This window comes from Triplophysa dalaica, chromosome 3, assembly GCF_015846415.1.
Source record: "Triplophysa dalaica isolate WHDGS20190420 chromosome 3, ASM1584641v1, whole genome shotgun sequence".
Taxonomy (NCBI): domain Eukaryota; kingdom Metazoa; phylum Chordata; class Actinopteri; order Cypriniformes; family Nemacheilidae; genus Triplophysa; species Triplophysa dalaica.
Genome location: NC_079544.1, coordinates 3,904,865 through 3,976,953, shown reverse-complemented (window position 1 = coordinate 3,976,953; position 72,089 = coordinate 3,904,865). Strand labels below are relative to the sequence as shown.

Genomic DNA, 72,089 nt, shown 5'->3' with positions numbered 1-72,089 from the left:
TTGTTTAGTAATGACTGTGCAAATGTGTCAAATAAGAACCATGCATAAAGTATTGTATTTAAAATATTTTAAACAGTGAAGTCATAATATAAAGCTCAAATTTTATTACATTACTTGTGCAATTTTTTAACATGTGGAAATTTCAGATGACAATTCCGTACTCAATCTGCAAAGACCTTCATACGAATAAACAATTGAAATATGTGTTAACTGTTTTCCATTAATTGTTTTGTCACCAGCACAATGAACAAATCGAAACAATTCATGTTAATTGTTGGTTAACATGTTAATAAAGTAAATCTAGGCAGTCATAAAGTGTACAAAAAACATTTTTAGGTGTTTACCATAATGTGCCAAATCAAACCCCATCTAAACATAAAGAATACATTTCATTCATGTCAGCTTTTAAAAACACACAGAGCTCTTCTTACATGTAGTTTATCATATGATCTATTCATAAATGTCATACATGGAGAGATCAATGCTGACCCCTTGTGGATGACAAGTGAAATCATTAAACATATAAACCCTCAATACTTCACAAGGTGCTTTCAGTATGATCTGTAAATGTTGTTTAGTAGTAATCTGAATGTTAAACAAAATTATTTAAGATCTGAAGCCACTAACAGCTCTGTCAGCACAACGCAGTGGGTTTTAGACGCATGTTTAAATCTGAAGTATTAAACAAGCCTGACAGTGAGGACACATTGAGATTTGCATTGAATCGCTCATTCAACTATTCATCTTTGCTCTCTGTTAAAAAAGAGAATTATATGGCACAAATATAAGTAAATAATGATTGACATTTATTTTTGAGAAAGCCCTTAAAATGGTATTGTATACCAAATATCACAGTGATGTGATTCCCATTTAATATTTTAGATGCAATGTATCAATACTTCAATAAAAAAATGTAATTTAAATGAAACAATACTTTTACGTTTGAACAGCTCTGTCTCACTGTATGATAATTCTTAAAGCTCACTTTTGTGACTCCGGTTTTCATTACATGTGGAAATGAGTAAAATGTACATAACAAACATTAAATTATAATAAATGAATAGTACACAAGCTTGAATAAAAGTATTGTAGCAGTAAACAGTGTATCAAAAGAAGTTATATACGTGTGATTCAGACATAATGTTGTGTGTGAGGTTTTTGTACAGTGTTGTTGTGTTTTGTGTCACTGTGGGCCTCAGGGCGCAGTAATACAGAGCAGAGTCTGATAGAGACACAGAGGAGATCTTCAGATACACATGATTTTCTTTCTCTTTGGTGATGACAGCAGTGAATCTGGCATCTATATCAGATTTCTGAGTTTTCACACTGTCTAGAATGAGCACGAGGAATTCAGGAGCTGATTTGGGATACTGACGGTACCAAAGTAAAGAATACGCAGAGGAATAACTGCAGAATAATGAAACATCTGAACCATCTTCAGCAAACTCCTCTGTTCTGTTTGCTGTTATAGTATCTCCATTAATGACTCCAGCTGTGAAAGAAAAACAATATGTCAGTATTTCAACTATTGTTTTAAAAAATGCCAACATTGTTTATTATATTTCATTTTTTAAATAATTACTGACAAAATCACTTACATAATAAGGCGACGAGCAGAATAACTGGATAGAGTTTCATTGTGCACATGTTTACAGAGATCTGAGCTTCAATCCTCTGATGTTTCTCTCAAAACAAGATCTACTTTGAGCTCCTCCTTTCTCAACCACCAGCAAATACAAATCCATCGAAATATCATTTTGTCAGTGTCACATTAATTGTAGAGTAATTTTTTTGGTAAATCTGTGATAAATGAAAGTCATCAAGCTTGTATAAAATAGTTATATTCATTTCCAAATAATTTAACTATTTAGTTCATATCACATCAAATCCAAAGTAATTGCTGGTTTATTTCAAATCATCGTTGGGGAAAAATGAAACAAACCCAAACGTTGGCTTCCATTACTCATATGTTTATATTTGATTTAACAATAAGCTTAAACAACCAAGCAGAGGTTATCCCAGTATCTTAAGTTTGCCCCTTTTTGACTGTTGTTTTGAAAATAACCCGCATGTTTTAAAGTGAAGGTTAAGTCTTACATCTAATTTTACATTTGGAGAAAAGTCAAACCTGAATTATTACTTTTAAACTGATTGTGTGGTAAGACCTCATATTTTTGTATGAATAGAAACACATATACAGCAAAACTTACTGTATGAATGGAAACAACTAATAAATAGAAACATTTAAGGTCGTTCAAGTCAGCTGGTGGTTGTTTATATTCATCAGACTCACATCTTTGCTCAAATTGTCTTGCAGTGTTGGAAACTTTTCAATAATCCTTTTTTATTGATTAATATTAAATTTAACAGTTATAAATAATAAAGATTAAAAGAATAGAGAATATAACTAAAATAAATGTATATACAGAATGGTACACTTTTAGTGTTGTGTATAAGGTTTTTGTACAATGTTGTTGTGTTTTGTGTCACTGTGGGCTCCAGGGCGCAGTAATACAGAGCAGAGTCTGATAGAGAAACAGAGGAGATCTCCAGAAACAAATGAGTTTTCTGTTCATTCAATCTTCCAGAGAATCGAGGATCTAGATTCACAATTTCTGACTTTAGTGAAACTTTCCCAGTAGCGTGTAAAATGACTAACAAATATTCAGGAGCTGATCCGGGATATTGGCGATACCACTGTAGAGTATTGGGTGAAGATGATGAATAGTTACAAGAGAGAGTTATATGTTCCCCCTCTGCTCCAGACATCTCAGGTTGAACTGGTGTGATGATGTTTCCAAAACTGTCTCCTTTGTAAAACAAAGATAAAAGTTTATGAACATGTGTTAATCTCATAAAGTAACAGGCTAGAATAAAATAAACACAAATGTTATTGTTATGTAATAGAACGGCACTTACTTGCTAAAGAACAAAGAAAAACCCAAACAAACAGCATCATTTTACAGGAGGTTTCTTTAGGTCATCAGCAGCACACACTGAAGTGAATACTAGTTTATTTATCAAGCGGGTGTTGTCTGCACTATAAACCCCTCCTCTAGCTGTGGGTGAATGTAGCAGTAGTCTGTGATATTTAGACAATCCTGAGACTCTTTATTCACACACAGTGTGTCTTTGATAAGAGCTTCAGCTCCCTCAAGATTTACTTTAACCAGCAGTGTAAACTTCACTCTCATAGTTTTTATTGAAATATCACCCTCTAGTGGCAGATGACAAACAATAAATAATAAACATTTTACAACATATTTGCATTCATAATGCCTTGGCATGTTTGAGTGCTTTTACAAAGTTGAGACAATATTTTATCTCACATCTCAGGTCAGTGAGGTTTCTGTGTGATGTTTCTGTTTTTGGCGAGATTATGGCCTCTCATTGATAAAAATTGGATTAAAGTTTTAAATATTATTACATATTAAATAAATTATACAGTATAGATGAATGTGTTGTGAAATAATGACACAATGTTTGATTTTACCTTCAGTTACAGTCAGTAATGTAAGTTTCAGTCCACATTGCAGAATTCAAAAAAACTATCAAACATTTCTCCTGCTTGTTTCAGTGATCTGTGATGACAAATCTATGCCAAACTTCACCTTCTGTATGACGGCCCTCGGACAGAAACAGTATCTGAAAAATTCTCAAGATTTCAATAATATAAAGCTCTAAACACTTGTGATTGAATCTGCAGAGGAGTTTACTACAAACACAACTAAGTAAAACATTACAGGGCTCATGAAGTGAAGGATCAAAGTACTCTTGGTGTTTTGACATTTAAGAGCTATTAGTGTCATTTATAACATTTAAGCAAGTTTCATTTCTTAAGACGCCCAGCTCCTTATTGAAAACAAACGCATTACAATTGATCTCTGGCGAAACTCGAATGACAGATGGCTGGATAAGTGATGTTACTGAGGAGATTTGTGTTCATATGTCCTGCATACATGTCATCTTTACATATTTTTTTTCACTTGTCACTTGAAGAGTGTCTGCCAAAACGTGACTATAAAAGAAAGTTCACTGGATGATTCAGATGTTTTTGATCAAAACTGAATGTCTTCTGTATGCTGAGCTTCGTGCTCGAGCACATATGACCAGTAAATCATGTTCTGTGTTAAGAAACTGTCTGTAATGCCAAACATCATTGATGACTGTTTCATTTGTGCAGCTCAGTGTCTAAGATTCTCCATTATTTCTGATTATATTAGTGTCTCCTTCTGCTCCAATTCCAAAAGCAGATGCGCCTAAAATTAAATGTTATATTTTGTTCGTATCTATGATAGGAATTGTTTCAATACACTATTGCAATTCAATCCGTTTTAAATTAATAATATCATATATCAAATGATAAGCTATCACAGTAAAATTATATTGTTGTTTGTTTAATCTGCTACTTTTGTATCATAATGTAATATTTACTTGAAACTGCAGTGTAGAGAGTCATCTGTGTCTCCATTTCCAATCCTGACAAGATAAAGTACAGAGGAGTTTATATTTCTAACACTATAAGATATTTAAATGTCCAGCATTTGCCACTGATTGTATATTGTGAATGATATGTTAAATATTTACATTACTGAGGTAAAATGTATGTTTCAAATTATTATGTAGGTGGGTGTGGTCATAGTGAAGTCTTCGCTCATTTATAAGTGCTGTTTTCTGAACTAATGTTTGTACCATGATCAACACAATTGTGAACAGAAACTGATAGAAATAGTTTTTAATGAAACAAATACAATGAACAGAACTCAATAGTATTGTTTTCGCGATTGCATAGTGGGTCTTGAGAAACCAAGAAAGTATTATCTCAGATTTAATGTATTTGTCTCAAAGACCTGCATTGGATCCGAAAATCTTTCAAATAAATAACTTAAAGACTATGGGAAGATTTTGAAGACTAGACTAAGATCATCAAAAGCTTGTGCATGAAAACAGCTGCTGAGAAATCACACATTTTGGCCACTTTATTTCATGATTATGTTTAGAGATACAATTTTCTCTACCTTGACATTATGACTGATCTTCATTTATTACAATAATTGTGTGTTTTTCTTTCACTGTGGGCTCCACAGCACAGTAATACACAGCAGAATGTGTGACTGCAGCAGATCAAATCTTCAGATCCACACTGCTCTCGTCTTCTCTGTGATGGATAGAGATTCCAGGAACTGGAGGAACAGCTGTAGTAACTGATCCATAAGAGTCCAGTATGAGGAACTGTATTGATGAATCTGTATATTGACGATAAAAATAAATATTTAAATTAAATCATTTATAGGTGATTTATAAAGAGACAGTGTTTTATTAACACAAGATGTGGAAAGATGTATTGTACTTTAAATATTATATAGCTTAAGCTTCAGTAATCATACATATCAAGGGCTGGAAGTGTGTACAAATATACTTATACATCATATAACTTAAACAAAACTTGCCTTTTTAATTAAGGATATATTACTCGCTTCTTTATTTTGTGTTTACCACTGACAAAATGTCTACAGAAATTTACTTGATTCTGAAATATTCTCACACAACAATAAGTTTTTGTAGAGTGTTGTTGTGTTTTATGTCACTGTGTGCGTCAGGGCGCAGTAATACAGATCAGAGTCTGTGACTTTAACAGAAGAGATCTTCAGAAACATCTGATCATCTTTCACATTAGCAGAGAATCGAGGATCGGAATCCACAATTTTTGACTTCTGTAAAACTGTCCCGGTCGCATGAAGAATGTTAAAAAGATATTCAGGAGCTGATCTATGAGACTGGCGATACCACTGTACAGTATTTGCTGAGGAGTAGTCACAGGACAGAGTTATATCATCTCCTTCTGCTCCAGACATCTCAGTTTCAACAGGTGTGATGATACTCGCACAGCTGTAACCTGTCAATAAGATCAAGTGTGTTAGATTAGACAACAAAACAATCAATAAAATCATACAGAAATGCAAAGAAACAAAAGTTTAATGCAGGGTGTCCAGTCCTGCTCCTGGAGGGTCAGTTTGGACACCCCTGATCTACTGGAACTGAATTGTGAATATTGAACACTTACAGACAAGAGAAGAGAGTAAAAACAAACAACAGATCATTATGTTGAATGAGTTCATCTGCAGCACAAACTGGTTCTTACATAATAAAGTTTCATTGTCAAGTAGATGATGTCTCCTCTGTTAGCTCCTCCCCTAAACACTGAACAATTCACTTCATAAATAACATTCATGAATCCTCTGAGGAAATATTAAGTTCATTTTTACATAGTCACAACATGTACAGACAAATATTCATCTCATATTCATTTCATTTTTCCAAACTAAATGAATCCTCAGTAGAATATAAAACCCAGTGTTAAAATGTATTTAGGATAGATAAGTTTACTCTACTCTTCTTAAAGCATTACAAAATCAGATGCAATGAATTTGAAAAGTGAAATTAACATAACATTAAATTATTAAATACATTTTACTCAGGTTTGTATTGTTTACAAACATAGTTATTCAGTGTTTTAAAGTCTAGGACAGTAGTTTTCAACAGGGGGGCTCATACCCACAAAGGGGCCACAGCTGACCACTAAGCCACAAAATCAGCATTGAAATCCACAAAAAAATAAAACCCAATATACTAATAATATATAATTGTTGTTTTCTAATGAATATACATTTAAAATCAAGCTGTAAATTAAAGTATTGAGTCGAAATTTTGAGATTTTACAAGTGGGACGGGAGTTTTTTAATATTGTTGACTGCAATATAGCCTTGAAGTCAAAAAGGTTGAGAAACCCCTAGTCAAGGATATACACTAGTTTGCAGTAATTCTTTGTAAAGACAACGCTTTGATGCTGTAAGAACTGATGTGACATTTATGCTAACAGGTCGCCTCCTTTTGGTAAACATTGGGAACACTGAAGTTAGTGTGGTGTGTTTAGATCCATTTAAATCATACAGAGTTTATATTCTTGTCATTTTAAGCATTATTTAGATTGATTAACACAATTTTTGCTTGTGTGCATTTGAAGGTTATACAATGACTTTCTGTATTTTTTAAGATTTAATGCATTTGAATTATGGGTTTGATAACCTTTTTGAGTTTTTATATAGGATTAATCATTACAATAAGAAACCAGTATGTTTACAATAAGAAACCAACAAGTAATTTTTAGTTCTATACACATACTGTATAAACAAGCATGAGTAAGTTTTTGTTCAAGCACTGAATATGGTGTTGTCACAGTGGGCTGCAGAGCGCAGTAATACACAGCAGAGTCACACACATGCAGATGTTGAATTATCAGTGAAGCTGATGAAGAATCAAGTTTGGAGTGAAATCTACTCTTGAATTCAGCAGCTTTATCTCCATCTATATGTTTTGATTTTAAAAGGATGTATTTTGGAGAGTCATTGTGTTGTCTGTACCACAGGAGAGTGGGGTTTGAGCTTGTAGTTTTGTATTCACATTCCAAAATAATGTTGTCATCTTCATGTGCTGATTGAAAACCTTTCGGCTGATGAACAGAATCCTGTGCTTTTGTTTCTGTGAGAAGAGATAATGGTTGTTTGTCCATCTAACAGTACTAACTAACAGTAACAGTATATAAAATGTATAAATGTATTTATAAAGCTTAAACTTAAACTTACCTGAGTATATTGACAAAAATATTAAAACAGTTCTCACAAAGTCTCTCATGGTAAAGCACATTGTTCACGGAAGAGCATTCAACATGTTCTCCTGTTCAAGTTACTGCTGCAGTTCATTTAAAGCTGTGATGTCTGTGAACATCTCGTCCTCTAGTGGTGAAAGTTATAAACACTGCTGCTCTGTGTGTGTTTACAGCATTTACAATGAATCTACAGACAAAAGTCACAACCCGAGTTGTGCAGCATTCAGAATTGAGTTGAGGATGTGTTACTGGAATTTAAATTAGGAGAACAAAATAGACATAAGGGTTAGTTCACTCACAAATGATAAATTAAAAAAATAATTTGATAAAATAATTTGGGACCCTGGGAATATGTCCCATTCTGAGTTATACTGGGAGTCAATGGGGGCAAAATCCATGATAGCAAGCAATAATTGAATCACTGTTAAAACTAGCTAATTTGTCACATTGAATAAATGTTACTTGTGCACCTGCAATTAATGTTGAATTTCTTTTGAAATTTCAACAAACCATCATTATTGAGATCAGTGTTTGTGGGACCTTGACTCTTTTACTTTAGCGTTAAGTTTTCTTTAGTAAGCCGTTTGTATTAAAATACAATTAATAGCTGCGTTTTCATCACACTTGAAATTGAGCTGATTGAAATAGCGCATGGAAGATACGACCAATGGCAACACATACATTTTGCAAAAAGTCCCGTGTATCGCCAACAAGTCACAAGTTCAAACATGCATGAGGTGTTTTTAAAGGAAATACAACAAAGGCTCAAAACTGCAATGAAACTCTTTTTGTCGTGTTTACAAATCAGGTGGTGTACAAAAAAGTCACATGACCATTCACGGTATGTTTTGGCAGAACATTTGGAAAGATAGGATGTAAGAATTCACATTACCAATATATTATATGATGGCCCAAATTCAGGAAAACATAATTTAATGGAAAAGCAGTCACTCTGTAATATTTTTTAAATTGATATTTTGAAAATATCGCTGATAGGCAGATTTTTTTTGTCAAGCTGGTTGTAAATCTCTTTACTTCCTGATAGCAATCAATTAATAAAGTGATACAATGATATTTTTACAATTATATATGCATACACCGTGGGAGAATGGCATGTAAACAGCTGAACCTAACTTTATACCCTTTGTTAAGAACATATTTTATTTTTGTAGAGTTCACACAGGGTTTTTTTGTGAGTGTTTAGTGTATTTCAGTGACTGTGGGCCTCAGAGCGCAGTAATACACAGCAGAGTCACTCACATGAACATCCTGAATTATCAGAGGAAATGATTTTGAAGATGTGCTGAGTTCTGCATTAAATCTCTCCTTGAACTGTTTGTCAAATCCGTTCAGCATGTATTTTGGGAATTCATTCACTCTTTGTTGATACCAGAAGACATTTGCTGTTAATGAAGATTCATATGTACAAGTTATTGTAACAGTTTTTCCTTCAAAAGCAGTTTGAACTGTTTCACTTTGATCAACACTGTCCTGAGAGTTACATCCTGAAATAAAACATGAAACAACATTCATAAGGATCTTTGTTCATAGAGTTAAAGCTGAAGTTTATTAACCACATGAATATTTGAGCATGTTAAATATACTTAAGATACTTAAATGAAAATGATGAATGTTCTTACCAAAGTCATGAGCAGTGAAGAAAAGAGCAATAATCATCCACTTTGTCATTGTTGATGTGAGTTAAAGAGAGAGATCATCTGATGTGATGTGTGGTTTTAATCATTTGTCTTGATATTCTCTTGTCTCAGTCTCAAAATGTGTCTCAAAATTTAAGAGATGTTTCCCTCTAGTGGTGGAGATGTGTAATGTAACCTTTAAAATCATTTGTGATATTTGGTGATTTAAAGCACAGTGGACCATTCCTTTGATAGATCATTCATTATCGAGTTACTGTACTGTATATTCATATACATCCTCAATGTACCAAACGTATTTAATTTATTTGAATATAAATGAGATGACAGATACGTTTAAATGTGATTTTTTTTTTGTCAAAACTTTAAAATGGTGGTACAGTAAAAATTAAGATTAGTAAAATGAATCTGAAAGAATTTAGGTTCTTTCTGTTTGGTATATAAGATGCTTTACATGTTTCCAGACTTGTAATATTCACACAGTGTTTTTGTATGAGTGTTGATGTGTTTCAGTGACTGTGGGCCTCAGAGCGCAGTAATACACAGCAGAGTCACTCACATCTACATCTTGAATTATCAATGGAACAGTTTTTGTTGTGGTGTTTATTGTTGCATTAAATCTCTTCTGATATTCAGGCTCAGTTGTTCCTTTACCAATTGTAAATTCACTCAGAATGAATGTTGGTGATGTGTTCGGCAGCTGTTTGTACCAGAAAAGATATGCATTTGTTGTAGAGGTAGAAAAATTGCACTGTAGAGTAACTTGATGTCCTTCATTTGCAGTCATTTCTCTTGGAGTCTGTTCAACACTGTCCTTTCCCTCACATGCTGAAAAAAACACATTTATGCATTAATCATTTAAATATATTGAAAATCTCAAACAGATATAGTGTCAATAATAAAATAATATCCTTACCAAAATAATGTGCTGTGACGATAAGAGTTATTATCACTAGTTTAACCATCATCACTTACACTGATCAACTTTAAAACTGTTTTCTTCTAGTGAGTCTCTGTGTGTTAACAAAGTTTCTCTGTTTGTGTCATCAGCTTCTCATGTCACAGAGACTTGTATTTGAGGAATGATGCCCCCACCTGGTGAAAACTTTAAATCGTTTTTGCTGAGGATGAACAATCTACATTAGTCTACATCATCAACATGCACAGTTAAGAAAATCCTGAATAAAAAATACGTAGAAATCTGTAAAAATCTGTAAACAATTTTGTATCTTAAAACTTCATGGAAAAGTGTCTTTCCACAATTCTTAGCTGTGTGTGAAATCATTTCATTCCACTATAACAAATTTTTCTAAATATACATTTTAAATATGAATTTACATGAGAAAAAAGCGTTAATTACTTATAGTTTTTAATTCATTTACAGATTACATAGTTAAACATTCCCTTGTATCAAGTGTGAGACCAACTTTACTGATTTAAACAAAGAAAAATGCAGCATAACACCAATAACTCACTGCATGACCTTGTCTTAAACACAGACTCAACTCTTCAGTTTACTGGTGACCAAAAACAGAAACAATTCTGTAGCTTTACAGAAAAACTTAAGATGACCTGTAATCTGGCAGCAGGGGTGCCAGAAAATTAAGTTAAATAAGTAAAATACTTGTAAACAACTTTCATATCAAAGTCTTGTGTTTTCTACAATGCTTGGCTGTGTGTGAACTTATTTCATTAAAAACTAATGTCTAGTCCACTAGAAAGAGTGTTTCTTAACATAAAGTAAAAATACTCACTGTGAAATGAAACAATAAAATCTGCAGAAACTAAACAAAATTTACTTCCACAATCTAGTGATTATATGCAGAACAGAACATGAACTCTCCATCTATCAGTCTGCTGTCAGTACTATTTTAAAAAAAGAAACTAAACTGTATTTATACATACAATCAACTTGATTATTAAGTTTCACTCGGAAATACATCAGAATACTGAAGGCGATCGCCATTTCTGGTTCAAGAGACTTTGAAATTAAATTGAATATTTTAGGGTATATATTTTTTGAACTATTATATTGGATTACCATCTTGAGCAGGTTACAATTCATATTGTGCAGTACATGCAATGAAGTGTTTCCTCAAAAACCCACTACAGTGACCATTTGAAGGAACATTCAGCGCAACATCAATGACTTGTTTATCATATGTGAAGTCACAATTTTTGTAATCACTGTTTGCTTTAAATGAAATAAAACTACTGTCACTAATGCTTGCCTACAGGACCATCACTGGATCTGCACCGGCTTACTTTCACACCCTCCTGCAATCCTAGACCCCATCAAGATCCCTGCGTTCAGCAAACCAGCGGCGCCTTGTATTGCCTTCTCATAAGGACAGTAAATCGCTTTACCGCTCATTCTGCTTCACAACTCCTTCCTGGTGGAACATTCTTCCTAACTCTGTCCGGTCAACCACATCTCTCACATCATTCAAAAAACTACTGAAAAACCCATCTCTTCAGTGAATACCTGACATACAAAAAAAAACTAAGCCCACTAACCCTTTCTCTCAACAGGTAGTGCTCTAGCTTTTGTTGAAACCAGTAACTTTGTATTGAGATCTAATGTATTATGGCTCCTGTATGACGTATCGCTTGTTGCTCTCTAACTCTTTGTAAGTCGCTTTGCATAAAAGCGTCTGCTAAATGACTAAATGTAAATGAAATGTTCATATTTGTCTCTCTGTGACAATGTAGAGCTGTAGGTAATGAACCGTATGAATCAGGTGATCTGTCATTACACGTCAATATCTGTTGATGTCACCTTAAAAGAGTGAATGTATTATTACTGATGTCTGCTGTACTTTACTGAGCTGAATTTTATACACAACCACACACAGGTGTTGTTTTATCATTATTATGTGTTATAGATTGTGGGTTTGATGTGGTTTGAGATGAAAGTGAAAAATAATTTCAGTTTTTATTCAGCGTCACATAGACTTTGTATCACTGGGCTCCAACTCTCAGAGCACAGTAATATAGAGCTGAATCTGACAGAGTCACAGTGTTAATAGTGAGTTCAGTAGTTGTGTATGTTGTAGTCGAACTAAACCGACGATCAGAAGGGTTTCCAACAGCACTTGCCGATCGAGCAGGTTTATATAATAAATACTGAAGTTCTGTGTTTGGATATTGTCTGTACCAGTAAAGATAAACATAATCGTTACTGGTGTCATATGAACAGCTGAAGGTCACAGTCTCCTGTTCTTTCTTTATGATTATTGATTCTTTATTTGGACCGATCTGATCTGCAGTCATCACACCTAAAACAAACAAACAAACAAGAACATTTGACTTGAACACAATTATAAAATTATAATATTTTAACATGAATTATATTATTATTATTATCCTGTATGTTTTTATAACTATTGTCATTATACATATTTTACCTGATATGATGATGAAGAAGAGAAGCAGGTGTGTGTTCATGTTTGTGATGTCAGATCAGTTGTGTGTGATGTGAGCTGTAGATTTGTGTTACTGTCAGTCTCTGCACTTCACACATAAAGTCACATGAAACTTCCTGCTGTCTGTCAGATGATGCTGTGACTCTTCTTCTATTTATATTTTTATTTAACGTGATTTCAACAGTTTTGTAGTTTACATTAAAGAGTAAGTAAGATGACATCATGAAAATGACATTTCATGCAGTATGTTATGTTGCCGTGTTTGAAAGTAAGCTGTCTGCCAAGTCCTAAGGTGAATAAATAACAAAGTTATTGGCTTGTACAAGTGGGAGTCGACTCTGAATCACGCAAACGAGACGTGAACAAGTACCGCGGCGTATCTACATCACTAGACATAGTCCCCGCCTGTGTTTTGCTGGGACTACTGAGAAAACTACTGTCTAGAAACTGTGTTCTACGTTGTGAAACTAAGTCTGTCTTATTTAGACTAGCAAAGGAAGAACTTCTGAGATCCAACCACCTGTAAACTGTAATCCTGTAATGATGGTAGGCTTTCCATTTGGGACATATGATGAACGCGTTTGACCAATCACAACAGATTATACCATCTGACCAATCACATGACAACAAGGCTATCGGATAGGAGGAGACTAGACGGATGAATCGCGGAACGAATCATTTGAGAGTCAGACAAGAAGTAAGAATAACTGACATAATAGTGTTTTTGCACCTTATATGTACATAAACTTGTTGCTGGACACTAAATAACCCAAAGAACGACCTGAAAAATCACATGTTACTTACTCTTAAAAGGTTGTGTAACAATGTTCATGACTATTCAGGAAATCACACTTATTTATATTCATACTGTATCCTTTTATGTATAGTGCAAACATGTTGAATAATAGACACAATAACATGTTTTCAAAATGACCAGGAATGCCTTGATATATATCGAGCGGGTTTGGCAATCAAAGTTCATTCATTCTTGCACGTTAAATAACGAATTCTTGCATATTCATAATATTAATGCACCAAGTGAAGAAATGTAAACAGTGTAAGATTGTTTGATTTTGGTTCATATTGTCATAAGACTGATTGTTTTTGTGTGAGTGTTGATGTGTTTCAGTGACTGTGGGCCTCAGAGCGCAGTAATACACAGCAGAGTCACTCACATGAACATCATGAATGATCAGAGGAACTGAATCTGACTTCACTTCAGACTGAAATCTCTCCTGAAACTCAGTGCCATTATCTCCTCTATATTTACTTCTTCTCAGGATGTATTTAGGAAAGTCATTTACTCTTTGAATGTACCAGAAGAGCTCTGGCTGATTTGAAGTTGTTTTGTATTTACAGTGTAAAGTTACTGATCCTCCTTCAGATTCAGAGATTTGTTTGTCTGGCTGATCAATTTTATCTTCTCCACGACACTCTGAAGAAAGACAGAAATACATTTATGACCCATAATGATGATATGAAACCTGAAGTACTTCAGAAATAATAGACTTGCTCTACTTACCATAACAAATCAAAACCAAATTCACCAAAATCATCAGGATCTTCATTCTATGTGCTGACTGAAACATGAAGAACAAATAAATCATCCAATGAGTTGAGATATGTTTAGTGTTGAGTATGTTTACAATAACAAATGAGAGAGAAAATAGAAGGAGGAGTTTGTGTCAGCAGTGTGTGTGAACTGCGCCATCTTCAGGATTTTATGTGAAGTCCTTCTGATACTCACGAATCTCTTGTATCCACTTAATCCCTTTTACCTTCATGAGCTTAGAAACCCCCCAAAAAAGCGTGTGTGACAAAGGTATATTTTGGGGTTTGTTTCCCGGCTGGGAGTCTCCCGCTTTTTACATCCATATCCCACCATCCTCCAATTTTGTAATCCTGCGAAAATATTTCATTTACTTCTCAGGTGAAACTTCAAGAATACATTTACGATAAGCCTCAGGAACCCACGGACCCCCTTTACTTGTTAGGAGGGAAGTGTGTTTAGAGGAGATGTGTAAGAGTGATTGACACAAAGTAATCTTGTATTTATTTTTTAACATGCGGAAATTCGGATGACAGTTTTGTACTCAATGTACAAAGACCTTTAGACTATTAACTGTTGAAACAATTGAAATGTTTTTTACATTTGTTCCTTTCGTTGTTTTGTCACCAGCACAATGAAAATATCAACCCAATTAATGTAATTTGTTAGTTTATCTATTAATAAAGTAAATCTAGGCAGGCATAAAGTGTACAGAAAAGTTTTTAGGTGTTTACCATAATAATGTGCCATGAAACACAGAGAAATCAAACCCAATCTGAACATAATTGATCTATGATATAAATAAATTACATATATGTCAGATTTTTAAAAGCACACAGAGCTCTTCTTGGATGTAGTTTATCTTATGATCTACTCATAAATGTCATGCATGGAGAGATCAATGCTGACCCCTTGTGGATGACCAGTGAAATCACTAAACATGTAAACCCTCAATACTTCACAGATTGCTTTCAGTATGATCTGTAAATGTGTTTTAAGAGTAATCTGAATTTTAAACAAAATGATTTAAGCTCTGAAGCCACTAAAAAATCTGTCAGCACATTAGCAGAGGGTTTTAGATGTTAAATCTGAATTATTATAGCAAAACTGACAGTGAGAAGACATTGAGATTTGCATTAAATTGCATATTCAATTCTTCATCTTTGCTCTCTGTTAAAAAAGAGAATTATATGGCACAAATGCAGGTTAATAATGAGTCATATTCATTTTTAAGTGAACCCTTTAAAATGATATTATCGAAATATCACAGTGATATGACTCCCAATTATTATTTTTAATCCAAATAACTTAAAATCCAATATATCATTACTTACATTTTTTATTTATTTAAATGAAGCAACTACACTTTTAATTTTTAACAGCTCTGTGTGATAAATGTTATATGTCATAAACACTGTATGATAATTGACTTCAGTTTTCATAACACGTAACAAATGAGAAGTACACAAGCTTGAATAAAAGTATTTTAGCATGAAAACAGTGTGTCAAAAGAAGTTATAGATGTGTGATACAGACATAATGTTGTGTGTGAGGTTTTTGTTCAGTGTTGTTGTGTTTTGTGTCACTGTGGGCGTCAGGGCGCAGTAATACAGAGCAGAGTCTGATAGAGAAACAGAGGAGATCTTCAGATACACATGATTTTCTTTCTCTTTGGTGATGACAGCAGTGAATCTGGCATCTATATCAGATTTCTGAGTTTTCACACTGTCTAGAATAAGCACGAGGAATTCAGGAGCTGATCTGGGATACTGACGGTACCAAAGTAAAGACCGAGCAGAGGAATAACTGCAGAATAATGAAACATCTGAACCATCTTCAGCAAACTCCTCTGTTCTGTTTGCTGTTATAGTATCTCCATTAATGACTCCAGCTGTAAAAGAAAAACAATATGTCAGTATTTCAAATATTGTTCTTAAAAAATGCCAACACTGTTTATTTAATTTCATTTTTTAAATAATTAGTGACAAAATAACTTACATAATAAGGCGACGAGCAGAATAACTGGATAGAGTTTCATTGTGTACATGTTTACAGAGATCTGAGCTTCAATCCTCTGATGTTACTCTTTCAGCTTCAAAACAAGATCTACTTTGAGCTCCTCCTTCCTCATCCACCAGCAAATACAAATGCATCAAACTATCACTTTGTCAATTTCACATTAATTGAACATTTTTCATAAATCTGTTATAAATGAAAGTCATCCAGTCTTGTATAAAACAGTTTTTTGTATAAATGCGAAATCATTTAACTATTTAGTCCATATCACATCAAATCCAAAGTAATTGCTGGTTTATTTTCATCCAGCGTTGGGTCAAAAATGAGACAAACACAAATGTTGGCTTATGTTTATCCATATGTTTATATTTCATTTAACAATGACTTGAAACAAACCAGTGGAGGTTAATTTACAACCCAGTGGGTTGAGTTTGTCCCTTTTTGATCCAGTGTTGGGTTGAGAATAACCCAGCATTTTTTAAAGTGTAGGTTAAGCCTTACATCTAATTTTACATTTTGAAAAAATACAAACCTGAATTTTTACTTTTAAATTGATGGTGTGGTTAGACCTCTTCTTACTGTATTAAAAGAAACAAATACATATAACACTTACTGTATGAATGAAAAACAGCTGATGAATATAAACAACTACTGTCTTTCAAGTCAGCTTGTGTTTGTTTATATTCATCAGACTCAGATCTTTCCTCAACTTGTCTTGAAGTATTGGTAACTTTTCAATAATACGTTTTTTATTGAAAAATGTAACAGTCATCAATTATAGCGATAAAAAGAATAGAGAATATAACTAAATTAAGTGTATATACAGTATGGTACACATTTAGTGTTGTGTTTGAGGTTTTGGTGCAATAATACAGATCAGAGTCTGATAGAGACACAGAGGAGATCTCCAGATACACATGATTGAGAAGTTTTACAGCATGTGAATAGAGACGAAGAGCAGGTTCAGATGTGTTTGAATATTCTGTGACTGACAGTAGAAACTCTGGTTTTGTGTTGAGATTCTGTCGATACCACTGGAGAGAGTGAACAGTGACACCACTAGTGATATTGTATTTACAAGAGAGAGTTACATTTTTACCCTCAAACTCATGTTTTTCTCTAAACAAAGGTTCTTTTTTATCAGAAAACGAAGTTCCTGTGAAAAAAAGAAAAGAGTAAGATATAAAAAGAAATTAATCAAGCTTTAAAATAATTTATGGAAGTAAAATAGTGACAAATGTGTTTGAAGCAAAGAGACGTGCTGACTAGCACTAACTGAAAAAAATGTATTGTATTAACATTTCTTGCATTTTAAGGTTCTGAAATTCAATATGGTTGTACATTTAAGCTGTGAATATTTCAAATTGAAATATTTCACACTCGGTGTCAGCGTCTAAAAATTACAAAATCAAAATTCACCTTTTAAATTTCATTAAAAAAATTCAACTTATTTTTAAATTCAACCTTTAATATTCGACAGATAATTTTCAGTCCTTATAATTGAGATTTAAAAATTTGGATAAATTAAAAAATTATCCAAATTAACTTAAAAAGAGTTCAGGGAGAAATAAAGCGATATGTCATACAGGAGCAAAACCATATTGGTTAAGATAGTGTGTGTAAATTACAACTGCGTATCACATGCACGCAAATTTCTGTAGCTTGCCACATACAAACATAAAATCGTACTATTGATGAGCACCATCTTAAATCATCAAATAATGGTTTGAGTTTCGGGGATTAGAAAAAATGGATATATAACCGTGCTTTAGAGAACCATACTGTGTATTGAATTTTTAAAATAAAATAAGTTAATTTCATGAAGCTATTTGAATGACACATGCAATGGTATTATTTTGGTATAAAACTAAATTGGAAAAAAGCAATAAATATCCATTTAAAACTGACTACAGTAGGAAATGAAAAAGTAGTGCAAACAGATACAAGAACAAGCCACAAACTATTTTATCACAACGTAAAATAATCTACAATATAAATAACCTTTTTAAATAACCAATATAAAATAAGTTTTCTTAAAAACGTAATTGTATAATATTTTGAAAATGTAGGATATAAGTGCTTAAACTTAAACAAACTAATAACCACTTAGAAGAGACATATGAACGGAAATAATTATGCCTGCTTTTCATCTGAAATCTCTGAGGTCAGAACGAAAAACATAGCCAAGTATAGTATCTTTTTAGTCTAAATGAACGAATGAATAAAAAAACAAACTGAAATACTGAAATAATAATGACGAATCTAATTCAGTCATCATAAGTTTAAAGAGGGTAAACTTGATCATTTAACTGAACTGTACACGTACATTTTAGACACTTTGCGATGAGGTGTACAGGTATGTTAGAGATTATGGGTCCCAGCGGCTTCGGGGCTAAAACGTTGACAAAAGATCGTGTCCGATATGACATTGCGTCTCTGGTAATTTAAAACGACTTTGCTTTTACCGAATCGACTTGAAAGACACAAATTAAATCAGTTGAATTGTTATGTAAACAACAAATATTTGTTACACCAAAATTTGCCATGCATAATTAGGTTGATACCGTAATTGACATTTTTGCATTTTATTAACAGACAGCAACTCAAGCAGTTTGTCGCACATTTTGGGAACACCCTCTTACAGCTGTTAGATCCATAACACCGTGAGGTATCTTCCTTGCAGGGACGTGCACAGGGGGGTTGCTCAGGTTGCCCGGGCAACTGCCCATATGCCTTTCTCGACTCACGTTGCCCTTCCGAGGTGGGAAAAAAAAAAAATAATAATCGTACGATGGATGCAGAATTTCACGTAGGCCTTGATAAAAAAACAACGCAAAGCCTCATTCACTTCCATATTCGGGCAGCGAAAGTGAAAGTCAGTAGGGGAAGTGCAAACTCTGTTTACATGGCTGCAGCGCTGCACGCGACCGGCACCTGAGCTGAGCCTGCATGAGCGGTCCTAGAAGTACATTGTCGCGGTTGTCGGGTGAGACGATTTAACGTTGCCATATAAGGTGGGTTTGTGATGTATAACAAACGAACGATCATCATCATCAAGTTTTGTGATATGAAATAAAATCTCCCTAAATCCACGCTGAGTTTGCCATGTTTAGCCTAAATATTAAGACAGATATAGGCTACTAATTTTTTTCTGATAGCTAGTTTATCACAATTAGTTTTAACAAGAAGAATGAATGATGGAAGTAATGCATCACATTAATTATTTTATCCAAAAAGGCTAAATGCCTAAATGCTATCACTATTTTGGGTATTGTTTGTTGTAGCCAAGATGCCAACTGAAAAGAGGAGGATTCAGGAGAGGGAGAGAAAATTCAGGGAGGCAGCAAAGAGCAGCACATCTATACAACGGCGTTTTAGTACCACTTAAAAAAAAAGATTTCGAGATTAAAGTCGAAATGTTACGAGCATAAAGTCGAATGTTACGAGATTAAAGTCGAAATGTTAGGAGATCTGGTTGCATCAAGTTTATAAAAAACACAATCCTTAAGGATTTATAAAAAAAATACAAATGTGAACTAAAGAGGTTTTAAAAATGACATCTGGTGTTTGCAAGGCCTTCCGAGCTAACTCACTGGTTCAGAAGACGTGCTTAAACACAACTTAAACTCGATCTAAAAATACAACATTCACGTTAACAAAAACGTTTTACGACGAGTTTATTCTACTGACATTTCGACTTTAATCTCGTAACATTTTGACTTTATTCTCGAATTTTTTAATTTATTTTTTACGTGGCACAAAAACGCCGTCGTAGCACATCACAACAGGGTTGGCTGCGAAAAAGCCAACCATCAGGTGAGACAGAGACTTTGCAGAGACCGGGAGTTTTTTTTCAAATTTTTTTGGGGGGTGCCCTTTTTTCAGGTCAGAGCAACTGCCCCTCAAAATTCCTGTGCACGTCACTGCTTCCTTGGCTGCAGGCTGCAAGACATTTCGGGTCTAGTCTGGCTCTAAAGAAAGTGCTGTCTATTTATTTCGGGTCAAGAGGTTCGCTTGGCTAAAAGATAGTTTTTTCTATTTTTTATTTACAAAATAAAAATGACGAACGTTTCCACAATTCCACAACATCCAGCATTTTCTGAGTGTTGCAAATTAAAACAAGATCATGGGAGGAAAATAAAAAGAAAGTCTGTAGAGATTGCTGCTATGTCATAAAAACAGAAACACATACTGAGAGAGTTGCCTACGTGTTAAAATCGGAGCAGTTATCAGTGGGATGCTAGTTGAGATCTCAGTATTTGACCGACAATAAATGTCATGTAAACGTTGATGATGTATAATATTTATGTGAAGATGATGGGTTGAAGTAAAACATAACCTAATTCCTTCTAGCCAGAGCAGGAGGGCATTCATAGTCTGAGCATAATAGGCCTAGAGTGTCGATATTAAAGGTTGTATTTAAAAACAAGTTACATTTTTTAATGAAATTTAAAAGGTGAATTTTTATTTTTTTATTTTTATTTTTTGAAATGTTTCAATTTGAAATATTCACAGCTTAAATGTACAACCATATTTAATTGCAGAACCTTAAAATGCAAGAACTGTTAATACAATGCATTTTTTTTCTGTTAGTGCTATTCAGCACGTCTCTTTGCTTCAAACACATTTGTCACTATTTTACTTCCATAATAATTATTTAGTACATTTTTAATGTATGTATTATTTTTTATTTTGTCTGAAATCTTGTTTTAATTAATATTTCTTACCAATGTAAAATTGTATTATTGTCCAGGTAAAGAAAAACATGATGTCTTCAGAGATTCTGTATAAACTGAAGAAGAAAACAGAATCAGATGATTCACTCTGTCAATCTCTGACACCTTCAACATCTTTGTGAATAAGCTCCGCCCACTGCTGATGCACTTTCACTTAAAGCGCCAGTCCGTAGGATTTGCCTCTTTGTCGCCATCTCAGTTTGTTATTGCTACTGCAGGTGATGTGCGGAGGTATTTCTTTACGTGAGTTGTGATTCGGCACTGCTCAGATGCGCGGATGGGTGATGCTTTGAGTCTTGGCCTGTGACAGTGCAGCGATGAGAATCTTCACTGTACATCATTAGCAAATAATAAACACAGATAACATGGCAGATAATATAACACGAAACACATGAGAAGATAAACAGATACAAATAGCGCTAACTGAGGCTGTGTTGGAGTGTTTTGAGATTATTTCGTTTGCTGGGTCATTTTATTATTTCTCATGGAAACTTCCGTAAAGTGGACAGAAGATCCCCAAACGCGGGTCTTAAATGCTGACAGGCACGTTCATAAGTCATTATATTCCATACAACTATATATACTATTTGCAAAGCCTTGTCATCATATCCTAGATATAAGTTCGTAAATTTGAGTAAAATGACAAGCTTCACTTGTCCGTGCTATTTCTCGCCACATGAATTACAGATATGGAGAGGGCACGTTAACGTAATTTCTAAATCACAGGAGAACCCCAGATAGCACTAATCCAGTTCAAATAACGTTAGTTCTTAAATAACATTTATCATAATGAACATAGGGGTCTCCGGGATAGTAGGCCCGACAGGGCAAATGCGAACCATTATTACAAGCTTTCCGTGGTGAATCCAGCAAGGGTAAAGACACAGTTTCAAACACCGTTCTTTCCTCAAATATTTTTTCACTGCTGCCTGATCCAGACGAGAGCTTTTGGAGCATCTATGTTGGGAATCCATTGGGTTTATATTGGTACCAGTAAAGAGAAAAGAACGTGTCACTGGTTTGTATATGTACAATCAAGTGTAACAGCTTCATGTTCAAAAGCAGATTGAACTCTTGTTGGTTGATTAACAGAATCTTCTGTATTGCATTCTGCAGAAATTGAATCGATCAATAAAATAGTAACAATAATAATATTAAAACAAGATCATGCATTGGCATGATTGAACAGGAAAAACTAAATTAAAAATTGAAAGTAAACATTGAAAGTAGATGCAGACAATATCAGTGATGAAAATGAGACAATTCACTGTTTAAATTTCACATATAGTTCTCTAAATTACACACAGATGTAGGAGGAGTTTATATACATCACATACATGTTCTGGCTCACGGTGGCTATGAAGTGCAGTCACATCATTTCCCTAAAAATACTCTTTTCACTTCATGTTACAAAATGCCTGAACATAGTAATACACAAAATGATCTCTAACTTAAACCTCACACAAAAGTAACCATGTTTTTATTTTATTTGGGACTGAATAGATTGTTGTTTTCTTCATGGTTTGTAGCACAGGTTCAATGTGTAAATATCTTTTAGGTTTTTGTACGACGTGTTTCATGTTTTGTATCACTGGGCTCCAACTCTCAGAGCACAGTAATATAGAGCTGAATCTGACAGAGTCACATCATTAATATTGAGTTCAGTGGATGTGTCTGATGCTGTTGCTTTAAACCGTTGATCTGAAGTATCTTAGTACTATATGATCGAGTACCTTTATACGCTAAATACAGAAGTTCACTTTGAGAAAACTTTCTGTACCAATAAAGTCGAACATCATTGCTGGTTGAACTATATGAACAGCTCAGTTTTATATTTTCTTTTTCTTTTACGATGATTGTAGTCCCTTTATCTGGCTCAATTTTGTCCCCAGTCACCAAACCTGTAAACAATAAACATAAAATAATACAATTTATTTTAGCAAATTAAAATGAAAAGAAAAATAGAAACATTGCAAGAAAAGCTATCAATGAAACATTAAGAGTTTTAAGTTTTGACGGTAGGTGATTTGTTTTAATCTTTGATTCTATATAACAGTCATTCAGATCTGTTTTTGTGTATTATACACTGCAGATCAGATACAAAGACACACATCAACTTCCTGTTCTGCTCCTATTGGTCATCATGAGTGTCAGGCTGTTCAGAATTGATTGATGTAGCTGATATTTTGAGTTTATATGGTACTTCTGTATTGTGAAATGTCTCCACCTAGTGCTAAAACTTTTGTATTGAGCATCTGAGATGTGAGACTTTTTAAATCATAAACCTGAATACTTGACAGACAAAAAAAAACTAACCCTCTCTCTTTCTCTCAACAGGTAGTGGTCTAGCTTTTGTTGAAACCAGTAACTTTGTATTGGCACCCATTGTATTATTGCTTCTGTACGACTTTTCGCTTATTGGATAAAAGCATCCGCTTAATGTAAATGTAATACTTCAACCTCTTCTGTTCTGGTGACATTTAGACTTTATTCCCATAGGTTTTTACAATGGAAAGTTTAAATTTATATTATAATTTATCATAAATTAACTATTTGTTTTACTCAATTCCCATTTATTTTAAATAAACAGATATGGATTAATCAGAAAACGAATCATCAGTGTAGAAATTGACTGCACGTTTATTCTTTTCTCAAAAAAATCATGCGATCATATGTATTTGTTTTGTTTTTGCGTCATCTCACCATCAATCATGTTTTTGTACAGTGTTGTTGTGTTTTGTGTCACTGTGGGCTTCAGGGCGCAGTAATACAGAGCAGAGTCTGTGACTTTAACAGAAGAGATCTTCAGATCAACACTCTTCTCTACTTTTCTGTGTTTGATGGAGATTCCAGAAACTGGAGGAACAGCTTCAATTATAACTCCAGTATAATCCAGTATAAGAAACTGTGGTGGTGAAGCAGCATATTGACGATACCAGTGAAGACTATCAACAGAACCAGTGTAGTTACAAGACAGTGTCACATTCTCAGATTCAGTGGCAAACATTACATCTCTGTACGGACTGATGACTTCTTTAGCTCTGTAACCTACAACAAAAGATTATATGAGTATAGTTCAAATAAGAGAATATTAATATGATGATGAATGAATATTTTACCTTCAGTTACAGTCAATAATAGAAGAACACAAGTAAACATGTCAGTATTGAAAGAGCAGGTTCAAACACACATCCTCTTCTCGTCTCAGACTAGTTCAGTGATCATCATTACAGATGTGTTAAGCTCCACCTCTTCACATAATCGAAATATAGCCACAGATGTACAACCTTTAAAATCACAAATCTAAATTAATTGAAAGCCATGTACATGTATTGACCATAAAGCATCTGACACAAAGATAACTGAGTTGAGTAAACATAAAGACATTTAAAAGGAGGTAATAATGATGGAAGGCATTTGCTTCACATGTACGGTAGACATACAGAAGTTTAGGAAGGGTAATTTAGATACATTCTGACAAAGAGAGAACATGAAAACTCCAAAAAGGCCTTACAGCTCAGCCATGGATTAAACCTATGATTTATGGGGCAAGGGGTAGCAAAATGGGATTGATTGGAAAACATGTGTTTTTATAAGGATTTGAAAAGATTGAGGAATTGAAAGACCAGCAGTAAACCCCTGATGTCTGAAAGCCAGACAAGATTAAGACAAGAAGACCAGAAGCTGACTATAACAGATTAAAGTTCACTTTGATTAAGATGATTGTGTTTTAGTCATTAGATGTTATTTACCTCTACATTTGTACATATTATAAAAAAATAATGTAATGTATTTTGACAAATGTGTTTTACAATGTAATGTATTTATTACAAAACTACCTCTAAGTTATATTTAGTGTTATAACTGAAAAAAGGAGTATTTTGACCAAATTGTAAGTATTTTAAAGTTTGTATATATATGCTAGACTAGTGAATAGTAAATAATAAAGTTAAAGATTTTAGCATAAAAGGAAACACAGCAAAAAAGTTTTGTATTGGCATTTAAACATAAACACAGCGTAACATTTTACGGCAGTCATTACAAACCTTTTTATATTTTGTTTTTATTTTATTCACCTAAGATTCAGTTTCAGCAGGTGTTACTGTATCCTGTCTTACACAAAGCTTTGTGGTTTACATACATAACAGCTGTAGTTTGATTTTACTTGATTAAAAACTGTTCAAAGCAATAACTGTGTGTGAGTTTTTGTAAAGACTTTCAGGCTTTTTGTATCACTGGGCTCCAACTCTCAGAGCACAGTAATATAGAGCTGAATCTGACAGAGACACACTGTCAATAATGAGTTCAGTGGATGATTCAGATGTCTTTGACCGAAAATGTTTGTCTGGTATATGGTCATCACCACTCCATGATCGAGCACCTTTATACAGTAAATACTGAGGTTCTCTGTTAGGATTCTGTCTGTACCAGTAAAGCCAAACATTACGGCTAGTTGTTTCATACGTGCAGCTCAGTGTGACAGAATCTTCTTCACTTCTCATTATATTGGTGTATTTTGGACCAATGCTTTCAGCAAATACACCTGCAAGGGAATAGAAAAGTAAATAAACAACATTTAGAATAATACAAACATATAAAAATAAATCCATTGTAGGTATCTAATATATTTAGATAGTAAATGCAGTAGTTCAAGATTTATGAGGCTTACAATTTTAGATGCACTTTACCTGACACTGAAACAAGAATCAGCAGGATACATCTCTTCATCTTTACTAATAAACTATAACTTTACAGTCTTCATGAATCAAGGCTGAAAATATACTTGTGAATACAGTAGAGATGACTGTAAGCTGTAAAGTGGGTTAATGTGGGTGTGATTAATGACATCAAGACCACATACACAATGAAAACTGAATTTACACCGACCTGCGAAAGCATATAAATGCTGTATTATGATTGACAGGCCAGTGGATGGCAATGTTGCTTTGTAAAGAAATGCACAGTTATTTTCTAAAAAGTGCTTTTGTATACCCTTGGTTGTCGTATACTTTATGTGTGTTTAGAGTCTGGGGAATATAAACAATGTGTCACCGGTGGTATTAGTGGTGCAGTAAATCAAATTTTTGCTTGTGAAATTTTAATTCGTATGCTGTGTATCTCAGACACACAGTACTGAATGGCCATCACACTGTTTTGGGTATACCCGCTTGACTCAACACGTAATATCCAAGTGCGAGACGTCATTGTTCTCAGAATAATCCGTCTTGCAGTTTACACAAAGATGATAACTGCCCCGTTTTCAAAAACTTGCACTTTATAACATGTTCTAAAGGTTTGCGTTTTCAGTAAAAAAAACTTTTATTAAAAAATTGTTTTTAATTCAAACGACACTGTGTAAACAGCATCCAAGATCCTCCTCGTTCCATTTCAATTAGGACATGTTATGGGGATGTTTATTATATTAAGAGTATTATAATGAAAATTTAAAGTAACACAAAAGTTTACATTTACATACTAATGAATTGCACATAATGCACTTTTAACGGACGTGCGTAGTTGTTTGACCTGGAGTAGGTGACAGAGGTTCGGCATCAACCTGGGACATTAACGGCCTCCCTTGGTCAGTCAGGATATCAGAGGGGATTCCCACCTGGCTGAAGAACACGAACAGCTCCTTGAAGATTTTCATTTACATTTATATTTAGGCAATTGACTTTTATCCAAAGCGACTTACATTGCTTTATCCTATACATTTTACACAGGTATTTGCAATCCCCTGGGATCGAACCCACAACCTTGGGTTGTTAACGCAATGCCGAGCTACAGGAAAGCTATGTTCATGTGAAATCAAATTCATTTATTTTATTAATCTTAAATTACTTGTCTGTTTGATTTATGTTCCTTACCTCTACATATTTGTCCGTAGGAACGTGCAACCCGTGTTTCCCCATTCGGTTCTTTTTGGTTCCCGTTTACCTTTCCCGGATTTGTGGATTTTGGTTTTCTCTGCCAGCAGTGTATTGAGTGTTTTGGCCAGGAGTATCCTGCCTATCTTTTGTTGTCTCGGTAAGCCTGTCTAATAAACTGTGTTGTACCTTACCTGCATCTGAGTCCCTTTGTGCACCGTGACATCCGTGCCAGTGTGCAGCTACAGGTAAGGAACCATATAAATCAGGTGATCTGTCATTACACGTCAATATATGTTGATGTCAACTGAAGAGTAAATGTATTATTACTGATGTCTACTGTAATTGACTGAATTGAATTTTATACACAACCACACACCGGTGTTGTGTTATCATTATTATGTGTTATAGATCGTGGGTGTGACGTGGTTTGAGATCAAAGTTAAAAATGTATTTGTTTTTGTACAGCGTCACATAGACTTTGTATCACTGGGCTCCAACTCTCAGAGCACAGTAATATAGAGCTGAATCTGACAGAGTCACAGTGTTAATAGTGAGTTCAGTAGTTGTGTATGTTGTAGTCGAACTAAACCGACGATCAGAAGGGTTTCCAACAGCACTTGCCGATCGAGCAGGTTTATATAATAAATACTGAAGTTCTGTGTTTGGATATTGTCTGTACCAGTAAAGATAAACATAATTGTTGCTGGTGTCATATGAACAGCTCAAGGTCACAGTCTCCTGTTCTTTCTTTATAATTATTGTTTCTTTATTTGGACCGATCTGATCTGCAGTCATCACACCTAAAACAAACAATTATATATATTTAACTCAAACACAATTATAAAATTATATTATTTACATGAATTATATTATCCTGTATGTTTTTATAACTATTGTTATTTTACAGTACATATTTTACCAGAAAATGATGATGAAGATGAGAAGCAGGTGTGTGTTCATGTTTGTGAATTCAGAACAGTTGTGTGTGATGTGAGCTGTAGATTTTGTTACTGTCAGTCTCTGCACCTCACACATAAAGTCACATGACACTTCCTGCTGTCTGTCTGATGATGCTGTGACTCTTCTTTCATATTTTTGATTTAATATGATTTTAGCAGTTCTGTAGTTTACATTAAAGGTTTTGTAAAAATGTTTATGATTATTCAGGAAATCACTTTATTATATTAATATTAGATCCTTTTATCTAAAGTACAAACATGATGGATAATAGAGATCCAACAACATTAACACATTTTCGAAATGGCCATGAATCCCTAAATGTATATATCCACTATTGTAAAGGACACATTTTTACTCTCAGATGTGTTTAAATTCAGATCGTTTTTACAACGTTGCTGTATGTGGAACTTTATTCAAATGCCATCAAAAACATTAAAATGTTCTACTTCATTGTTGTTGTGTAAGTGTACTACTATATTGTGTGTGAGAGTAAATATGTGTGTATGTAGATGGTCTGCAGTTGACTGATAAATTCTTCTGTTACTTCTCTGCAGCTTGAGATACTGGAAGAGACTTCAGTCCTCATGTGACCCTGAAGAGGACAAACAGGGTTTGGAAATTGAAGTTCATTCAATCTTGCGTGTTAAATAAAAGATTATTTAATGGATATAACATATTCAAAGGCATTAAAGGCACCAAATGATGAACTGAACATAACAGAATAAGATTGTTTTGGGTTCATATCGTCATAAGACTGATTGTTTTTGTGTTGAGTGTTGAGTGTGTTTCAGTGACTGTGGGCCTCAGAGCGCAGTAATACACAGCAGAGTCACTCACATGAACATCATGAATGATCAGAGGAACTGAATCTGACTTCACTTCAGACTGAAATCTCTCATGAAACTCAGTGCCATTATCTCCTCTATATTTACTTCTTTTCAGGATGTATTTAGGAAAGTCATTTACTCTCTGAATGTACCAGAAGAGCTCTGGCTGAAGTGAAGTTGTTTTGTATTTACAGTGTAAAGTTACTGATCCTCCTTCAGATTCAGAGATGTGTTTGTCTGGCTGATCAACTTTCTCTTCTCCACGACACTCTGAAGAAAGACATTAATACATTTATAACCCATAATGATGATATGAAACCTGAAGTACTTCAGAAATTATAGACTTGCTCTACTTACCATAACAAATCAATACCAAATTCACCAACATCATCAGGATCTTCATTCTATGTGCTGACTGAAACATGAAGAAAAAATAAATCATCCAGTGACTTGAGATATGTTTATTATTGAGTGAGTTTACAATAACAAATGAGATGGAAAAAATAAGGAGGAGTTTGTGTCAGCAGTGTATGTGAACTGAACCATCTTCAGGATTTTATGAATATTTAAAAAGATAAAATAATGATTCAAGACTGATTTCATCTTTATGCTGTATATGTAGTGTGCATGTGAACGTGTGTGTGTGCGTGTGTGCATGTGTGACAAAATTGATTTGTATGCAAGGTTCTTCCGCCCTCAACGGTGACAAAAACTTTGATAAAACCACTGAATAAAAGTCTTTGCTGTTGTCCTCAACTCACTTTGTTCTCCGTTTAAGTTCATTGTTTGATATAATTAGATTTTATCTTCACTGAACTGAACATTGATTCACATCAATGACTTAAATTTTATTAATAATAGAGATTTAGTGTTCAGATGGGTTTTCTACAGTGTTCATGAGTTTACTAGTACTACAACTTTAGGTAAAAGACGGGGTGGAAGGTCACTTGTGGTTCCGTGTGGATAAATCCAAAGCAGAAACTCTGGTTTAGATCTGAGAAACTGACGATACCAGTGGAGGTTATCTACAGCTCCACCATATTCACACGAGAGAGAGACTTTTTCTCCCTCAGAGGAAAGTGTTTAGTTTTTTAACGACTGTGCAAATGTGTCAATTAAAAATCAAGCATAAAGTATTGTATTTAAAATATTTAAACAGTGAAGTCTAACACAATATAAGCTCCAATTTTATTACATCACTTGTGCAATTTTTTAACATGTGGAAATTTCGGATGACAGTTCCGTACTCAAAGTGCAAAGACCTGATGAAAAAATCGAAACCATTCATGTTAATTGTTGGTTAAAACCCCTTAATAAATTAAATCTAGGCAGGCATTGTACAAAAATTGTATTTAGGTGTTTACCATAACAATGTGCCAAATCAAACCCCATCTAAACATAAAAAATACATTTCATTCATGTCAGCTTTTAAAAGCACACAGAGCTCTTCTTACATGTAGTTTATCATATGATCTATTCATACAGGTCATACATGGAGAGATCAATGCTGACCCCTTGTGGATGACAAGGTGCTTTCAGTATGATCTGTAAATGTTGTTTAGTAGTAATCTGAATGTTAAACAAAATTATTTTAGATCTGAAGCAACTAGCAGCTCTATCAGCACAACGCAGTGGGTTTTAGACGCATGTTTAAATCTGAACTATTAAACAAGCCTGACAGTGAGGACACATTGAGATTTGCATTGAATCGCTCAATCAATTATTCATCTTTGCTCTCTGATAAAAAAGAGAATTATATGGCACAAATACAAGTAAATAATGATTGAAATGTATTTCTAAGAGAACCCTTAAAAGTGGTATTGAATACCAAATATCACAGTGATGTGACTCCCATTTAATATTTTTAATCCAAATGACTTTAGATGCAATGTATCAATACTTCAATACAAATGTTTAATTTAAATGAAACAATACTTTTAATTTTGAACAGCTCTGTCTCACTGTATGATAATTTTTAAAGCTCACTATTGTGACTCCAGTTTCCATAACATGTGGAAATGAGTAAATTGTACTTAACAGACATTAAATAAAATGAGTAATACAGAAGCTTGAATAAAAGGATTTTAGCAGGAAAACAGTGTGTCAAAAGAAGTTATATGTGTGATTCAGACATAATGTTGTGTGTGAGGTTTTTGTTCAGTGTTGTTGTGTTTTGTGTCACTGTGGTTGTCAGGGCGCAGTAATACAGAGCAGAGTCTGATAGAGAAACAGAGGAGATCTCCAGAATCAACTGAGTTTTCTCTTCATTCAATTTTCCAGAGAATCGAGGATCTAGATTCACAATTTCTGACTTTTGTGAAACTTTCCCTGAAGAATGTAAAATGACTAACAAATATTCAGGAGCCGATCGAGGATATTGGCGATACCACTGTAAAGTATATGCTGAAGATGATGAATAGTTACAAGAGAGAGTTATATTTCCACGCTCTGCTCCAGACATCTCAGGTTGAACTGGTGTGATGATGTTTCCAAAACTGTCTCCTGTGTAAAACAAAGATAAACGTTTATGAACATGTGTTAATCTCATAAAGTAACAGGCTAGAATAAAATAAACACAAATGTTATTGTTATGTAATAGAACGGCACTTACTTGCTAAAGAACAAAGAAAAACCCAAACAAACAGCATCATTTTACAGGAGGTTTCTTTAGCTCATCAGCAGCACACACTGAAGTGAATACTAGTTTATTTATCAAGCGGGTGTTGTCTCCACTATAAACCCCTCCTCTAGCTGTGGGTGAATGTAGGAGTAGACTGTGATATTTAGACAATCCTGAGACTCTTTATTTACACATAGTGTGTCTTTGAATGTGTGTAAACTCCACTCTTATAGTTTTAATGAAATATCACACTAAAGTGGCAGATGACAAACAATAATAATAATAAACATTTAACAGCATATTTGCATTCATAATGCCTTGGTATGTTTGAAGGCTATTACAGAGTTGAGACAATATTTTATCTCATATCTCAGGTCAGTGAGGTTTCTGTATGTTTTTGGCGAGATTATGGCCTCTCATTGATAAAAGTTGGATTAATATAGATCACATTTTAAATATTATTACATATTAATGTGTTGTGAAATAATGACACAATGTTTGATTTTACCTTCAGTTACAGTCAGTAATGTAAGTTTCAGTCACATTGCAGAATTCAAAAAACTATCAAACATTTCTTCTGCTTGTTTCAGTGATCTGTGATGACAAATCTGTGTCAAACTTCGCCTTCTGTCTGACAGCCCTCTGACAGAGACATTATCTGAAAACATCACATAGTGTGAGATCATAAACACCAAGACTCACGCTTGATGTCCATTTGCAGGATTTTAACCAGCATTTTGTTCTTTTCAAAGCAGAAAAAGCACTTTCTATTCATGATCTTCATGTGAATCCATCAGATGGCTATCTAATCTCATTCCTCAGTTTCTGCAGCACAATGAACATATAAGAAATCTTTCTTTTACAGTCACATTTTAGCAGACACTCTTCAAGTGACTTGAACTGTTTTTATGTAAAAAAAAATATGTAAAGATGACATGTATGCAGGACATATGAACACCAATCTCCTCAGTAACATCACTTATCCAGCAATCTGTCAATCGTGTTTCGCCAGAGATCAATTGTAATGCGTTTGTTTTCATTAAGGAGCTGGGCGTCTTAAGATATGAAACTTGCTTAAATGTTATAAATAACACTAATACTTAAATGTCAAAACACCAAGAGTACTTTGATCCTTCACGTCATGACCCCTGTAATGTTTTACTTAGTTGTGTTTGTATTAAACTCCTCTGCAGATTTGATCACACGTGTTTAGATCTTTAATTATCATCTCCTGCAAAGTCATGTGTCAAAAATATTAATAAACAACTAAATGCCTGAATTTTTTTACAGATTGAACAACAATGTGTTTTAAGAGACTATATTTAAAACTGTGTCCGGCATCTTATGCAAAACCACAATAATATATCTGTCACTAGTTGCAGGAACACATGGGGCGCAAGACAACAGGATAAAAATCAAAAGAAACTACAAATCAACAAAAGAAAACCAGGAACCACGAGAATACACACATTGACATTAAACAACAGCAAACAAGGAATACACTTTAGGGGAGAACTTAAATACAACATATAACGATGGATCAACAGGTGCTGGGGATAAACTAATAATGAGACAAGTGAAAACAGGCAAGGGAACAATTAACTAATAACAAAACACAAGTGAAAACTAATGAATTAATAATGAGAGGAAAAAAACAAACAAAACATAAAACAACTGTGACAATATCACTCTCTTCTTTATTTTGTGTATACCACTGACAAAAGTAATGTCTGCAGAAATTTGCTTGATTCTGAAATATTCTCACACAATTATATGTTTTTGTTCAGTTTTGTGTCACTGTGGGCGTCAGGGCTCAGTAATACAGAGCAGAGTCTGTGACTTTAACAGAAGAGATCTTCAGAAACATCTGATCATCTTTCACATTAGCAGAGAATCGAGGATCTGAATTCAGAATTTTTGACTTCTGTAAAACTGTCCCAGTGGCATCAAGAATGTTAAAAAGATATTCAGAAGCTGATCTGTGAGACTGGCGATACCACTGTACAGTATCTGCTGAGGAGTAGTCACAGGACAGAGTTATATCATCTCCTTCTGCTCCAGACATCTCAGTTTCAACAGCTGTTATGATACTCGCACAGCTGTAACCTGTCAATAAGATCAAGTGTGTTAGATTAGACAACAAAACATCCAATAAAATCATACAGAAATGTAAAGAAACAAAAGTTTATTGCAGGGTGTCCAGTCCTGCTCCTGGAGGGTCAGTTTGGATACCCCTGATCTACTGGAACTGAATTGTGAATATTGAACACTTACAGACAAGAGAAGAAAGACCAAACAACAGATCATCATGTTGAATAAGTTCATCTGAGCACAAACTGGTTCTCACACAGTAAAGTTTCATTGTCAAGTAGATGATGTCTCCTCTGTTAGCTCCTCCCCTAAACACTGAACAATTCACTTCATGAATAACATTCATGAATCATCTGAGTTAAAACACAACGTGGAATGTGCAAAAATATATACAGACAAATATTAATCTCTAGAGACATCCATATTTTTCTAAACTAAATGATTCCTCAGAAGAATATAAAATCCAGTCTTGAAATATATTTGGTTTAAGCAGAGTTAGTTTTCTACACCCTTCCTAAAGCATTGCAAAATCAGATGCAATGAATTTTTAATGACATTCACAGTAACATGACATAAACTTGGTTTAATACATGTAAAACAGGTATTGTTATGATAACAAATATAGTTATTAAGTGTTTAAAAGTGTAGGACAATAGTTTGCAAAAGGGGGAGGCGTCACCCACAAGGGGGCCGCAGCTGACCTCTCAGGTGGTCTCAAGCAGACTAATATTTTAAAATGAATCAAAATCAGCATTGAAATAAATAAATAAACTAAAACCCAACATACTTATTATCTTTTCAATGAATATACGTTTAAAGTAAAGCTTTAAATATTGAATTGGGTCGGAATTTTGAGATTTTGCGACTGGGACGAGAGCTTTTTAATAATGTTGACTACAAGGGGGGCCTTGAAGGCTAAAAAGGTTAAGAATCCCCCAGTGAAGGATATACACTAGTTAGTGCAGTAATTCTTTGTAAACACAATGCTTTGATGCTGTAAGAACTGATGTGACATTTATGTTAACAGGTCGCCTCCTTTTGGTAAACATTGGGAACAATGAAGTAAGTGTGGTGTGTTTAGATCCATTTAAATCATACAGAGTTTATATTCATGTCATGTTGAGCATTATTTAGATTGATTAACACAATTTTTTGCTTGTGTGCATTTGTAGGTTATACAATGACTTTCTGAATTTCTTAAGATTTAATGCATTTGAATTATGGGTTTGGTAACCTTTAGAGTTTTTATATAGGATTAATCATTACAATAAGAAACCAGTATGTTTACAATAAGAAACCAACAAGTAATTTTTAGTTCTATACACATACTGTATAAACAAGCATGAGTAAGTTTTTGTTCAAGCACTGAATATGGTGTTGTCACAGTGGGCTGCAGAGCGCAGTAATACACAGCAGAGTCACACACATGCAGATGTTGAATTATCAGTGAAACTGATGAAGAATCAAGTTTGGAGTGAAATCTACTCTTGAATTCAGAAGCTGTATCTCCATCTCCATATTTTGATTTTAAAAGGATGTATTTTGGAGAGTCATTGTGTTGTCTGTACCACAGGAGAGTGGGGTTTGAGCTTGTAGTTTTGTATTCACATTCCAAAATAGTGTTGTTATCTTCATGTGCCGAATGAAAACCTTTCGGCTGATGAACAGAATCCTGTGCTTTTGTTTCTGTGAGAAGAGAAAATCGTTGTTTGTCCATCTAATACGATAAAACAGTCTAAAAAATTTATAAATGTATTTTAAAAGGTAAAAACGTAAACTTACCAGAGTAAATTGACCAAAATATTAAAACAGTTCTCATAATGTTTCTCATGGTAAAGCACATTGTTCACGGAAGAGCATTCAACATGTTCTCCTGTTCAAGTTACTGCTGCAGTTCATTTAAAGCTGTGATTTCTGTGAACATCTCGTCCTCTAGTGGTGAAAGTTATAAACACTGCTGCTCTGTGTGTGTTTACAGCATTTACAATGAATCTACAGACAAAAGTCACAACCCGAGTTGTGCAGCATTCAGAATTGAGTTGAGGATGTGTTACTAGAATTTAAATTGGACAAAATGGACTTTTGCAAAGAGGAATGGTCCAAAGTTTCTCCTGACCGTTGTGCAGGTGTGATCTGCAACTATAGGAAACGTTTGGTTGAGGTTATTGCTGCCAAAGGAGGGTCAACCAGTTATTAAACCCAAAGGTTCACATACTTTTTCCACCCTGCACTTTGAATGTTTACATGTTGTGTTCAATAAAATCATGAAAACGTATAATGTTTGTGCGGTATTAGTTTAAGCAGACTGTGTTTCTCTATTGTTGTGACTTAGATGAAGATCAGAAAACTTAGATGAAGATTATTAAACCTAATAATTGGTTAACTCTTTTAAATACTGCACAAAAACGATGAATTAATTTAAAATTAACAAGATATTACACATCGTATTGTGAAACAGTGTAAACTTTGTAAAATAATAATAAAATAACACATTTTAGTGGAGTGAATTGAAACAAGATCACATTAGTAGTTGTAGAAATTAAAATACTTTTCAGTCAAAAAAACAGTTAAGGTTGTTAAACATACAAATATTTTTTTTCAGGTAACCACAGCTGCCAGTCATTTAAAATACTACAGAATTTCACTGTAATTTCACGGACATTTTTACTTTACTTATTTTACATTATGCATTTGACAGACGCTTTTATCCAAAGCGACTTACATTGCAATATCCTATACATTTTACATGAGTATGTGCAATTCCCTGGGATCGAACCCACAACCTTGCGTTGTTAACGCAATGCCGAGCTACAGGAAAAGCTATTTTCATGTGAAATCAAATTCATTTATTTTATTAATCTTAAATTACTTGCCTGTTTATTTTATTTATGTTAAGAATATTTTATTATTTATTTGTTTGTCTTATATGTTCACATGTGTCTCTTTGTGTCTGTTTGCAGCTAGAGGTAAGGAACCATGTAAATCTCATAAATCAGGTGATCTGTCATTACACGTCAATATCTGTTGATGTCACCTGAAAAGAGTGAATGTATTATTACTGATGTCTAGTGTAATTGACTGAGTTGAATTTTATACACAACCACACACAGGTGTTGTGTTATCATTATTATGTGTTATAGATTGTGGGTTTGGTGTGGTTTGAGATCAAAGCGAAAAATGAATTTTAGTTTTTGTACAGCGTCACATAGACTTTGTATCACTGGGCTCCAACTCTCAGAGCACAGTAATATAGAGCTGAATCTGACAGAGTCACAGTGTTAATAGTGAGTTCAGTAGTTTTGTATGTTGTAGTTGAACTAAACCGAAGATCAGAAGGGTTCCCACCACCACCAGCCGATCGAGCAGGTTTATATAATAAATACTGAAGTTCTGTGTTTGGATATTGTCTGTACCAGTAAAGATAAACATAATTGTTGCTGGTGTCATATGAACAGCTCAAGGTCACAGTCTCCTGTTCTTTCTTTATAATTATTGATTCTTTGTTTGGACCGATCTGATCTGCAGTCATCACACCTAAAACAAACAAACAAACAATTATAAATATTTAATATTTAACTTAAACACAATTATAAAAATACATTATTTTTACATGAATTATATTATTATTATCCTGTAGGTTTATATAACTATTGTTATTTTACAGAACATATTTTACCTGAAATGATGATGAAGATGAGAAGCAGGTGTGTGTTCATGTTTGTGATGTCAGATCAGTTGTGTGTGATGTGAGCTGTAGATTTGTGTTACTGTCAGTCTCTGCACCTCACACATAAAGTCACATGACACTTCCTGCTGTCTGTCAGATGATGCTGTGACTCTTCTTCTATTCATATTTTGATTTAACATGATTTTAACAGTTCTGTAGTTTACATTAAAGGTTTTGTAACAATGTTTATGATTATTCAGGAAATCACTTTATTATATTAATATTAGTTCCTTTTATCTAAAGTACCATCTTGATGGATAATAAAGATCCAACAACATTGATACATTTTCAAAATGGCCATGAATGCCTAAATATATTTATAACACTGTCAGTTCTGGTCCCTGATTCTGATTGGTTGAGCGGAGATCTAAGCCGTTATAAAATACCCCGATATATAACGGCTGACCGCATTACCTAGAATCACTGCGCCACTCTTGATACGTACAGCAAAACATTTGTCAAAATGTCAGATTTTGTTGTGAATTTTGATTTATTTGGTGGGCTAAGCATGGATGAGTGGTGGGAAGAGATTGACATGACAGGCAAATTAGACCAACAACAAAGACGACACGCTGAAATAAATGAAAGCGAAATTGAAGACATTGAAAAGTCTAGAAATAAGGTGAATACTCATAAACAGACTATGTGGTCTGTTCGTGCTTTGCTGCGTCTGTCTTGCTTGGCAACCGCACTGTTGTAGCCACACCTGTTTCTGAGGAACTACTTTCTTGGGTGGAAGAATATATTTCTATTGAAATAATTACATAATATTTGCTTTGTTTTACTTCATGAAACCTTTCTAAGCATATGGATTAACTCCGCTTCGCGTCGTGCCTAACAACGCCCCTTAGCTGTTATAAAATGCACTGTAACCCACGGCTTCTTGGGGCTTATTGCTTTAATATCCACTATTGTAAAGGACACAATTTTACTCTCAGATGCCTTTAAATTCAGATCGTTTTTACAACGTTGCTGTATGTGGAACTTTATTCAAATGACATCAAAAGCATTAAAATGTTCTACTTCATTGTTGTCGTGTAAGTGTACTACTATATTGTGTGTGAGAGTAAATATGTGTGTATGTAGATGGTCTGCAGTTGACTGATAGATTCTTCTGTTACTTCTCTGCAGCTTGAGATACTGGAAGAGACTTCAGTCCTCATGTGACCCTGAAGAGGACAAACAGGGTTTGGATATCAAAGTTCTTTCAATCTTGCGTGTTAAATAAAAGATTATTTAATGGATATAACATATTCAAAGGCATTAAAGGCACCAATTGATGAACTGAACATAACAGAATAAGATTGTTTTGGATACACATTGTGTATACACTCTGTTTTTGTGTTGAGTGTTGAGTGTGTTTCAATTGACTGTGGGCTTCAGAGCGCAGTAATACACAGCAGAGTCACTCACATGAACATCATGAATGATCAGAGGAACTGAATCTGGCTTCACTTCACACTGAAATCTCTCCTGAAACTCAGTGCCATTATCTCCTCTATATTTACTTCTTCTCAGGATGTATTTAGGAAAGTCATTTACTCTTTGAATGTACCAGAAGAGCTCTGGCTGAAGTGAAGTTGTTTTGTATTTACATTGTAAAGTTACTGATCCTCCTTCAGATTCAGAGATTTATTTGTCTGGCTGATCAACTTTCTCTTCTCCAGGACACTCTGAAGAAAGACAGAAATATATTTATAACCCATAATGATGATATGAAACCTAAAGTACTTCAGAAATAATAGACTTGCTCTACTTACCATAACAAATCAATACCAAATTCACCAACATCATCAGGATCTTCATTCTATGTGATGACTGAAACATGAAGAAAAAATAAATCATCCAGTGACTTGAGATATGTTTATTATTGAGTGAGTTTACAATAACAAATGAGATTTAAAATAGAAGGAGGAGTTTGTGTCAGCAGTGTGTGTGAACTGCGCCCTTTATGTGAAGTCCTGATGAGGCTCATTAATCCCCTTAATTTCTAATTTATCTTAAAGTTTAAAAAGATAAAATAATGATTCAAGACTGATTTCATCTTTATGCTGTATATGCAGTGTGCATGTGAACAGGTGTGAGTGTGTGACAAAATTGATTTGTCTGCAAGGTTCTTCCGCCCTCAACGGTGACAAAAACTTTGATAAAACAACTGAATAAAAGTCTGTGCTGTTGTCCTCAACTCACTTTGTTCTCCGTTTAAGTTCATTGTTTGATATAATTAGATTGCATATTCACTGAACTGAACATTGATTCACATCAATGACTTAAATTTTATTAATAATAGAGATTTAGTGTTCAGATGGGTTTTCTACAGTGTTCATGAGTTTACTAGTACTACAACTTTAGGTAAAAGACGGGGTGGAAGGTCACTTGTGGTTCCGTGTGGATAAATCCAAAGCAGAAACTCTGTCTTAGATCTGAGAAACTGACAATACCAGTGGAGGTTATCTACAGCTCCACCATATTCACACGAGAGAGAGACTTTTTCTCCCTCAGATGCAAATGTTTGTAGTAATGACTTTGCCAATCTTTCAAATAAAAAACAAGCATAAAGTATTTTATTTAAAATATTTTAAAAAATTATATCCTAACATAATATAAAGCTCCAATTTTATTACATTACTTGTGCAATTTTTCAACATGTGGAAGTTTCGGATAACAGTTTCATACTCAAAGTGCAAAGAACTTCAGACGATTAAACAATTGAAATATGTGTTAACTGTTTTCCACTCATTGTTTTGTCACCAGCACGATGAACAAATCGAAACAATTCATGGTAATTGTTGGTTAACTTGTTAATAATGTAAATCTAAGCAGTCATACAGTGTACAAAAACATTTTGAGGTGTTTACCATAATAATGTGCCAAATCAAACCCCATCTAAACATAAAGAATACATTTCATTCATGTCAGCTTTTAAAAGCACACAGAGCTCTTCTTACATGTAGTTTATCATATGATCTATTCATACAGGTCATACATGGAGAGATCAATACTGACCCCTTGTGGATGACAAGTGAAATCACTAAACATATAAACCAGATATACTTCACAAGGTGCTTTCAGTATGATCTGTAAATGTTGTTTAGTAGTAATCTGAATGTTAAACAAAATTATTTTAGATCTGAAGCCACTAACAGCTCTGTCAGCACAACGCCGTGGGTTTTAGACGCATGTTTAAATCTGAACTATTAAACAAGCCTGACAGTGAGGACACCTTGAGATTTGCATTGAATCGCTCATTCAATTATTCATCTTTGATCTCTGCTAAAAAAGAGAATTATATGGCACAAATACAAGTAAATGATGATTGAAATGTATTTTTAAGAATGCCCTTAAAAATGGTATTGTATGCCAAATATCAATTTGATGTGACTCCCATTTAATATTTTTCATTCCAAATGACTTTAGATGCAATGTATCAATACTTCAATACAAATTTTAATTTAAATGAAACAATACTTTAATTTTGAATAGCTCTGTCTCACTGTATGATAATTCTTAAAGCTCACTTTTGTGACTCCGGTTTTCATAACATGTGGAAATGAGTAAAATGTACATAACAAACATTAAATAATGAAAAATGAATAGTACACAAGCTTGAATAAAAGTATTGTAGCATGAAAACAGTGTGTCAAAACAAGTTATATATGTGTGATTCATACAGACAGTTGTGTGTGGGGTTTTTGTACAGTGTTGTTGTGTTTTGTGTCACTGTGGGCTGCAGGGCGCAGTAATACAGAGCAGAGTCTGATAGAGAAACAGAGGAGATCTTCAGATACACATGATTTTCTTTCTCTTTGGTGATGACAGCAGTGAATCCGGCATCTATATCAGATTTTTTTTGAGTTTTCACACTGTCTGGAATAATCACGAGGAATTCAGGAGCTGATCTGGGATACTGACGGTACCAAAGTAAAGACCACGCAGAGGAATAACTGCAGGATAATGAAACATCTGAACCATCTTCAGCAAACTCCTCTGTTCTGTTTGCTGTTATAGTATCTCCATTAATGACTCCAGCTGTGAAAGAAAAACAATATGTCAGTATTTCAATTATTGTTTTAAAAAATGCCAACATTGTTTATTTAATTTCATTCTTTTAAATAATTGCTGACAGTGTAACTTACATAATAAGGCGATGAGCAGAATAACTGGAAAGAGTTTCATTGTGCACATGTTTACAGAGACCTGAGCTTCAATCCTCTGATGTTTCTCTTTCAGCTTCAAAACAAGATCTACTTTGAGCTCCTCCTTCCTCAACCAACAGCAAATACAAATGCATCAAAATATCATTTTGTCAGTGTCACATTAATTGTAGAGTAATTTTTTTGGAAAATCTGTAATAAATGAAAGTCATCAAGCTTGTATAAAATAGTTATATTCATTTCCAAATAATTTAACTATTTAGTTCATATCACATCAAATCCAAAGTAATTGCTGGTTTATTTCAAACCATCATTGGGGAAAAATGAAACAAACCCAAACGTTGGCTTCCATTACTCATATGTTTATATTTGATTTAACAAAAGTTTAAACAACCAGGCAGAGGTTATCCCAGTAGCTTAAGTTTGTCCCTTTTTGACTCAGTGTTGTTTTGAAAATAACCCGCATGTTTCAAAGTGAAGGTTAATTCTTAAATCTAATTTTACATTTGGAAAAAAGACAAACCTGAATTATTACATTTTTAACTGATTGTGTGGTAAGACCTCATATTTTTGTATGAATAGAAACAAATATACAACAACACTTACTGTATGAATAGAAACAACTGATGAATAGAAACATTTACGGTCGTTCAAATCAGCTGGTGGTTGTTTATATTCATCAGACTCAGATCTTTCCTCAAATTGTCTTGCAGTGTTGGAAACTTTTCAATAATACTTTTTTATTGATGAATATTAAATTTAACAGTTATAAATAATAAAGATTAAAAGAATAGAGAATATATCTAAAATAAATGTATATACAGAATGGTACACTTTTAGTGTTGTGTTTGAGGTTTTTGTTCAGTGTTGTTGTGTTTTGTGTTACTGTGGGCTCCAGGGCGCAGTAATACAGAGCAGAGTCTGATAGAGAAACAGAGGAGATCTCCAGAATCAAATGAGTTTTCTCTTCATTCAATTTTCCAGAGAATCGAGGATCTAGATTCACAATTTCTGACTTTTGTGAAACTTTCCCTGTAGTGTGTGAAATGACTAACAAATATTCAGGAGCTGATCCGGGATATTGGCGATACCACTGTAAACTATATGGTGAAGATAATGAATAGTTACAAGAGAGAGTTATATTTCCACGCTCTGCTCCAGACATCTCAGGTTGAACTGGTGTGATGATGTTTCCAAAACTGTCTCCTGTGTAAAACAAAGAAAAACGTTTATGAAAATGTGTTAATCTCATAAAGTAACAGGCTAGAATAAAATAAACACAAATGTTATTGTTATGTAATAGAACGGCACTTACTTGCTAAAGAACAAAGAAAAACCCAAACAAACAGCATCATTTTACAGGAGGTTTCTTTAGCTCATCAGCAGCACACACTGATGTGAATACTAGTTTATTTATCAAGCGGAGGTTGTTTCTACATAAGCTCCTCCTCTAGCTGTGGGTGAATGTAGGAGTAGACTGTGATATTTAGACTATCCTGAGACTCTTTATTCACACATAGTGTGTCTTTGAATGTGTGTAAACTCCACTCTTATAGTTTTATTGAAATATCACCCTCTAGTGGCAGATGACAAACAATAAATAATAAACATTTAACAACATATTTACATTCATAATGCCTTGGTATGTTTGAGGGCTTTTACAGGGTTGAGACAATATTTTATCTCACATCTCAGGTCAGTGAGGTTTCTGTGTGAAGTTTCTGTTTTTGGTGAGATTATGGCCTAAAAGTTGGATTAACGTTTTAAATATTATTACATATTAAATACATTATATACAGTAATGTAAGTATCAGTCCACATTGCAGAATTTAAAAAGCTATCAAACATTTCTGCTGCTTGTTTCAGTGATCTGTGATGACAAATCTGTGCCAAACTTCACCTTCTGTATGACGGCCCACGGACAGATACAGTATCTGAAAACTTCTCAGGATTTCAATTAAATAAAGCTCTAAACACGTGTGATTGAATCTGTAGAGGAGTTTAATACAAACAAAACTAAGTAAAACATTACAGGGCTCATGACATGAAGGATCAAAGTACTCTTGGTGTTTTAACATTTAAAAACTATTAGTTTCATTTAAAACATTTAAGCAAGTTTCATATCTTAAAACGCCCAGCTCCTTATTGAAAACAAACACATTAATACAATTGATCTCTGGCGAAACTCGAATGACAGATGGCTGGATAAGTGATGTTACTGAGGAGATTTGTGTTCATATGTCCTGCCTACATGTCAGCTTTGCATATTTCTTTTACATAAAAACAGTTCAAGTCACTTGAAGAGTGTCTGCCAAAACGTGATTATAAAAGAAAATTCATTGTATGATTAGATCAAAACTGAATGTCTTCTGTATGCTGAGCTTCGTGATCCAGCACCTATGAGCAGTAAATCATATTCTTTGTTAGGAAACTGTCTGTAATGCCAAACATCATTGATGACTGTTTCATATGTGCAGCTCAGTGTCTAAGATTCTCCATTATTTCTGATTATATTAGTGTCTCCTTCTGCTCCAATTCCAAAAGCAGATGCGCCTAAAATTAAATGTTATATTTTGTTGGTATCTCTAATAGGAATTGTTTCAATACACTATTGCAATTCAATCCGTTTTAAATGAATAATATCATATATCAATTGATAAGCTATCACAGTAAAATTATATATCTGCTACTTTTGTATCATAATGAAAGTATATTTACTAATTTGCAGTGAATATCATGAAGAGAGTCATCTGTGTTTCCATTTCCAGTCCTGACAAGATAAAGTACAGAGGAGTTTGTATTTCTAATGCTATAAGATATTTAAATGTTCAGCATTTGGCACTGAATGTATGTTTGTTGTACATTGTGAATGAATTATATAACTGAGTTAAAATGTATGTTTCAGATTATTATGTAGGCGTGTGTGGTCATAGTCAAGTGTTCACTCATTCATAAGTGCTGTTTTCTGAACTAATGTTTGTACCATAATTAAAACAAATGTGAACAGAAACTGATAGAAATAGTTTTAAATGAAACGAACAGAATGGACAGAACTCAATAGTAGTGTTTTCGCCATTTTCAGTGGGTCTTGGGAAACCAAGAAAGTTTTATCCCAGATGTAATGTTTTTGTGTCAAAGACTTGTATCGGATCTGAAAATCTGAAATATCTAAATAAAGGATATATCCTTCTCTTCTTTATTTTGTGATTACCACTTTCAAAAGTAATGTCTGCAGAAATTTGCTTGATTCTGAAATATTCTCACACAACAATAAGTTTTTGTACAGTGTTGTTGTGTTTTGTGTCAATGTGGGCGTCAGGGCGCAGTAATACAGAGCAGAGTCTGTGACTTTAACAGAAGAGATCTTCAGAAACATCTGATCTTCTTTCACATTAGCAGAGTATCGAGGATCTGAATTCAGAATATTTGACTTCTGTAAAACTGTCCCGGTCGCATGAAGAATGTTAAAAAGATATTCAGGAGCTGATCTGTGAGACTGGCGATACCACTGTACAGTATCTGCTGAGGAGTAGTCACAGGACAGAGTTATATCATCTCCTTCTGCTCCAGACATCTCAGTTTCAACAGGTGTGATGATAGTCGCACAACTGTAACCTGTCAATAAGATCAAGTGTGTTAGATTAGACAACAAAACAATCAATAAAATCCTACAGAAATGTAAAAAAACAAAAGTTTAATGCAGGGTGTCCAGTCCTGCTCCTGGAGGGTCAGTTTGAACACCCCTGATTTACTGGAACTGAATTGTGAATATTGAACACTTACAGACAAGAGAAGAAAGTAAAACCAAACAACAGATCATCATGTTGAATAAGTTCATCTGCAGCACAAACTGGTTACACAGTAAAGTTTCATTGTCAAGTAGATGATGTCTCCTCTGTTAGCGCCTCCCCTAAACACTGAACAATTCACTTCATAAATAACATTCATGAATCCTCTGAGGAAATATTAAGTTCATTTTTAAAGTTACAACACAACGTGAAATGTGCAAAAAATATATACAGACAAATATTCATCTCTAGAGACATCCATATGTCTAATATGTCTACTTAGATTAATGCATGTAATACAGGTATTGTTATGTTAAAAAATAAAGTTATTCAGTATTTAAAAGTGTAGGACAATAGTTTGCAAAAGGGGGGCCATCACCCACAAGTGGGCCGCAGCTGAACTCTAAGGTCTCAAGCAGACTAATATTTTAAAATGAGACAAAATCATTATTGAAATGAATAAATAAACTAAAACCCAATATACTTATTAATATCTTTTCAATGAATATATGTTTAAAGTAAAGCTGTAAATATTGAATTGGGTCGAAATTTTACGAGTGTGACGGGAGCTTTTTAATAATGTTGACTACAAGGGGGGCCTTGAAGGCTAGAAAGGTTAAGAACCCCCCAGTGAAGGATATACACTAGTTTGCAGTAATTCTTTGTAAAGACAACGCTTTGATGCTGTAAGAACTGATGTGACATTTATGTTAACAGGTCGCCTCCTTTTGGTAAACATTGGGAACAATGAAGTAAGTGTGGTGTGTTTAGATCCATTTAAATCATACAGAGTTTATATTCATGTCATGTTGAGCATTATTTAGATTGATTAACACAATTTTTGCATGTGTGCATTTGAAGGTTATACAATGACTTTCTGTATTTCTTAAGATTTAATGCATTTGAATTATGGGTTTGGTAGCCTTTAGTTTACCAGTTTATATATAAGATTATTCATTTAAATACGAAGCCAGCGAGTTTACAATAAGAAAACAACAAGTAATTTTTTGTTAATTTCTGTTTTCTATACACATACTGTATAAACAAGCATGAGTACGTTTTTGTTCAAGCACTGAATATGGTGTTGTCACAGTGGGCTGCAGAGCGCAGTAATACACAGCAGAGTCACTCACATCTACATCCTGAATTATCAATGGAACAGTTTTTGAGTTTATTGTTGCAGAAAATCTCTTCTGATATTCAGGCTCAGTTGTTCCTTTACCAAATGTAAATTCACTCAGAATGAATGTTGGTGATGTGTTCGGAAGCTGTTTGTACCAGAAAAGATATGCATTTGTCGCAGTTGTAGAAAATTTGCACTTTAGAGTAACTTGATGTCCTTCATTTGCAGTCATTTCTCCTGGAGTCTGTTCAACACTGTCCTTTCCCTCACATGCTGAAAAAAAACACATTTATACATTAACCAATTAAATATATTGAAAATCTCAAACAGATATAGTGTCAATAATAAAACAATATACTTACCAAAATAATGTGCTGTGAAGATAAGAGTTATAATCACTAGTTTAACCATCATCACTTCACTGATCAACTTTAAAACCGTTTTTCTGTATGTGTTGTCAGATTCTCATATCACAGAGACTTGTCTTTGAGGAATGATGCCCCCACCTGGTGAAAAACTTTAAATTGTTTTAGCTGAGGATAAACAATCTACATTAGTCTACAACATCAACATGCACAGGTAAGAAAATCCCGAATTGTTTTTCTGTAAAATTACGTAAAAATCTGTAAACAACTTTGTAGCTTAAAACTTCATGGAAAAGTGTCTTTCCACAATTCTTAGCTGTGTGTGAAATCATTTCATTCCACTATAACAAATTTTTCTAAATATACATTTTAAATATGAATTTACATGAGAAAAAAGCGTTAATTACTTATAGTTTTTAATTCATTTACAGATTACATAGTTAAACATTGCCTTGCATCAAGTGTGAGACCAACTTTACTGATTTAAACAAAGAAAAATGCAGCATAACACCAATAACTCACTGCATGACCTTGTCTTAAACACAGACTCAACTCTTCAGTTTACTGGTGACCAAAAACAGAAACAATTCTGTAGCTTTACAGAAAAACTTGAGAGAACCTGTAATCTGGCAGCAGTGGTGCCAGAAAATTACCGTTAAATAAGTAAAATACTTGTAAACAACTTTCATATCAAAGTCTTGTGTTTTCTACAATGATTGGCTGTGTGTGAACTTATTTCATTAAAAACTAATGTCTAGTCCACTAGAAAGAGTGTTTCTTAACATAAAGTAAAAATACTCACTGTGAAATGAAACAATAAAATCTGCAGAAACTAAACAAAATTTACTTCCACAATCTAGTGATTATATGCAGAACAGAACATGAACTCTCCATCGATCAGTCTACTGTTAGTACTATTTAGAAAAATAAACTAAACTGTATTTTTACATACAATCAACTTGATTATTAAGTTTCACTCGGAAATACATCAGAATACTGAAGACTATCGCCATTTCTGGTTCAAGAGACTTTGAAATTAAATTGAATATTTTAGGGTATATATTTTTTGAACTATTATATTGGATTACCATCTTGAGCAGGTTACAATTCATATTGTGCAGTACATGCAATGAAGTGTTTCCTCAAAAACCCACTACAGTGACCATTTGAAGGAACATTCAGCGCAACATCAATGACTTGTTTATCATATGTGAAGTCACAATTGTTGTAATCACTGTTTGCTTTAAATGAAATAAAACTACTGGATGACATGCAGTCTGGCTTCAAAACGAACCACTCCACTCTGACTGCATTGCTATCGGTCACAGAAGCACTGCGGCTAGCCACGGCGGAATCTAAATCCTCGGCCCTGATTCTGCTAGACTTATCTGCAGTGTTTGACACTGTCAATCACCAGATACTGCTAGCAACCTTGTCATCACTAGTAATCTCAGGCTCTCCTCTCCACTGGTTCAAATCCTACCTCTCCAACAGATCCTTCAGGGTGTCATGGTGGGGCTCGCTGTCCACTGCTCACCACTTGATCACTGGGGTCCCTCAGGGATCGGTGCTTGGACCGCTGCTTTTTTCCATCTACACGACATCCTTGGGACCCATCATACAGGCACATGGCTTCTCGTATCACTGATATGCTGATGACACCCAGATCTACATTTCGTTTCACCCAGATGATGCCACTAGCAGCTCACATTACAGCTTGCCTTGAGGACATCTCAGCTTGGATGAAAGGGCATTACCTCTAGATGAACCCTGCCTAGACAGAATTACTCGTGTTTCCGGCACACCCTACAGTGCAACACGATCTCAACATCCCTCTTGGCAATACCACAATCACTCATTCCAAAACAGCCAGGAACCTCAGAGTCATATTTGATGATCAGCTGTCCTTCAATGATCACATTGCAAAGACAACACGGTCATGCCGATATGCCTTATTCAACATTAGAAAGGTTAGACCTTATCTCACTGAGCATGCGGCACAACTCCTTGTCCAGGCTCTATAATCTCAAGGTTGGACTACTGCGATGCTCTCCTTGCTGGTCTTCCTGCAAAGGCTATTAAACCACTCCAGCTGGTTCAGAACGCAGCAGCACGCCTCGTCTTCAAACAGCCCAAAAGGGCTCATGTGACACCCCTTTTCATCTCACTCCACTGGCTACCGGTCGAAGCCCGTATCAGATTCAAGTCACTAATGCTTGCCTACAGGACCATCACTGGATCTGCACCGGCTTACTTTCACACCCTCCTGCACTCCTAGACCCCATCAAAATCCCTGCGTTCAGCAAACCAGTGGCGCCTTGTATTGCCTTCTCATAAGGACAGTAAATCGCTTTCCCGCTCATTCTGCTTCACAACTCCTTCCTGGTGGAACATTCTTCCTAACTCTGTCCGGTCAACCACATCTCTCACATCATTCAAAAAACTACTGAAAAACCCATCTCTTCAGTGAATACCTGACATACAAAAAAAAACTAAGCCCACTAACCCTTTCTCTCAACAGGTTGTGGTCTAGCTTTTGTTGAAACCAGTAACCTTGTATTGGCACTTAATGTATTATGGCTCCTGTATGACGTATCGCTTGTTGCTCTCTAAATCTTTGTAAGTCGCTTTGCATAAAAGCGTCTGCTAAATGACTATCTGTAAATGTAATGTTCATATTTGTCTCTCTGTGACAATGTAGAGCTGTAGGTAATGAACCGTATGAATCAGGTGATCTGTCATTACACGTCAATATCTGTTGATGTCACCTTAAAAGAGTGAATGTATTATTACTGATATCTACTGTACTTGAATGAGTTGAATTTTATACACAACCACACACAGGTGTTGTTTTATCATTATTAAGTGTTATAGATTGTGGGTTTGATGTGGTTTGAGATGAAAGTGAAAAATAATTTCAGTTTTTGTACAGCGTCACATAGACTTTGTATCACTGGGCTCCAACTCTCAGAGCACAGTAATATAGAGCTGAATCTGACAGAGTCACCGTGTTAATAGTGAGTTCAGTAGTTGTGTATGTTGTAGTCGAACTAAACCGACGATCAGAAGGGTTTCCACCACCACCAGCCGATCGAGCAGGTTTATATAATAAATACTGAAGTTCTCTGTTTGGAAATTGTCTGTACCAGTAAAGTCTAACATAATCGTTACTGGTGTCATATGAACAGCTGAAGGTCACAGTCTCCTGTTCTTTCTTTATGATTATTGATTCTTTATTTGGACCGATCTGATCTGCAGTCATCACACCTAAAACAAACAAACAAACAATTATATATATTTAATATTTAAATTAAACACAATTATAAAAATATATTATTTTTAAATGAATTATATTATTATTATCCTGTATGTTTTTTTAACTATTGTTATCTTACAGTACATATTTTACCTGATATGATGATGAAGAATAGAAGCAGGTGTGTGTTCATGTTTGTGAAGTCAGATCAGTTGTGTGATAATGTTGTGTGTGATGTGAGCTGTAGATTTGTGTTACTGTCAGTCTCTGCACCTCACACATAAAGTCACATGAAACTTCCTGCTGTCTGTCAGATGATGCTGTGACTCTTCTTCTATTTATATTTTTATTTAACGTGATTTCAACAGTTTTGTAGTTTACATTAAAGAGTAAGTAAGATGACATCATGAAAATGACATTTCATGCAGTATGTTATGTTGCCGTGTTTGAAAGTAAGCTGTCTGCCAAGTCCTAAGGTGAATAAATAACAAAGTTATTGGCTTGTACAAGTGGGAGTCGACTCTGAATCACGCAAACGAGACGTGAACTAGTACCGCGGCGTATCTACATCACTAGACATATTCCCCGCCTGTGTTTTGCTGGGACTACTGAGAAAACTTCACACTCCTCCACTAAACACAGTCGCTCGTTTGTGATGTGTGTGTATCATGTCTAGAAACTGTGTTCTACGTTGTGAAACTAATTCTGTCTTATTTAGACTAGCAAAAGAAGAACTTCTGACATCCAACCACCTGTAAACTGTAATCCTGTAATGATGGTAGGCTTTCCATTTGGGACATATGATGAACGCGTTTGACCAATCACAACAGATTATACCATCTGACAAATCACATGACAACAAGGCTATCGGATAAGAGGGGACTAGACGGATGAATCGCGGAACGAATCATTTGAGAGTCAGACAAGAAGTAAGAATAACTGACATAATAGTGTTTTTGCACCTTATACACTGTAACGAATTGCTGTAAAAACTACAGCGTTATTTTACAGAAGCTGACTGTATTTTAAATAATACAGAATATTGCTGTAAAGTGCAATGCATTGTGGGGTCACGTGACGGATTAACTCAAATGTACAGAATAATGCTGTAAATTTCAAATCTACAATGGCGGGATGATCTTCAACAGTCGAGATTGGGGAAGTGCGCAAAATGAGTGATTCACACCTGTGGTAAGTGCTTTATTACGTTTATTTTCTCCATATTTGTTAACTATCATACTGGTAACTTTATATAGAAGTATTTACAGTCGCGTTTCATACTGGTAACCCGGTATTCAACCTCCATCCGCGGGGACCGAAGGAGTCTTGCGCGGGGTTTCAGCAGCGCCGTCGCGGTAAGATTTCAAACATTCTCCGTCGCTATAGCACCTGAGGACAGAAGTTGTTCACGTTATTTCGAGTTTTTGTACACAGCAGGTGCGAAGGCGGTATGTGAGGAGCTACAGTTCATTGTATTAGTACATTGACGGTTGTTTGTTTAATATTGAACATCGCGCCCGCCCTAGACACGGTAAAAGTTACATGCTTCGACTGTTGGGATTCACGGGAATTTACTATTGAATACCACACTCGGTCGTGATTATTTTGTGGTGTAATTCAAATTTGCAAATGCAGTTATCCGTTAAACCGAGCGCCCAAATTAAAACGAGTCACCAAAGCTTGCGGTAGGTCGATGTTCACGGAGGATATCCCAGTAAAGTGATTAATGTACGTAACGAGCTAGATATACAGTGTACATAACGGAGGCCAGCTGAGAGCTTGAGCAAAAGACGTTAGCCACACCCTTATCGTTAGAGCAGGACTGTCTCCCAAATACGACCGTTAGAGGGTAGGAGTGAGACGGCCCGTTACAAATAACAGTGTGACAATTTCTTGATCGTGACATCCCTTACGTAAATGGCTTACATTTCTGTATAAGTACGGTTTTAAGTGTAAGTTACTCTGTGTAATTTGCTTAGAGTTTGTTTGTAGAATCACTTATACTTAAATGTAGTTTAAATGTAAAAAGCTTAAAGATAAAATTGTATTGTATCTATTAACTATTGTCACATGTGGTATTGTTTGTTTTAGGACACACTTTGCCATGCAGGCCACTGGATGCTGACTACTGAAGGTTAGGTTGTGTGTGACGGTGCTCAGCACAGCTTCATGTCTGGCCTTGTCACTCTGTTCATAGCATGTTACATATTCAATCTTCAGTACCAGGATGGGGGAGCGTCTATCGTGGAGTCCACTGAAAGGTATTAGTTGAACCACTTCCTTACCTGCATTTTATAGATATGTTAATGTTATATACCTGTTTAGAACTTTAAAACAATATCTCTCAACGAGAGATGGATTTGTTTAGGGCAAATTATTTAGAAGTCTGCCCTATTTAACACTAGCAAGCTGATCATTTAATTCATGTGTTTTAATATAATATATTTTGTATATTTAATATGTAACATTTTGTTTTTCCTGACTCTTTGTAGATATTAATCCAGAGAGTGGAACAAGAAGCGTCATCTAAAATGCCAGGATACAGAAGTAACAGGTTGCAGTGAAACCACATGTTGCCGCTCTTCTAAACACAATGATGAATTTTCAGTGAAATCGATGAAAAGTAAGAAGCACGTACGAACACACGTACACACACACACACACAGATCTCATCATTACACAATTCATTATACAATTACATCATTGTATTATTCTCTGTCTCTGACTGTATATGTTGTCCTCTGTTTTTCCTCTGAGTATAAATATCTAAAATTATTCTCTTTTTTCTTTTCCATAGTTCCAGCTACTTGTTGTGCTCTGATGGATCAAGATGTGGAACGTTTTACAGACTCACTTGGGCTTTGTTATGCGATGTTGTTACATCATGGATATGTTGGTTAAGGTATTGTTTAAACATTCATTGTTTAAAGAGCCATGTTGGCTACTATGAAGTTGTAACTGAATAAAAATATTTTATGTACAACAAGGTACAAAATTTGTCTGTAATTTATTTTTGTATCAATTAAAACATAAATAAACAGTGTAAATCCAGTATGCAACAACTACTGGATATACAGTGATTATGTATTTCTTCTAAATAAAGTAAATTAAAATCAAGCAATTGGCTGTAAAAAATACAGCATTATACTGTTTCTATTCAAAATTACAGTTTTTTCCTGTATTATGCAATTACAGAAAATGGCTGTAAATTAAATTACAGAACTGTGGCTGTAAAATTTACAGTATCTGGCTGGCAACCCTGCTGCCAGTAATTTACTGTAAATTTTACAGGATTTTTTTTACAGTGTATGTACACAAACTTGTTGTTGGACACTAAATAACCCAAAGAACGACCTGAAAAATCACATGTTACTTACTCTAAAAAGGTTGTGTAACAATGTTCATGACTATTCAGAAAATCACACTTATTTATATTCATACTGTATCCTTTTATGTAAAGTGCAAACATGTTGAATAATAGACACAATAACATGTTTTCAAAATGACCAGGAATGCCTTGATATATATCGAGCGGGTTTGGCAATCAAAGTTCATTCATTCTTGCACGTTAAATAACGAATTCTTGCATATTCAAAATATTAATGCACCAAGTGAAGAAATGTAAACAGTGTAAGATTGTTTGATTTTGGTTCATATTGTCATAAGACTGATTGTTTTTGTGTGAGTGTTGATGTGTTTTAGTGACTGTGGGCTTCAGAGCACAGTAATACACAGCAGAGTCACTCACATGAACATCATGAATGATCAGAGGAACTGAATCTGACTTCACTTCAGACTGAAATCTCTCATGAAACTCAATGCCATTATCTCCTCCATATTTACTTCTCCTCAGGATGTATTTAGGAAAGTCATTTACTCTCTGAATGTACCAGAAGAGCTCTGGCTGATTTGAAGTTGTTTTGTATTTACAGTGTAAAGTTACTGATTCTCCTTCAGATTCAGAGATTTGTTTGTCTGGCTGATCAACTTTCTCTTCTCCACGACACTCTAAAGAAAGACAGAAATACATTTATAACCCATAATGATGATATGAAACCTAAAGTACTTCAGAAATTATAGACTTGCTCTACTTACCATAACAAATCAAAACCAAATTCACCAACATCATGAGGATCTTCATTCTATGTGCTGACTGAAACATGAAGAACAAATAAATCATTCAGTGAGTTGAGATATGTTTAGTATTGAGTGAGTTTACAATAACAATTGAGATGGAAAATAGAAGGAGGAGTTTGTGTCAGCAGTGTTTGTGAACTGCGCCCTCTTCAGGATTTCATGTAAAGTCTTTCTGATACTCACAAATCCCCTGAATCCACTTAATCCCTTTTACCTTCATGAGCTTGAAAACCCCCCAAAAAAGCGTGTGTGACAAAGGTATATTTTGGGGTTTGATTCCCGGCTGGGGTCTCCAGCTTTTTACATCCATATCCCACCATCCTCCAGTTTAGTAATCCTGTGAAAATATTTCAGTTATTTCTCATGTGAAACTTCCAGAACATATTTACGATAAGCCTCAGGAACCCCCGGACCCCCTTTACTGGTTAGGAGGGAAGTGTGTTTAGAGGAGATGTGTAAATGTGATTGACACAAAGTAATCTTGTATTTATTTTTTAACATGCGGAATTTTCAGATGACAGTTTTGTACTCAATGTGCAAAGACCTTTAGAATATTAACTGTTGAAACAATTGAAATGTTTTTTACATTTGTTCCTCTCGTTGTTTTGTCACCAGCACAATGAAAATATCAACACAATTAATGTAATTTGTTGGTTTACTTATAATGAAGTAAATCATTGCAGGCATAAAGTGTATAGAAAACGTTTTTAGATGTTTACCATAATAATGTGCCATGAAACATAAAGAAATCAAACCCAATCTTAACATAACTGATCTATGAGATAAATAAATAACATTTATGTCAGATTTTTAAAAGCACACAGAGCTCTTCTTGGATGTAGTTTAACATATGATCTATTCATAAATGTCATACATGGAGAGATCAATACTGACCCCTTGTGGATGAAAAGTGAAATCACTAAACATGTAAACCCTCAATACTTCACACTTTTCTTTCAATATGATCTGTAAATGTTTTTTAAGAGTAATTTGAATTTTAAACAAAAATGATTTCAGCTCTGGAGCCACAAAAAAATCTGTCAGCACATTAGTAGAGGGTTTTAGATGTAAAATCTGAATTATTAAACAAAACTGACAGTGAGGACACATTGAGATTTGCATTAAATTGCTCAGTCAATTCTTCATCTTTGCTCTCTGATAAAAAAGAGAATTATATGGCACAAATGCAGCTTAATAAGGAGTCATATTCATTTATAAGTGAACCCTTTAAAATGATATTATCCAAATATCACAGTGATATGACTCCCATTCCATTCCATTTTCTACCGCTTATCCAAACTACCTCGGGTCACGGGTGCCTGCGCCTATCTCAGGGGTCATCGGGCATCAAGGCAGGATACACCCTGGATGGAGTGCCAACCCATCGCAGGGCACACACACTCACGCACTCACACCCTACGGACAATTTTTTTCCAGAGATGCCAATCAACCTACCATGCATGTCTTTGGACCAGGGGAGGAATCCGGAGTACCCGGAGGAAACCCCCGAGGCACGGGGAGAACATGCAAACTCCACACACACAAGTCGGAAGCGGGAATCGAACCCCCAACCCTGGAGGTGTGAGGGAACATGCTAACCACTAAGCCACCATGCCCCCCGATATGACTCCCATTTATTATTTTTAATCCAAATAACATCAAATCCAATATATCTATACTTAAGATTTTTTATTTACTTAAATGAAACAACTATACTTTTAACTTTGAACAGCTCTGTGTGATAATTGTTATATGTCATAAACACTGTATGATAATTGACTTCAGTTTTCATAACACGTGATATGAGTAAAATATACCTCACAGACATTAAAAATTAACAAATGAAAAGTACACAAGCTTGAATAAAAGTATTGTAGCATAAAAACAGTGTATCAAAAGAAGTTATAGTGTGATACAGACATAATGTTGTGTGTGAGGTTTTTGTACAGTGTTGTTGTGTTTTGTGTCACTGTGGGCCTCAGGGCGCAGTAATACAGAGCAGAGTCTGATAGAGAAACAGAGGAGATCTTCAGATACACACGTTTTTCTTTCTCTTTGGTGATGACAGCAGTGAATCTGGCATCTATATCAGATTTCTGAGTTTTCACACTGTCTGGAATAAGCACGAGGAATTCAGGAGCTGATCTGGGATACTGACGGTACCAAAGTAAAGAATACGCAGAGGAATAACTGCAGGATAATGAAACATCTGAACCATCTTCAGCAAAATCCTCTGTTCTGTTTGCTGTTATAGTATCTCCATTAATGACTCCAGCTGTGAAAGAAAAACAATATCTCAGTATTTCAATTATTGTTTTAAAAAATGCCAACACTGTTTATTATATTTCATATTTTAAATAATTACTGACAAAATAACTTACATAATAAGGCGACGATTAGAATAACTGGATAGAGTTTCATTGTGCACATGTTCAGGGAGATCTGAGCTTCAATCCTCTGATGTTACTCTTTCAGCTTCAAAACAAGATCTACTTTGAGCTCCTCCTTCCTCAACCACCAGCAAATACAAATGCATCAAAATATCATTTTATCAGTGTCACATTAATTTAACATTTTTCTTTAAATATTTTATAAATAAAAGTCATCCAGTCTTGTATAAAATACTTATTTATATAAATGGGAAATCAATTAAATATTTAGTCCATATCACATCATATCCAAAGTAATTGCTGGTTTATTTTCAACCATCGTTGGGTCAAAAATGAGACAAACACAAATGTTGGCTTATTTTTATCCATGTATTTATATTTGATTTAACAATGAGTTCATTTACAACCCAGTGGGTTGAGTTTGTCCCTTTTTGACCCAGTGTTGGGTTGAAAATAACCAAGCATTTTTTAAAGTGCATGTAAAGTCTTACATGTAATTTTACAGACAAACCTAAATTTTTACTTTTAAACTGATTGTGTGGTTGGACCTCATGTTACTGTATGAATAGAAAAAACTGATGAATAGAAACATCTACGGTCTTTAGAGTCAGCTGGTGGTTGTTTATATTTATCAGATCTTTCCTCAAATTGTCTTGTAATGTTGGTAACCTTTCAATTATACTTTATTTATTGAAAAAAATTAACAGTCATTAATTATAAAGATTAAAAGAATAGAGAATATAATTAAAATAAGTCTATATACAGTATGGTACACATTTAGTGTTGTGTATAAGGGTTTTGGCACGGTAATACAGATCAGAGTCTGATAGAGAAACAGAGGAGATCTCCAGATACACATGATTGAGAAGTTTTACAGCATGTGAATAGAGATGAAGAGCAGGTTCAGATGTGTTTGAATGTTCTGTGACTGACAGTAGAAACTCTGGTTTTGTGTTGAGATTCTGTCGATATCATTGGAGAGAGTTAACAGGGACACCACTAGTGATAGTGTATTTACAAGAGAGACTCTGAAAAAGAAAAAAGAGTAAGATATAAAAAGAAATTAATCAAGATTAAAAAAAATATATTTTTTTTACATTTTTAATGTATATATTAATTTTTATTTTGTCTGAAATCTTGTTTTAATTAATATGTCTTACCAATGTAAAATGGTATTATTGTCCAGGTAAAGAAAAACATGATGTGTTCAGAGACTCTGTATATACTGAAGAAGAAAACAGCATCAGATGATTCACTCTGTCAGTCTCTGACATTCTCAACATCTTTGTGAATAAGCTCCGCCCACTGCTGATGCACATTCACTTAAAGCGGCAGTCCGTAGGATTTGCCTCTTTGTTGCCATCTCAGTTTGTAATTGGTACTGCAGATGATGTGCGGAGGTATTAATTTACATGAGTTGTGATTCGGCACTGCTCAGCTGCGCGGATGAGTCTGATGTTATGAGTCGTGGCCTGTCACCTTGCAGCGGTGAGAATCTTCACTGTGCAGCAGAAGCAAATAATAAACACAGATAACATGGCAGATGTTATAACACAAAACACATAAGAATATAAACAGACACAAATAGCGCTAACTGAGGCTGTGTTGAAGTGTTTTGAGATTATTTCGTTTGCTAGGTCATTTTGTTATTTCAAATCGAAACTCCCGTAAAGTGAACCGGACAGAAGATCCACGAAAACGGGTCTCAAATGCTGACAGACACGGTCATAAATCATTATACACCATACAACTACATATACTCTTTGCAAAGCCCTGCCATCATATCCTAGATATAAGTTCGTAAATTTGAGTAAAATGACTTGTGGTGTTCCACAGGGCTCAATTCTTTCTCCGCTCCTCTTCAATTTGTATATGCTCCCACTTGGTCAAATAATGAAAAAGTACCAAATTGCCTACCACAGCTATGCAGATGACACTCAGATCTATCTAGCCCTCTCACCCAATGACTACAGGCTTATTGACTCTCTTTGCCAATGCATTGATGAAATTAACAGCTGGATGTGTCAAAACTTCCTTCAGTTAAATAAAAACAAAACTGAAGTCATTGTTTATGGTAACAAGGATGAATCAACTTCAAAGTATTATTGATTGTCTATAAATCAATTAATGGTCTAGGACCCAAATACATCTCAGATATGCTCATTGAATATAAACCAAACAGATTTCTCAGATCATCAGGATCAAGTCAGTTAGAGATGGTGTCACCGGGTGGAAAAACCCAGAGACTCAAAAATCCCTCATTGGTCCCAACTCTGGCTGTGCTTGATTGCTGTCCATAATGAGCGACAGCTGAAGGAAATTAAGCTGCGCTTCATTGAAGCACGCGCTCAGGACAAGGGTGCATAAAAGTGGTGTATCTGGGCTGGTGTGTGTCTTGACGGCGGCGTAACAGGAGAGAGTTGAAGGTTGGGTGTCTGATCGGTGTTCTATTGGGAAGAGATTACACAGCAGAGGAGAGGACCGCTGATGTGTTCACGTCAATCTTCTGAAGTCGCCATCCTTGGAGTCATTCACCCTACAGCGAGAGGAGAAACAGGTCGACTAATCACTGTGGAGATGAAGTGAGTTTGCAGTGTCTGAGAGAGTGAAATGTACACACGTGAGGATTTCTAAGAGTGATTTATGCACGAGTGTGGTGAGGTCTAACGACTGTTTCTTCCGAAACTGAGATGAATGACAATTGACGTCTGAATATGAAGATCCCTTTAAATAGATCTGTCTGAAGCTGTGTCCAGGTTTTCCTTTGCGCCCGGTGTGGCGACAGACTCAAGCCGAGCTCGAAAACCCGTCGTTGTCTGTCCCTCAGGGGAAGAGGTGAAGCTGCTGTCCTTCCGCCGACTGTTCTATGAACACACACACCAGCCGAGCCCGAGCCCGCACACCGTCATTGTCTGTCCCTCGGGGAAGAGGAGAAGTTGCTGTCCTCCCCTGGATTGTTCTGTGAACTGACACACCTGCCGAGCCCGAAACCCGTCGTTGTCTGTCCCCCAGGGAAGAGAAGTTGCTGTCCTCCCCTGGACTGTTCTGTGAACGTACACACTAGCCGAGTCTGAGCATTGTCGGCTGCCTGTCTCACGAACACATCCGAGGAGGCGAAGAAAGCCACTGTCTCACCCACGAACATTCGCATCACTGCTTTTATTGTTTTAAATTAATAAAATACTTACCCTTTTAAATTCACTTGTTGTCCGCCTCTTGGTGTCCTCTGGTGTCTGCTCCTCCGGAGTGTGGTTATTTACCCTCTGCCCTAACATAGGTGACAATAACAAGGGTTCACTCAAAACAGGGCGAGTCAGCGTTTAGTCATTACGCCACCCGTAGCTGGAATCTGCTTCCAGAAGATATCAGACATTCACCAACAGTAGATACTTTTAAATCCAGATTAAAAACACACTTGTTTAGCTGTGCATTCACAACCTGAGCACTGTGCTGCTTAACATCAACTGCACTTCTATATATAATTTTATTTTGCTCTTGTTCTTTTTATATATACACTCACATTTTTTATCACTTTGATGTTCGCTTTTGGCCCGAGATCATCTACTCTACTCACTGTCGTCGCCAGCATCACGGTGTTCGCCTCACTCCATTTTTTTAGGAGGTTGAGGTGATAAATCTGATGTGCCCCGCTCCTGTCTGATCGTACTACCTCATAATTGAGATCTCCTATTCGTCGTGTGACCTCAAATGGTCCTTGCCACTTGGCGAGTAGTTTAGATGTGGACGTTGGGAGCAATACAAGCACTTTCTCTCCCAGTGAAAATTTACATAGCCTGGCGCCTCTGTTATAATGTCGGCTCTGTCTGTCCTGCGCCTGTAACAAATTCTCCATAGAGAGCCACCCCAGTGTAAGGAGTTGTGTTCGCAGGTCCAGGACATGCTGAATTTGGTTTTTGCTTGCAGATGGCCCGTCCTCCCAAGCTTCTCTTAGGACGTCTAAAACCCTGCGAGGCTGGCGACCATAGAGAAGTTTGAAGGGGGAAAACCCCGTGGAGGCTTGGGGGACCTCGCGGACCGCAAATAACAGAGGTTCCAAGCACTTATCCCAATTTTTGGCCTCTTCGTGTACGGATTATGGTTTTTAACGTACGATTAAAACGTTCGACCAGCCCGTCTGTTTGTGGGTGGTAGACCAGAAACACTGGTTGCTGAGATATTGCGTAACGCCACTGCCTCAGGATATCGAGTTGCATAGTCCACAATGACCAATGGAAATCGATGTCCCTGTGCAGATCGCTCTAACGGCCCGATCAGGTCCATACCAATCCGTTCGAAGGGGACCTGAATAAGAGGAATCGGGCACAATGGTGCCCTTGGGGTGGCCGGTGGGTTTACTTGATCAGACGCATGTTTAAGCGTCTCGTCCTCAGACTGCTCCAGAATAAAATCATCGCCCTGGGAGAGATTTCTTCACTCCACAGCGCTCCGTTCCTCTGGGGCCGCCGTCATAGGTCCCGGCTCCACCTCTCCCATCTGCGCGAACACCCCTCCCCATCGCACTTGGTTTCGCCCAGAAACATCCGCACATAAGTGTCCCAATAATGTCGAAATAATGGCCAATTTGTTCCCAAAATTAGCAGATGCCGGAGGTGCTTGTTAACAGCCACCTCTACACTATGTTTTTGTCCCCTGAATTGTATGGTCAAGGGCACCAAAGGGTATTTCTCCACGTCCCCTTGTACGCCCCTTACTTTAACCGCGCGGCTCGTATCCATTGCCTCAAATGAACTATCTATTAGGTTTTTGAACGACGTGTTTCATGTTTTGTATCACTGGGCTCCAACTCTGAGAGCACAGTAATATAGAGCTGAATCTGACAGAGTCACATCATTAATATTGAGTTCAGTGGATGTGTCTGATGCTGTTGCTTTAAACCGTTGATCTGAAGTATCTTCAGCACTTAATGATCGAGCACCTTTATACACTAAATACAGAAGTTCACTGTGAGAAAACTTTCTGTACCAATAAAGTTGAACATCATTGCTGGTTGAACTATATAAACAGCTCAGTTTTATGTTTTCTTTTACAATGACTGTAGTCCCTTTATCTGGCTCAATTTTTTAAACAACCTGTAAACAATAAACACAAAATAATACCATTTATTTCAGCAAATTAAAATGAAAAGAAAAATAGAAACATTTCACGAAAGGCTATCAATGAAACATTAAGAGTTTTAAGTTTTTATGTTGTGTGATTTTTTTATCTTTGATTCTAGATAAAAAAGTCTTTCAGATCTGTGTTTGTGTATCATACTGATCAGATACAAAGACACACATAAACTTCCTGTTCTGCTCCTATTGGTCATCATGAGTGTCAGGCTGATCAGAATTGATTGAAGTGTTGTCATGTAACTGATATTTTGAGTTTATGGTACTTCTGTATTGTGAAATGTCTCCACCTAGTGCTAAAACTTTTATATTGAGCATCTGAGATTTGAGAATTTTTAAAACATAAACCTGAATACAAAAAAACCTAACCCTCTCTCTTTCTCTCAACAGGTTGTGGTCTAGATTTTGTTAAAACCAGTAACTTTGTATTGGCACCTATTGTATTATTGCTCCTGTATGACATTTCGCTTATTACTCCTTAAACTCTTTGTAAGTCGATTTGGATAAAAGCATCTGCTAAATGAATAAATGTAAATGTGATACTTCAACCTCTTCTGTTCTGATGACATTTAGACATTATTCCCATAGGTTTTTACAATGGATAGTTTAAAAATATATATATATATTTATATTATAATTTGTCATAAATTAACTTTATTTGTTTTAGTAAGATTCCCATTTATTTTAAATAAAAAGATATACAGTATAGAAATTGACTAAGTTTATTCTTTTCTCAAAAATATCATGCCATCACATATATTTGTTTTGTTTTGGCGTCATCTCACCATCAGTCATGTTTTTGTACAGTGTTGTTGTGTTTTGTGTCACTGTGGGCTCCAGGGCGCAGTAATACAGAGCAGAGTCTGTGACTTTAACAGAAGAGATCATCAGATCAACACTCTTCTCTGTGTTTCTGTGTTCGATGGAGATTCCAGAAACTGGAGGAACAGCTTCAATTATGGATCCTGAATAATCCAGAATAAGAAACTGTGGTGGTGAAGCAGCATATTGACGATACCAGTGAAGACTGCGAACAGAACCAGTGTATTTACAAGACAGATTCACATTCTCAGATTCAGTGGCAAACGTTACATCTCTGTACGGACTGATGACTTCTTTAGCTCTGTAACCTATAACAAAAGATTATATGAGTATATTTCAATTAAGAGTATATTAATATGATGATGAATGAAATATTTTACCTGCAGTTACAGTCAATAATAGAAGAACACAAGTAAACATGTCAGTATTGAAAGAGCAGGTTCAAACACACATCCTCTTCTCGTCTCACACTAGTTCAGTGATCAGCTTTACAGATGTGTTTAGCTCCACCTCTTCAAATAATCTTAATATAGACACAAATGTACAAGCTTTAAAATCACAAATCTAAATTTATTGAAAGCCATGTACATGTATTGACCATAAAGCATCTGACACAAAGATAACTGAGTTGAGTAAACATAAAGACATTTAAAAGGAGGTCAAATTGATGGAAGGCATTTGCTTCGCATGTACGGTAGACATACAGAAGTGTAGGAAGGGTAATTTAGATACATTCTGACAAAGAGAGAACATGAAAACTCCAAAAAGGCCTTACAGCTCAGCCATGGATTAAACCTATTTTTTATGGGGATTTATGGGGCAAGAGGTAGCAAAATGGGATTGATTGGAAAACATTGTTTTTTGAAAAGGACTTGAAAAGATATACTGTAAAAGATTGAGGAATTGAAAGTCACTTGGAACACTGAGACCAGCAGTAAACCCATGATGTCTGAAAGCCAGACAAGATAAAGACAAGAAGACCAGAAGCTGACTATAACTGATTAAAGTTCACTTTGATTAAGATGATTGTGTTTTAGTCATTAGATGTTATTTACCTCTACATTTGTACATATTATAAAATAAAAAATATTTTGACAAATGTGTTTTAAAATGTAATGTATTTATTACAAAACTGCCTCTAAGTTATATTTAGTGTTATAACTGAGAAAGGAGAATTTTGACCAAATTGTAAGTATTTTAAAGTTTGTATATATGCCAGACTCTACTCACTTACATTTGAATAGTAAATAATAAAGTTAAAGATTTTAGCATAAAAGGAAACGCAGCAAAAAAGTTTTGTATTGGCATTTAAACATAAACACTGTGTAACATTTTACAGCAGTCATTACAAACCTTTTTATATTTTGTTTTTATTTTATTCACCTAAGGTTCAGTTTCAGCAGGTGTTACTGTATCCTGTCTTACACAAAGCTTTGTGGTTTACAGACAGAACATGTGGTTTGATTTTACTTGATTAAAAACTGTTCAAAGCAATAATTGTGTGTGAGTTTTTGTAAAGACTTTCAGGCTTTTTGTATCACTGGGCTCCAACTCTCAGAGCACAGTAATATAGAGCTGAATCTGACAGAGTCACACTCTTAATAATGAGTTCAGTGGATGATTCAGACGTCTTTGACTGAAAATGTTTGTCTGGTATATCTTCATTAGTATATGATCGAGCTCCTTTAAACAGTAAATATTGAGGTTCTCTGTTAGGATTCTGTCTGTACCAGTAAAGATAAACTCCACGGCTAGTTGTTTCATACGTGCAGCTCAGTGTCACAGAATCTTCTTCACTTCTCATTATTTTGGTGTCTTTTGGATCAATGCTGTCAGCAAATACACCTGCAAGGGAATATAAAATTAAATAAACAACATTTAGAGAAATACAAACATATAAAAATAAATTCATTGCAGGTATCTAATATATTTAGACAGTAAATGCAGTAGTTCAAGATTTATGAGGCTTACAATTTTATATGCACTTTACCTGACACTGTAACAAGAATCAGCAGGATACATCTCTTCATCTTTACTAATAAACTATAACTTTACTGTGTTCATGAATCAACGCTGAAAAATAAATATCTGAATACAGTAGAGATGACTGTAAGCTGTAAAGTGGGTAAATGTGGGTGTGGTTTATGACATTAAGACCATGTGTACACAATGAAAACTGCATTTACACGGACATGCGAAAGCATATAAATGCTGTATTATGATTGACAGGCCAGTGGATGGCAATGTTGCTTTGTAAAGAAATGCACAGTTATTTCCTAAGAAGTGCTTTTGTATACCCTTGGTTGTCGTATACTTTATGTGTGTTTAAAGTCTGGGGAATATAAACAATGTGTCACCGGTGGTATGTATATAAAGCGACTTACATTGCTTAATCCTATACATTTTACATAGGTATTTGCAATCCCCTGGGATCGAACCCACAACCTTGCATTGTTAACGCAATGCTCTTACCACTGAGCTACAGGAAAGCTATATGGCTTTGGAGGTGGCTCTTCTTAAGGGTATGGCCTCTAGGTACCGGGTAGTAATGAACTATGACTAGAATGTGTTCATGTCCCTGGACAGACTTAAGCAGCGGCCCTACCAGGTCCGTACCCACACGCTCGAAGGGCACCTCGATGATGGCTAAAGGGATCAGAGGACTGGGAGGAGGTTACTTGGGGGACTTCTTCTGATATGTCGGGCAGGCTTGGCTGTACATCCTGACTTCGGCCTCCATTTTCATGCACTATGGAGACGTTTGGAATGCACTTGGCAAAGGAAATGACGTAATTTCCTCATTGGCTTCAGCTGGCATTAAACAACGTTCCTGTAACAACGAAGCATTTAACCGTCAGCAGAAAATGCTGTTTTAATGGCATAATTTAAGCATTAAACCTGTTTGCAAATAAACAATACATTTCATATTTTTAAAAGTTTTATATATATCAGTGCTTATATATTATACAGCATATTTAATATACTTTTTAAAATAAAAACGAATGTTTATTTGCAAACAGTTAGGTTTTATGCTTAATCTATGTTCCGTACTTGTACCTTTACACCCCTAGTATACACGATTTAAGAATCAAAAATCTGTATTTTCCACATACGGTACATGTTTGTATCTCCTCTTTGCACCGCTCTCTGAAACCCGCAGTTTTTTTACAAAGCACATTGCTATGAAAAGCGAGGTGTACTATGTTAGGCTAGTTGACCAGCGCGTAGTGATTGGTCAATACTGCAAGTGTGTGATGGTAATTTAACACCTCTTACCATATTTGAAACATCATGTTTCAAAGCAATTGTAGTGACAGGTATGCCCACCTTACTTGCGTAAACATTTGGGCAGTTTTAGTCAGATCATATACGTCGAACTGATGTAGATTTGTGGGGGTGTGTATACACGAGGCGTTTCAGGCAGGTCTGTGTGATCATTTGCTTTTAAATAGAATGCATCTTTTATTCCCAAACTTTATTTTTTGAGATTTTATGTGTCTAATACATGTATGGGCAACTTATAACACACCAAAGACACAGAAAAACACATGTTCGCGCCATATATGACCCCTTTAAAATGCTATTTATTGTTAAATAAACCTAATAATTGGTTAACTCTGTTAAATACTGCACAAAATATTTATTTAAAATAAACAAGAAATTACACTTAATCTAATGTGAAATAGTGTAAACTTTGTAAAATAATAAATAATAATAAAATAACACATTTTAGTGGACTGAATTGAAACAAGATCACATTAGTAGTTGTAGAAAATAAAATACTTTTCAGTCAAAAAAACAGTTAAGGATTGTAAAACATGCAAATATTCTCTGTAATGTTTAAAACTTTTTTCAGGTAACCACAGCTGCCAGTCATTTAAAATACTACAGAACTTCACTGTAATTTTACGGACATTTTTACTTTAGTTATTTTACTTTATGCATTTGGCAGACGCTTTTATCCAAAGTGACTTACATTGCAACATCCTATACATTTTATATGAGTATGTGCAATTCCCTGAGATCGAACCCACAACCTTGCGTTGTTAACGCAATGCCGGGCTACAGGAAAGCTATTTTCATGTGAAATCAAATTTATTTATTTCATTAATCTTAAATTACTTCCCTGTTTATTTGATTTATGTTAAGAACATTTTATTATTTATTTGTTTGTCTAATATGTTCACATGTGTCTCTCTGTGCCATGTGAAGCTACAGGTCATGAACCGTATGAATCTCATAAATCAGGTGATCTGTCATTACACGTCAATATATGTTGATGTCACCTGAAAAGAGTGAATGTATTATTAATGATGTCTAGTGTAATTGACTGAGTTGAACTTTATACACAACCACACACAGATGTTGTTTTATCATTATAATGTGTTTTAGATTGTGGGTTTGATGTGGTTTGAGATCAGAGCGAAACATTTATTTTAGTTTTTGTACAGCGTCACATAGACTTTGTATCACTGGGCTCCAACTCTCAGAGCACAGTAATATAGAGCTGAATCTGACAGAGTCACAGTGTTAATAGTGAGTTCAGTAGTTGTGCGTGTTGTAGTCGAACTAAACCGACGATCAGAAGGGTTTCCACCACCACCAGCCGATCGAGCAGGTTTAAATAATAAATACTGAAGTTCTCTGTCTGGATATTGTCTGTACCAGTAAAGATAAACAAGACTGCCACTGGTGTCATATGAACAGCTCAAGGTCACAGTCTCCTGTTCTTTCTTTATGATTATTGTTTCTTTATTTGGACCGATCTGATCTGCAGTCATCACACCTAAAACAAACAAACAAACAATTATATATATTTAATATTTAAATTAAACACAATTATAAAAATATATTATTTTTAAATGAATTATATTATTATTATCCTGTATGTTTTTTTAACTATTGTTATCTTACAGTACATATTTTACCTGAAATGATGATGAAGAAGAGAAGCAGGTGTGTGTTCATGTTTGTGAAGTCAGATCAGTTGTGTGTTGATGTTGTGTGTGATGTGAGCTGTAGATTTGTGTTACTGTCAGTCTCTGCACCTCACACATAAAGTCACATGACACTTCCTGCTGTCTGTCAGATGATGCTGTGACTCTTCTTCTATTCATATTTTGATTTAACATGATTTTAACAGTTCTGTAGTTTACATGAAAGGTTTTTTATCAATGTTTATGATTATTCAGGAAATCACTTAATTATATTAATATTAGATCCTTTTATCTAAAGTACAAACTTGATGGATAATAAAGATCCAACAACATTGATACGTTTTCAAAATGGCCATGAATGCCTAAATATATTTATAACACTGTCAGTTCTGGTCCCTGATTCTGATTGGTTGAGCGGAGATCTAAGCCGTTATAAAATACCCCGATATGTAACGGCTGACCGCATTACCTAGAATCACTGCGCCACTCTTGCTACGTACAGCAAAACTTTTGTCAAAATGTCAGTTTTTGTTGTGAATTTTGATTGATTTGGTGGGCTAAGCATGGATGAGAGGTGGGAAGAGATTGACATGACAGACAAATTAGACCAACAACAAAGACGACACGCTGAAATAAATGAAAGCGAAATTGAAGACATTGAAAAGTCTAGAAATGAGGTGAATACTCATAAACAGACTATGTGGTCTGTTCGTGCTTTGCTGCGTCTGTGTTGCTTGGCAACCGCACTGATGTAGCCACACCTGTTTCTGAGGAACTACTTTGTTTGGTGGAAGAATCTATATATGTGGAAATCTATGTGTATGTAGATGTCTGCAGTGGACTGATAGATTCTTCTGTTACTTCTCTCTGAAGCTCAAGATGCTGGAAGAGACTTCAGCCCTCATGTGACCCTGGAGAGGACAAACACGGTTTGGAAATCAAAGTTGATTCAATCTTGCATGTTAAATAAAAGATTATTTAATCGACATAACATATAAAAAAAATATTAAAGGCACCAAATAATGTACTGAACATAACAGTATAAGATTGTTTTGGATACACATTGTCATATGACTAATTGTTTCTCTGTTTGTATGAGTGTTGAGTGTGTTTCAGTGACTGTGGGCTTCAGAGCGCAGTAATACACAGCAGAGTCACTCACATGAACATCATGAATGATCAGAGGAACTGAATCTGACTTCACTTCAGACTGAAATCTCTCATGAAACTCAGTGCCATTATCTCCTGCTGCATATGTGTTTCTTCTCAGGATGTATTTAGGAAAGTCATTTACTCTCTGAATGTACCACAAGAGCTCTGGCTGAAGTGAAGTTGTTTTGTATTTACAGTGTAAAGTTACTGATCCTCCTTCAGATTCACAGATTTGTTTGTCTGGCTGATCAACTTTCTCTTCTCCACGACACTCTGAAGAAAGACAGAAATATATTTATAACCCATAATGATGATATGAAACCTGAAGTACTTCAGAAATTATAGACTTGCTCTACTTACCATAACAAATCAATACCAAATTCACCAAGATCATCAAAATCTTCATTCTATGTGCTGACTGAAACATGAAGAACAAATAAATCATCCAGTGAGTTGAGATATGTTTAGTATTGAGTGAGTTTACAATAACAAATGAGAGAGAAAATAGAAGGAGGAGTTTGTGTCACCAGTGTGTGTGAACTGCGCCCTCTTCAGGATTTTATGTAAAGTTCTTATGAGGCTCATTAATCCCCTTAATCTCTTACTTATCAGAGGTTAAAAAGATAAAATAAGAGAGGGAAATGATTCAAGACAGATTTCATCTTTATGCTGTATATGCAGTGTGCATGTGAACGTGTGTGTGTGTGTGCATGGGTGTGTGCATGTGTGACAAAATTCATTTGTATGCAAGGTTCTTCCGCCCTCAACTGTGACAAAAACTGTGATAAAACAACTGAATAAAAGGAGTCTGTGCTGTTGTCCACAACTCACTTTGTTCTCCGTTTAAGTTCATTGTTTGATTTAATTCAATTTTTTCTTCACTGAACTGAACACTGATTCACATCAATAGACTTAAATTGTATTAGTAATAGAGATTTAGTGTTCAGATGAGTTTTCTACAGTGTACATGAGTTTACTAGTAAAGTGCAGAATCTGTTACTTCATCAGGAAAGATCAACAGACTCACAAGATTTTTGTTTTGATCAACTTTAGGTAAAAGACGAGGTGGAAGGTCACTTGTGGTTCCGTGTGGATAAATCCAAAGCAGAAACTCTGGTTTAGATCTGAGAAACTGACGATACCAGTGAAGGTTATTTACAGCTCCACCATATTCACAGGAGAGAGAGACTTTTACTCCCTCAGATGCAAATGTTTGTTTAGTAATGACTGTGCAAATGTGTCAAATAAGAACCATGCATAAAGTATTGTATTTAAAATATTTTAAACAGTGAAGTCATAATATAAAGCTCAAATTTTATTACATTACTTGTGCAATTTTTTAACATGTGGAAATTTCAGATGACAATTCCGTACTCAATCTGCAAAGACCTTCATACGAATAAACAATTGAAATATGTGTTAACTGTTTTCCATTCATTGTTTTGTCACCAGCACAATGAACAAATCGAAACAATTCATGTTAATTGTTGGTTAACATGTTAATAAAGTAAATCTAGGCAGTCATAAAGTGTACAAAAAACATTTTTAGGTGTTTACCATAATGTGCCAAATCAAACCCCATCTAAACATAAAGAATACATTTCATTCATGTCAGCTTTTAAAAACACACAGAGCTCTTCTTACATGTAGTTTATCATATGATCTATTCATAAATGTCATACATGGAGAGATCAATGCTGACCCCTTGTGGATGACAAGTGAAATCATTAAACATATAAACCCTCAATACTTCACAAGGTGCTTTCAGTATGATCTGTAAATGTTGTTTAGTAGTAATCTGAATGTTAAACAAAATTATTTAAGATCTGAAGCCACTAACAGCTCTGTCAGCACAACGCAGTGGGTTTTAGACGCATGTTTAAATCTGAAGTATTAAACAAGCCTGACAGTGAGGACACATTGAGATTTGCATTGAATCGCTCATTCAACTATTCATCTTTGCTCTCTGTTAAAAAAGAGAATTATATGGCACAAATATAAGTAAATAATGATTGACATTTATTTTTGAGAAAGCCCTTAAAAATGGTATTGTATACCAAATATCACAGTGATGTGATTCCCATTTAATATTTTAGATGCAATGTATCAATACTTCAATAAAAAAATGTAATTTAAATGAAACAATACTTTTACGTTTGAACAGCTCTGTCTCACTGTATGATAATTCTTAAAGCTCACTTTTGTGACTCCGGTTTTCATTACATGTGGAAATGAGTAAAATGTACATAACAAACATTAAATAATAAAACATGAATAGTACACAAGCTTGAATAAAAGTATTGTAGCAGTAAACAGTGTATCAAAAGAAGTTATATACGTGTGATTCAGACATAATGTTGTGTGTGAGGTTTTTGTTCAGTGTTGTTGTGTTTTGTGTCACTGTGGGCCTCAGGGCGCAGTAATACAGAGCAGAGTCTGATAGAGACACAGAGGAGATCTTCAGATACACATGTTTTTCTTTCTCTTTGGTGATGACAGTAGTGAATCTGGCATCTATATCAGATTTCTGAGTTTTCACACTGTCTAGAATGAGCACGAGGAATTCAGGAGCTGATCTGGGATACTGACGGTACCAAAGTAAAGACCGAGCAGAGGAATAACTGCAGGATAATGAAACATCTGAACCATCTTCAGCAAAATCCTCTGTTCTGTTTGCTGTTATAGTATCTCCATTAATGACTCCAGCTGTGAAAGAAAAACAATATGTCAGTATTTCAACTATTGTTTTAAAAAATGCCAACATTGTTTATTATATTTCATTTTTTAAATAATTACTGACAAAATCACTTACATAATAAGGCGACGAGCAGAATAACTGGATAGAGTTTCATTGTGCACATGTTTACAGAGATCTGAGCTTCAATCCTCTGATGTTTCTCTCAAAACAAGATCTACTTTGAGCTCCTCCTTTCTCAACCACCAGCAAATACAAATCCATCGAAATATCATTTTGTCAGTGTCACATTAATTGTAGAGTAATTTTTTTGGTAAATCTGTGATAAATGAAAGTCATCAAGCTTGTATAAAATAGTTAAATTAATTTCCAAATAATTTAACTATTTAGTCCATATCACATCAAATCCAAAGTAATTGCTGGTTTATTTCAAATCATCGTTGGGGAAAAATGAAACAAACCCAAACGTTGGCTTCCATTACTCATATGTTTATATTTGATTTAACAATAAGCTTAAACAACCAAGCAGAGGTTATCCCAGTATCTTAAGTTTGCCCCTTTTTGACTGTTGTTTTGAAAATAACCCGCATGTTTTAAAGTGAAGGTTAAGTCTTACATCTAATTTTACATTTGGAAAAAAGTCAAACCTGAATTATTACTTTTAAACTGATTGTGTGGTAAGACCTCATATTTTTGTATGAATAGAAACACATATACAGCAAAACTTACTGTATGAATGGAAACAACTAATAAATAGAAACATTTAAGGTCGTTCAAGTCAGCTGGTGGTTGTTTATATTCATCAGACTCACATCTTTGCTCAAATTGTCTTGCAGTGTTGGAAACTTTTCAATAATCCTTTTTTATTGATTAATATTAAATTTAACAGTTATAAATAATAAAGATTAAAAGAATAGAGAATATAACTAAAATAAATGTATATACAGAATGGTACACTTTTAGTGTTGTGTATAAGGTTTTTGTACAATGTTGTTGTGT

The 72,089-nt window shown here is 35.0% G+C and overlaps 1 protein-coding gene, 1 long non-coding RNA gene and 3 gene segments (V, D, J or C); 1 reads left to right on the top strand and 4 right to left on the bottom strand.

Annotated features, from left to right (window-relative positions):
- Positions 1 to 732: 732 nt before the first annotated feature.
- Positions 733 to 1,658, bottom strand: LOC130416274 (T cell receptor alpha variable 18-like). The segment is given in 3 exon segments: positions 733 to 753; positions 1,203 to 1,492; positions 1,599 to 1,658. Coding segments are annotated over 3 exon segments (360 nt in total).
- Positions 1,659 to 14,112: 12,454 nt separating this feature from the next.
- On the bottom strand, positions 14,113 to 24,206 carry LOC130416258 (T cell receptor alpha variable 3-like). The segment is given in 3 exon segments: positions 14,113 to 14,181; positions 23,809 to 24,095; positions 24,167 to 24,206. Coding segments are annotated over 3 exon segments (396 nt in total).
- A 26,526-nt stretch (positions 24,207 to 50,732) lies between these two features.
- Positions 50,733 to 53,049, top strand: LOC130418077 (uncharacterized). 3 transcript variants are annotated; one of them, XR_008906277.1, is made up of 4 exons: positions 50,733 to 51,019; positions 51,920 to 52,089; positions 52,321 to 52,451; positions 52,626 to 53,049. It is a non-coding gene; the product is annotated as an uncharacterized LOC130418077 (long non-coding RNA). The 3 variants fall into 3 exon arrangements; XR_008906278.1 differs by having other exon boundaries at positions 50,733 to 51,183; XR_008906276.1 differs by having other exon boundaries at positions 50,738 to 52,089.
- A 7,419-nt stretch (positions 53,050 to 60,468) lies between these two features.
- Positions 60,469 to 62,726, bottom strand: LOC130416242 (tyrosine-protein phosphatase non-receptor type substrate 1-like). The gene is made up of 3 exons (XM_056742268.1): positions 62,687 to 62,726; positions 62,328 to 62,614; positions 60,469 to 60,657 (listed from the first exon to the last, which is right to left on the bottom strand). The coding sequence occupies exons 1-3, from the start codon at positions 62,724 to 62,726 to the stop codon at positions 60,469 to 60,471; spliced, it is 516 nt and encodes a 171-aa protein (XP_056598246.1).
- Positions 62,727 to 63,843: 1,117 nt separating this feature from the next.
- LOC130416226 (T cell receptor alpha variable 18-like) lies at positions 63,844 to 64,336 on the bottom strand. The segment is given in 2 exon segments: positions 63,844 to 64,151; positions 64,297 to 64,336. Coding segments are annotated over 2 exon segments (348 nt in total).
- Between the last annotated feature and the right edge of the window lie 7,753 nt (positions 64,337 to 72,089).

Excerpts from the sequence above, each read along its gene's own strand:
- LOC130416242 (XM_056742268.1), bottom strand. The coding sequence starts at position 62,726 with ATGTTTACTTGTGTTCTTCTATTATTGACTGTAACTGCAG. Across the intron at positions 62,615-62,686 it reads ATTATTGACTGTAACTGCAG|GTTACAGAGCTAAAGAAGTC; the intron begins GTAAAATATTTC and ends CTTTTGTTATAG. Across the intron at positions 60,658-62,327 it reads ACTCTGCTCTGTATTACTGC|GTCCCCTTCGAACGGATTGG; the intron begins GCCCTGGAGCCC and ends CCTCTTATTCAG.